This window comes from Corvus kubaryi, unplaced genomic scaffold, assembly GCF_017639235.1.
Source record: "Corvus kubaryi isolate FWS band 111438036 unplaced genomic scaffold, C.kubaryi_AGA036_p1.0 37334, whole genome shotgun sequence".
NCBI classification, from domain to species: Eukaryota; Metazoa; Chordata; class Aves; order Passeriformes; family Corvidae; genus Corvus; species Corvus kubaryi.
Window position 1 is genome coordinate 8,664,117 of NW_024581108.1, and position 72,089 is coordinate 8,736,205.

Genomic DNA, 72,089 nt, shown 5'->3' on the forward strand with positions numbered 1-72,089 from the left:
CTTTTCTCCTTTGCCTAATAAATTCAAAATTGCTGTGGATACCATAATAAAGAAGTCCAAAATAACTTTAAGTCCGTCATCCTGTGAACGGAATATGCGTGTCTCATTTTACTCTCCTATGTGGGAGTGTGTCTTGTTTGGTTCAGTCCGGGTCTCCCCTTTGGGTTTCGTGTTATTGTACCATCCCAGTTTATACCCTCCTGGTTTCGTGTTCATATAACCCTGCTTTCTCTATTTGTCTCCTCCCAGACCCCTGCCAATCGCCCCGGCACCCCTCCCAAGCTCCTAGAAAGTTCTGGCAGGGGCGTCGAGTGATTGGTCTTGGGGGGAGGATCCCTCCCTTCCTTTCCCAAGATAGGTTCCCTTGTGTGTCCCTCATCCCGCAGACCCATCCTTCTCTTTCCCTGATTCGATGCCGTTGCCATCCCTCCCCTGTCGCCACCCCCCCATAAAACCCCTGGCAGGCGCGCTCAGGGTTGCTCATTGCTGGACACCCCCGGGGGGCGAGGTCCCCTGTTCGGAGACAGAATAAACCTTCCGGATTTCATCCACAATTGAGCCTGCCTCCTTCTTCCACCACCTGCCTCTATTGCCGCGGTCCTGTGGAAGGACCCACGAGCCAGACCTCTGGTCTCCCGGATTCCGGAGGCTGGTCCCCGCAGCCTCCTGCGTCCAGAGCTGACCGGGCAAAGTGGGAATTGCTCCAAAAAGGACGCAGAGGCACTCCTACATTAAAAAGCAGAAATATATTTATACACTCCTTGCCATTTCTAAACAGAAGGCACCCAGAACACCTTTGTGAAAGTGGAATAATCACTAAAGTATTAACTATTACATAACTGCACCTGTCCTGGATACCAGCTTTCTGCATCTCAGCCTCTGGAGGAAGAAAAAAAATGCTTGGAAACTCACAGGGCAGGCAAGAAAATTATTATATTGGATTACAGAAGCTTTACCAAGTCTAACCTAAGGTAAGGATACAGCCTTGTTTTGTTTGATCCAGTGGACATTAAATGCCACCTTTCTGCTGACCTCAGTGATTTCCAGCTCAGACCGGCCACCTCATTAAGACGATTCCAGCATTTCCATGCATGCAGCTGCTATGGGCAGAGCTGTCCATAACAAATGGCTGCTAGCTGTACCAGCCCCTTTAGCTATCAGATACATTCAAAGAGAATTACAGGCTCCATTTATTAAAACACCTAACAAGGACAACAAAGGTACAACATCGAGACAGAGCATGCTTTAACAGAAATATTTTACCTCTGCTAACCTGCATCTGGTTCACAGATAGAAAACTATTAGTCTGCCACACCTGAACTGACACATGGCTTAATTTCTTCTCAAATTGTAAGAAGAAGGTTGCAATGCTCAGTGAGAGCCATCTCCTTTCACAGCAAGCGCCCAGGATACTGGTGGCTCTCAGACCTGCCCAGAGATAGTCATGGCGGTAATACCTCTGTTCTCCACTCTTTTAATCACTTAAGACTCAATCACCCTTGCCCACAAAGACTTGAAAGGGAATGGTATTGGAGATCTAAAATCATGCTCTATTTTGGTTGACATAACTTAACTTCCTCAAAAGACAACATTTTCCTTGGCAGGTGATAAGCACCACCTCCCACGTTCTACCGTAGATGCTGCTAATTAAACCACAGTGAAATTCAGATAATTAGCAACCTTTTTTAAAACAGCAGGTTACTCATTTCAAACCTTTATCCAGACAAAATGGTATCTGAGACATTTTAAAAATCTGCTATTTTCCATGCTTTCAAAATTATTATTCTGTTCTAATAGGAAGAAGAAAAAAAAAACTCACCAAACAATAAAACAGGACAAATCATGCAGGAACCCTAAAGCAAGGCAAGCATTCATCATCAGTGGTAGTATTTTGATTGTTTGATAATGTGAATACTGAAAAGAGTATGTTCGATCTCCCTAGCAGAGACAGTCCCTCAGATGCTAATGATATGGCATGGTATTTTCATTACATTCTAAAAACAAAACTAGATTTGTAAAACCAAGCCTGTATACCACTGGTGGGTGCTCTTTTTAACTTTTGCAATGTATTACATTATGCACATTTGGTACACAGTGAATTATTATACTTATTAATTATCATACTTATGCACACACGGATGGTGTTTCTGCAAAAGGAGATTTGTTTATATCTAAGATTAATATAAGGATGGCATAATTACCAGGATGGAGGCATGCCTATCCCACAGGACATAACTGCATATCCATCAAATCCTTCCATTGCTCTACTGGCTGAAACTTCTGCCCACAGACAGGTGGTCAGGGGACTGACCCACCCGGCCTCCTATTCCACAATATTTATACTATTGTTCAAAACAGTGGCCACAGAGAATACACAAAAAAAATCAATTCCCTTTTTTCTCCTTGCTTGCAGTCACAACTGTCTGTCTACACCATGCCATCATTCCCTGCCATGTTCAGCAAGGCTATTGGAAAGGATGCAAGCAGGGTTGCCAAAGCTGCTGTGCTGAGGGACCACAGCTGACCCTTGCTCATTACACTGCCATTCATTTGGGAACTGGGTTACATGGTTGCAAGTTTTGCCCTCTGCTGCCTACAGCCCTTGAGCACCCCTAGTTACTGTTAGTCAGCTGTTCTACCCCTTTTACACACCCTTAATCACACTTCTCCCTCATCAACCTGGGAGCTCTGCAGGGGTTAACTCTGAAAAATTTTACAGTAAAGGCAGCTTTTATTGTAGTGGCAATTACAGAAAGAGAAAAAGCAATTTAGTCTTTTATGTGGTTCACCGTTTCACTAATGTCATAGACTTTTAGCCAGCTTGTTATGCATTAACTCACAAAAGCATGGTATACAAACACTGCTAAAATAAAAAATAACATAAGACACAGCAAACTAACTCCTCAAACATAGGCTTAATTCCTCAAATACCAATAATGCTTTTATATAACAGCTTTGTTAGTGCCCTCAGCTTCAAGCCGAAGTCACTATAACATGAACTACTCAAACAAGGCTGCAGAAGAAAAAGATTTTTAAAAACCTGCAAAGAATTCCTTGCTCCTCTTGTGGTATAGTGTTCCTATTGCGTTCTGCATCTCCTGACATGTGATGGCAACAGGAACTTAGACAAAAGGCAACATGCTGCAGCAGTAGTAACATCTTCCTACACAGCCCATGCTTCCCCTCTGCTGGCAACAGTGGACGTGAAAACAGCAGCCACTCCAGGATTTCTCATGCGGCCACTATGTTTCTGAGTATCAGCCTCCTCTTTCCCAGCTTTGTAGTAGGGAATTTCTTTAGCTTCAGAGAGTAAAATCTTTGACCAACCACCACAGTGTAAACAAAACCATAGCACTAAGTGGCAGATCCAGTCATTTCTTGAACATCTCCAGGAATGGTGATGCCACCACCTGTCTGAGTGGCCCATTACGATGCTCAACCACCCTTCCAGTGAAGAAATTCTTCCTGATGTTAAACCTGAATCTCTCCCGGCACAGCTTGAGGCTATGTTCTTTTATCCTATCGCTGACTGTCTGGGAGAAGAGACTGACCCCACCTGGCTGCACCCTCCTTTGAGGTAGCTGTAGACACCAGTAAGGTCTCCCCTCAGCTTCCTTTGCTCCAGGCTAAACACCCCCAGCTCCCTCAGCCGCTCCTCGTATGACTTACGATCATGCTGATGGCATCTGCTATTCCATTTGACTTGGTGGCCAGTTGACTCAGTTGAGCTGGAGCAAGGACTCTCATTGCCGTGGGATATCCCTGGTGTGTTCTGTTCACTTTTGGGGTGAAATCTGTTCAGAAGAAGACTTTCATAATCTTCAGTTCTGATGACACCATGCAGGATTCCATGTCTCTGGCTCTATCTTGTCCAGTTGACCCTTGCCAACTGTCTGGCATGAAAAATGTCATTCTCTCAAAGAAAACTGTTTCAAGGACTGAAAAAAGCTCTGGTCAGTGTTTCCTCTTCCCTTCCTTCCCATCAGGTATGGGATTGAAGCTCTCCACACAAGATGAGAGGTGTTTCCAGCACTGCTGATTTTACAACCGTCTGAGGCAAAGGTCCTCCAAAGTGTAGTATCCTTTTGTCTTTGGTCTGCAAAACAGAGCAGAGGACAGACTGAGATAAGAGTAATCACCTGAGTTATTTTGTAGAGCCTCAGCTCCAAAATTCCTGAATTTGGAATTGTGTCTGAGGAGTCGCTGGCATTTCAGGGCCCAGCACGTAAGCAGATGCCAAGCACTTACACTGAGGCTTTTCAATTATTTCTGGGCAGTGCAGTCACAAATAGAGTACTACCTTTGTTATCCTTTGGGATCAGAATGTATAGGAACCACTTAATCATGCAGTTCACACTTATCACTTAACATGTTTACACTAAAACCTATATCAGATTAAGGACATGACTACATCACTATGCTTTAAATAAGCTAGTACTAGATATCTATGTCTATGGTTTTTCTACAAAAGATCATCCAGGGAAGTTAAGATAAACCAACTAAACCCATGATGATAATGCATGTAAGTCAAAATGCGTTAAATCCCTGTGTGGAGATTCTCACTGAGAGGTAAAGTATTCGACTTTATTGTAAAGAGGATTAAGCTACCATGAACTACAGCCATTTTCCTTTTGAATTAGATCATCCACAGAGGAGCTTAAAGCGCTATAGGCTTGGTGCACTTACTTCACACGTATCCTTAATTCATCTGAATTTTCCTACAAATGGAACAAGCCTTGGTTAACCAAAAGGCTCCTTTACCGAACTTGTGCTGACATTAAACCACATTACCAGTTTACTTGGTTTACAAATGTCCTATAGAATGCAGCTAAAGTTGTTTTACAAACAGAAAAACCAGAGGCACCCTTTTATACTGCAGAGGAAAATGCCAGCAGCAAGTGTGGAACCTGGGACACCTGACAGTATCACCAACTGCAGTGCTCATACTAAGCTGTTACCGATCTTGAAAAGCAAACAAAGAAGCAAAACTTGAGTTCAGTATTACATTCCATCTGGAAATGTCTCCTTAAGCGTGAAAAGACAGACAAACAAGGCATTCTCATGGGACAAAGTTGGGATGGAAGGCATCTTTGTCCTCCTGCCTGAGCTGGGCTGGCACAGCACTGGAATACCCATGTCACTGACCTGAGGTGCCCTGATTTCAGCTGGCAGAGAGTTAATTTTCGTCCACACACATACAGTGCAGTGTTTTGGATTTAGTATGAGAATAACGTTGGTAACACACTGATGTTTTAGTTGTTGCTAAGTAGTGCTTGCTCTAAATGAAGGCTTTTTCAGTTTCCCATGCTCTGCCAGCAAACAGGTGCACAAGAAGCTGGGAGGGAGCAGAGCTGGTAACGCTGACCCAAGCTGGCCAGAGGGATATTCCACACCACAGAAGGTCATGCTCTGTCAATAAACTGGGGGGAGTTGGCCAAGAGCTGCTGACCACTGCTTGGAGATGGGCTGGGCATCAGTCAGACAGCAGTGAACAGTTCTACTGTGCATCACTTGTGTTTCTTGGGGTTTACTCCTCTCTCTTTTTCCTATTATTACTATTTTTTTTTAAACTTTATTTCAATTATTAAGCTCTTCTTATCTCTACCCATGAGGTTTACCTTTTTTCCTGATTCACTTCCCCATCCCACTTGGTACTGTGGTACTTACCTGCTGTCTGTAGTTAAGTCTTGACAAGAAGATACATTTTTAGAGGTTAAATCAGATGCACTCTGAAATTTATCCATCCCACGCTCACATATGAAATGCTAACTAATGAGCAAGGAAGAGCAAACACTTTCTCAGTCTGATACTGCTCTGATGTTAGTTCATCTGAATGATAAATTTTACACTTGACTAAAAATGAAATTGATACAATTCACATTGCTGAGTATTGGCATGTAATTGAGATATGGCAAATAATGCAAAGAAAATAAAGCAAAAATACATTAAACAAAGATTCCTCTTGATTGCTAAAAGGTAGTTTGGCTTCAAACATGTCAGTGAACAGAGAGCACTAACTACAGTACAAAAAAAAAGATAACTAATTCTCAAAATACCATCTTTAGCCAGTTTTCTCCACAGCACGTACAGGCATATACCTGCAATAGAGATTTTGTGCTAACCTGTCTATTGCTATTCCTCCCTACGGATCTGAGATGTTAACATTGACAGAGGAAAAGTTTAAAAGAAATCTAACACAGAAAGATGTTGAGCTTCATGTTTTATTATTTGTTAATTCTTGACCTTCCCTGAAAAGAACAAGAAGGAATCTGCCTACCGGAAGAGGCAGTAGCTGCCAGAGGCACTGCTGATCTCATGCCTGCAATCCACATGCCAGTTACAGCAACACATCTGCACACCTGGTGCAGAAGCAGCAGCTCTGCTGCCAGTGGTGCCCCAGGAGAGCTCCAGAAACTGCTCTTGCTTTGACTCCAAGCAGGTTACAATCGTCTCCTCTGTGTATATCCAAACAACCAGCATCAAAACTAGGTCTATGTACACTAAGCTGTTCTACCACTTAGATGAAAACTTCAGATATTTTCTCTGTGGTGCTCTACATCAGATTAAATAAGAGTCAGATCTGAGAAGAGAGTCTGACAGGAATTCAGTAAAAAAAAATTAAACAAGAAGCAAAAGACTACCTGTTGTTCATTAAATAGAGAGTATGTCAATCTCACACGTACTAGTAAAATGTTTTAAAATTGTTCAATCATCCTCTACAAGAAGAAAGAGAACAATTCTCTTACAGATCTCTCTTTCACCAATGCACAAGCCACCCCAGAAAGAGCACTCCTACAACTCCCATAAATGTAAGGCCCTTCATACTAGCTTATAACACAGACTTTTACTTGCTTCTTTATACCAAAAGTGCTAGAATTACATCTTGCACTACATTATGTTAAATCATTATTATTCACAATTGAAAGATTTATTTAATCTCTAGCTGAAAAATTCCTTGTGCATGGAGTTTAGAGAACACACTGCCATCCTTACACTCCCAGCTCTGTTACTCTGTGCCTCTACCTGAGGTGGCTTAAATCTCCTTCCATGCCCACGGAGCCCCTCTGCGTCCCACTGCCCTGCAGCCAGTTATGCTGAGTAACAGTGCAAGAGCTCTGCCCATAAGAGGATGGCTCCCTTTCCAGGCTGTCCCAGCTGCTGGGAACATTGCAAGCCACAAAGGTCCCCATCCCCTTGATCTACCACTCTCTCTGCTCACTGGGACATGCTATCAACAGGGACAAGCTAAGACGTTCATCCTCAAGTGACAAATCATACACACGCCAGGTACTTCTCTCTGGCACAGCTTGAATTTTCTGCATTGCAGAAAAACATTACTTGTGGGTATGTGTGGCTGCAAGGGACCAGTCAGTCACTGTATATTTCTCCTGCAAAACTTTCTTCAGCATCTGCACTGCTGTATGATTATCTGAATGCTATTCAATCTACCTCTAACTTGAGTTACGTAGTGTATTTGCATGTATATTGTAAGCATTATACTAAATGAGATGGGACTGCCTATGTAATCATGCCATGACTTTCCCTTAGGGAAACCTGGTAAAATTATGTTCCATTACATTTGTAAAATACTACCCATTAAAAGCAGGAATAAAACTTTTATGTTCATGTGAAACAAAGCACAAAAGATTCTCCACCCTTTAACTTGTATCAATTTTGATACGAAAGAAGCATTTTCCAGGCAAGAAGGGAATCTGAATTTGACTTCACTATTATGTGCTTTTGGCTTTGATTGTGTGACAGTTAAATCTCTTTCCAAAATTCTGTATTTTTTTTCTTGTTTTAACATTATGAAACAAGAGAGAACAAAACCAATTCATCTGCCTTGAAGACGACAGACAACAACTTTGGAACAAATTTTTGGGGGATTGTTTCTTATTTTTGATTGTCTATGCCAGAGAAGAAAACAACTGTTTCTACTGTACTATTCAGAGTCTTTTACCCTAGCTGCTGGTCAATTCATTGTTTTAATTCGTTGATGCTCTGGCAAACTTTCAAGTATGTCAGGGGAGAATTTTAAAAATGAAGCATTCATTTAGAAGTCACAAAGTGGTGATATATACACACAGTTTCAATTTAAACCATTATTACATACCATCCTTTTCCTTTTGTAATAATCTATTAAATGCTTTCAAGTATGGAGAAGGAATAGCAACCTGTAGATCTGAATGGAGCCCAGATGACCTATAAAATACATCCTGCCTCACTGCCTGACTAGTTCCAGCCCTCATTTCTAATGGTTACTATTGTTATTCTACCATTCAGACAACCACACACATCAATTATACATTCTTCTGGGTCACAAATTCATTTTCTCAGGCAACATTTTTGTTTTAATGCATGACGCTTCTTCTTCAACCTGTGACCGAAGTTGAAGGTCTCAATATTAAAAGGGTATTACTTTTTCTTAAACTATGTTGATAAATGGAAAAACAGCTTCATGGAAATCAGAAGGTGCAGCTTTTTGAGCTATTTAGAAGAGTGTGCTTAGACCATATATTGTCTCTTTATTAGAGCAAATGTATTAGGCAGTACTTTGTGCTTTAGGTGAACATTTTTTCTTTTGTTCTATTGGTGCCTGGCAGCACAGCTATAATTAAATGTCCTCTGCCTTCTCTATTTTATGACACTTACAATTCAGTCATCTTAATTGGACTTTTCCTGAGCATATAAATGGCTGGCTCAAGAAGAAAAACTTTTTTTCAGTGAAGCAAACTCAAAACCTTTCACTATGTGTTATCTCAGTGACTTTTTTAGAGTCTTTGGCTTATGTTTGCCTTTTTTAAAGTGATTATGATGACAAAAGCTTCAGATAACTCTATTTGAAATAATTCTAAGACAGCTCTCCAAATTAATTTTTTTTGCATGTACTATTCTCACAAACAAAGCACTCATTATTTCCAAAGGGGCAAAGTAATTTCAATTTTTTGGTTGACAAAATAAATAGAGGAAGGTAACATACCACTTCCAAGGGTTTCTTGTACATCATGTATATCCTGAAAACTCAAAATGAGAAATTCAGGGTAAGAGTCCTGAGGCCTCCTCAGCAAGATGGGAAGGCCAGGGCCTCAGCTTTGTCCAGCCACAGGAGCCAACAGCACCCCATCAACAGCCAGCAGCAGCAGGGCCTCGCCAGCTGTCCCAGGGGCTGGAGGAACACACCCAACTCATCATCACTCACTGGAGTGCAGAGCATCTGCCTCAAGGAAGTTGCTTCCAAGCCATGGGATGCTGACACCAGAGATGCCATCAGATCAACCCAACAGGTTCAAGACCAAGTCAGTGGAACAACCCCTGCAGCAAAACGGTTGTATTTCCATCATTTCCGAACTCTAGTCTCAGCAGCCTTCTCAGCACACAGCCAGTTTTGCTGGCTACAAGATTAGGCTCCTCTCCTGCAGGCACATTGGGCACAGCAACAAAATCATGGTACGTTTAAGTCATGCAAACTGACCTACCGAGAATGGATATTTGAGATAGTCAGTGAATCTTGTAGTTGGATAAGTAACTCCACAACCAAGGAAAACATCCATTCACTGGCAGACAGAAACACCTGACAAACTGGAACAAATATACAGATAACTACAGAGAAACAAAAAATTGCTTCATTTGTATATATACATACGTACACACAAATGTTCATACAAATGCACATTCCAGTACACACACCCCAGCAGGCATAAACCTGAACAGAAACCTGCTAGTTGGCTTTTTGCCTACTGTTTCCTCCATCCATGAGCTGCTTTCTCAGGATAGTGTTGCAGTCAGAGGCTCATGCATAGTCATACCATTCTGGTCCTGAAGCATTCTCCTCATATGCTCAGTCCCTGCTGCCATCCTCATTGGTCAGGTCCAGCTTAATTGCCCTGCAAAAAGTAGCTCTTCCCTTTGGAGACCCATGACCCAAGGGTGTGGCATCATCAGGAAAACGCTTTAAAAAATATTTTCATGTTCTCTTCATTCTTTCTGGGGCCTAAGTCAGGGCAGGAGAATAACTTCCAAAGTTGGCTTAGAAAATCTTGTCCTTTCCAAGCCTACATTGAGGCATGGGATGAGTTATCTTAACTCACTTGTTCTCTTGCCCTGGCTTCTCCTTCCCCTGATCAGTCAAAGAAGTCACATCTCTCTAAGGATATCAACATAGAGAGTTTGCAAGGGGCTTTAGCCCATGTTCAAACATGTACAGTTTTCAGTACAAGCCAATGTTCAGCATTCAGGATCTGCATTTTCCATGCTGCAAACTTCAAGAAAGGATCTTCAGGTGTTAGGGAACATAAAAGGATGGTAATTGAGCCCATTTCAGGCACTTTATAACCACACCATGAGGACCACGTTAATCCCTAGTCTCTAACCCCTGTCACCCAATCTGTGCCTTAACTCACTCCACATCAAGATTTTTTTTTTAAAGAAAACCCTGGGTTTACTCTTGTGAGGAGAGATGCAGCCTTACAGCAGAGCTGAAGTTGAAGAGATGGCCAAAGCTCTGCATTTTACATGGTCACATGCTTTGGGCCTTTAAAGCAGCCAGTGGGAACCATTCAGCTGAATCCTGTTCAGATCTAGGAAAACTGACAGATAAATATTATTTTAACATGGAGGTTTCTGGTTGGCTGGTTGGTTTGTTTGTTTGTGGAGGCAAGGGGGTGTGCTAGGTTTAACTTTATTATAACAAAGCCTATATAAATGCAAATACTGTTTTCATAGATATAATTTCATAAAGCAAAACTACCCACAATCTTTAGCAGTGAAATTCAAGTGGCAACTGTGACAAGTAAAGAAAAATGAATGCGGTTAACTTCAGCCATCCCTGCTCATCTGAAAGCTTGTGTCAGTTCCTAAATAAGCTTTTCATTTTCCCTATTCAGTCGGCTGATCTTTGTTGATTTACAGCATGAATGAGCATGGCACATTGCAACTTGTAGAGTATATTTTTCCTAAATAATAAAACATTTATTGCAGACCCATCAAGCCTGCTAGTAGCTTTGAATTATTATTATTGCAATGAAGTGCCACGTTAACAACTCATTTACATTGTTGCAGAAGACTCTGGGTTAACACTATATGTAATTTCATCCCATTCAGGAGAGAGGACTCCCTGAAATACATCTAGAGCTGATAAGATACAATTTGATGTTATTTTTCTAATCAACTGTTTTTCAAGATGAAGCTGCCTTCATCAAGTCCATCCCACCCCTCACCTTCCCTGATGAGCAATGGCAGCTGAGCAAGCCATTTCCACGTGGTGTTCTCAGCAAGCTCCAGCCTCAGGCTCTTTCTCTGTCAAAACAAGAAGAAAGTCTATTTAGTGGAGAGCTACAAAAATCTTATTGCTTTGGGAAGAAAAGAATTTTTTGGGCAGAGAGTGAGGTCAGTATTTTGGTGGTTCTTTGAAGGGTCTGACCTACAGCTTCATCACTGGCCTGGGGTGGGTAACAGCCTCTAGCTGAGTAGGCACAGGAGCACGGGCTGCCTGTATGTGCTCGGAAGGAGCCCCCAGGGGCAGGGCAACGCCCAACACTGCCACTCACCCCAGCTGCAGGGGCCCAGAGAGGAGGGAAACACCACAGGAAGATGCTTTTGCTGGAGCACTCACATGTTTTGGATGATACAATAACAATAATGATGATAATAATAAGAAAAAGCTATTAACAAATGAAGCAAAAATCCCCCAGGAAGCACATAATTCTCCATGTACCAATCAGAAATGATCTTGTTAGTCAGAGATTAGAATCAGTGTAACACTTCTTTCCATACTTCAACAGTATTGTTTCTAGTTCTTAACATTTAGTTCTGCTACTTAGGAGAAATACATCCTTTCCTAAATATAATTTAATTTGTGTCCAGTAAGTCCAAATTCTTCTTGCACGCTCTTCTATTTCTACCTAATAAGTTGGGAAAGACAACATCACTAACTTCTTTAATTCTCTTGGGTACAGTCAGAGTACCCAAAATTTCACCAAATTTTGGCCAAGTCCTGTCTAACAAACACTTTATACCACATCAACAGGTACCCATTCCATTCCCAAGATTGTTCATTAATAATTTGATCTCCTTATTCTTTTCTGTTAAGACATTTCAAGTGAACTTTCTAGCAGGCTGAAATTTTACTGTCATTTTCTAAGTCCCTGAAACTGCTTAATCTATTAGTTTCATTTGCAAAAACATTTGGTTTAGTTGGTTTTTTTTTTTTCCCTAGTACTCCAGGTTGAATACTGACTTTATTCACTTGAAAAGGCCTCCTACTTCAGTTCCCTTTCAATCTCCTTCCAGGGGCTGACTTTAAACCAGCAACATGCACTATTTCCCCTTAAACTAAACAAGCCAGAGCCTCTGTCCTACCAGCAGTTACCTCATTTAATCCAGGAGCCAGATGTCACAGGCACAGGCACCACTTCCAATACACACGTACCTGCTCTCCTAACATGCATCGATGAGAGGCCACCAGAAAGCAGTAGCCATGTGGCAAAAACTGCTAAATCTATCCCATTATTTAGAGAAATATTCCTGCATGCAAAACCACATTGCTGTTATTTGGCTAAAGTTGCATGGCTGAAAAATACAACCATAAAACCTGCATCCTACCACCTAATGGTATTAAATAATGGTAATCTAACACAATTTCAATGCCCTTTTCACATGAATATGCTTCTTCTGCTCTATTTCAAATAAATTACCCAGTTAAAAAATTATTTGAACTGTAAGGCACAAATAAATGAGCATTATTGTTTGCTGGTTGACTAGATAAGGAGTTAAACATCTAGAGGTGAAGTGGAGGACAATTAATGTACTACCCTGCTTAATTATCATACAATGCCCACTTCTCAGGGAATTAGAGCTATTATGATCTACTCCTACGAATAAATGAGAATTTTAGCTCTCAGAGGGTAATGCAATAATTTTGGAAATAATCTTTTTATGAGATTGTGGCTTTATCAGTTATGTTTCAGAGTCAGTATAAACACTCCTGTATCATAGGAGAACAACTTCAGACAGGCTTGTAATTTTAATTTCTGTTCCCATTTTTTTTAGTTCACTTTTCCTATGCTCTTATTCTTGAAACCAAATGAAAAATTAATTTGCTTCTTCAGATCTTTTCACAAAACATTATCAGAACAGTAATATTCTAATAAAAATACAAATGATGATTTGAGCAATACAAATTATGTATAAATTGGTTTCCAATGCAACTGAACATCCAGCAAAATGTCCTGATGGTGCTCAGTGGTATCAATACACTAGAGGGTAACTCCATCACAGTTTCAAAGACAAGGAAAGAGGAAAGGACATTTCTTTTACAATTTCACATGATATTCTAAGACATTTGTTTGTAATCCATTTTATGTAAAAGTATTCTTTATGAGACATTTAGACGCAAATTCTTTGAATCGTTATCAACAGAACTGCTGATTTACTCTAAAGCTGCCCAGTTTCAGCATTTCATATTCACCTTTCCAGCAGACAGAACAAACCTAAATATACACAAGTTTTAAAGCAACTTGACCACAAAAGAAAGCTTTAGGAGACCCAAACAGTGGACCATATGTGATATCAAATGGGCAAGCCATTAACATCAGCTGTGAACATATTGTACCAACTGGGAATGAAAATAAAACATTCAACTACCAACTGTTATAATCTGTAAATAGTCAAACCAATTCCTCTGGGTTCCAAAAATATATGAATAGGTTGACTCATTGAGGCCCCATTGTCCTGTTCATAGGTAATGCAGCAGATTTGCTCCTAGAAAAAAAAAAAAAAAAAAGAAAAAAGCCCAGAAACTGTGGTTAGTGAGATCTGATAGCAGCAACAGTCTTTGTATGTTAAATGACTCTTGGGTTTTTTGAAACTATATCTAAAGATTTCACATTAAGGATAACAAAATAAAGAATTCTTTTGAAGCAACTTTTCTCTGTACAATGTGAAACGTTAAAAAAAAATATATCCCCATTGCAAATTATGTTGAGAAACTGGCAGAATACTAGAAAAATTTATAGAGGGCACCAAACTGCTGAGAATTCATTGTACAGCTGGCAAGTGCACTCCTACCTACTAGTTGCTTCACATTTAATAATGCATGTTATGAACAGATGGGTAGAATGTCAATAAGGCTCTCTGTATCATCAGTGGTAATGAAATAGTGGACTTTGAATGTTTAATAGCACAGAAAACAAAAAGCCTAGAGGAAATTTGTCAATGTCATGCATGCAATACTTCAGCAGTGCTTTAACACTGTTAGTGTGAGGCCATATGTTTCTTCTAACAGGATCTACTGTAGCTGGGTGCCAAAAAAAGTTTGACACTTTTTTTTAATTCCTACAACATTTTAAGAGCAATACCCTGTGAATCAGTCAAGCAGAGTAGTCAGCAGAAGTGCAATATCATTACTCTTATAATTCCTTTTCTCAATGAAAAGAAATTAAAGGAAACTTACCAGTAAACATTGTTCTTTAAAACTGTTTCAAAAATACATTTGAAAGTAATCTCTTTACAATTAAATATAGAAATAAAGGCACTAACATGTATTAGGTAGTATATCTCATTGTCAAGAGCTGTAGAAGATGTGAATTTAGAAAATATTGCAAGTATAAGTAAAGAAGAAAATATACATAGCAGCACCTACAAATCAGACACATAAAAAGGAATAAAATAAAAATTCTCTTTGGCAAATAATCTTAGTCAAAACTCAGCTAAAATTTCCAGGAAAAATGCCTTGGAATAGCCAAAATGAAGAGGGATAGCAGCAAGTGGCCATTCTGAGATGCAGACCTGGGAATAAGTGGGAATGAGCGCACCAGGCACAGGCTTTCTCTGTAAAATGGATGGAGAAGCAGCAACCTGGCAGGTAGTGACACCTACAAAGGTTACAAGGGCACCTGGATTGGTGTTTCCACCCTGCACACTTCTCAGGGAAACTGTCCTTAGTATTTCAGGAAGTGTCAGACAGCTGTGGCAGGTAAGCCTCTGTGAAACGGCGAGATCTCAAGTTCCACAGTACAGCTGGAATCGTAAGCATGTTAAGTCAGCAGAAATCAATGCAAGTTTAACTATTGATTCTGAGAGAACTATTAGACAAGCACTGGGTCTCTAACAGTCTGAAAACTCTTCAGGAAAAGCTCAAGTACGAGCAGAAAACCAATACTTTCTGCCTTGTGACTCACTTGTAAGTGACCAAACTCCCTACCCCACATTGTCTCTCCTCAAAACCTTCCTGGGCTGCTCCAGTGCTACCCAGTCATGATACCCTCAGGTGCACACCATGCTTGTCAGCCAGGACACCAAAAGTGCCTCTGTTGATTTCAAAGCCACCACACAAGGCCACTGTGGGATGGGATCTCTACCACTGCTGAACTCAGTTGTGAAAACATTCCTTGTGTTCAAAAGTAATTAGAGAATATTGACAGACAAACAACATTTCCTTAGAAAACCAAGCTGGAGATAACAGTTGAATGCTGTGTAAGCCATTTCAGTTTCTTTCCTGCAAGCCAGAACACTTATAACCAATAATAACCAAAAGAGTTGCATTTAAAAGAAAGCAAATTTTTCCAGCTGCCTACAGCTGCTGGTCTGTATAGTGCCAGTACCCACCAGCATGCAGCAGGAGACTGCAACTGTTTCCTTGAAGAAGGGGAACGATGTGCAGAGAAGCAGAGCCTGTCTCTCAGTGGTAGAAATGCATTGGCTTGCCTGTGCTCTGAGCTGGCACAGGCTGGACCCCTTCCTCCAACCCTGAATTATGCAAACACAGGGCAGGCCCACACTAGTAAGTCTCCCTGAAAACTTTTTGCAGCTCTCTGCATTTCCCTGCATAGACATATTTCAATTTCTCCTGAATAAGGAGCCAAAATTCAACCCAGGACTTCCAAATCAGGCCTCACACTTAAGTAGAGCATCACCCTCCTTTCTCTTGCCTTCTACTTCTTGGGAAATATTCTGAGTTCTGACCTCAACAGTTGCACCTAACAAGAATGAAGTGAATTTTGTGCAAGCTGCAGAAATACAAAGACTAAGCAGTATGCAGGCTTTCTGTGAAGCAGAGCACCAAGAGGTGAGAAATTAAGAACCAAGTAGCAGTTGGGGATCTGCACTCACAATGGCTAGAAGAGCTGTGCATCCAGAATTAGAAAGAAAGCAAAGGGACCTATCTCAAACCACTGATGAAAATAGGCTACTTATAAGATTTCTCATAGCTGGAATCTCGTGTGTTTTTTGAACCCTAAAAAAGCAAACCTGAAGAAAATGCTGTGGCGAGCATCTGACTGTTGTATGGTTTGAAGGTAAATGTAGTTCACAGCCTAGAAGGTCTTAGGTGGGTTTTTCAAAACCAAAAAGATATGGATAAACGGAATAAAGTTTCTTAAAGGAACAAAAAAATCTGTAAATATTTAATGTGTAAAAGCTATCAAGGAAAAAGGATACAACTAGAAATAATGGAAAGAAAAAGCTTAAGCTCAGCAGAGTATTGGGAAAGTCTTCCTGACAGCGAGATGTATTAGCCTGTGAAATGGTCTCCCAAGGAGAGATATGGAAGCTTTCACTAGGGATTTTAAAAACTAAAGTTGACATAACACTAAAAAATGTTCTCAATGAAATAATTCTACACTGGAAAAAAAAGCAGGCAGGATGATCTATTATGTCTTTCCTAAGTTTGTTCAGCCTTTGAGGCTTTAGGAATATATCCTGAACAGCCAAAGGTTATCAGAAAGGAGCTTCTTCAATTAATATGATGAACAACAAGATTACAAAGGTGATCACTGTGAAAACCTATTACAAAGCATCTCTCTAAATACTAAAAAAGGATATGCTTTTCAGACAATGGAAGTTTTACCCAAGACCTGACAAATATAACCTCAATCCACCAGCTTTCAAATACACATTCAGTTTTAAGTATGTCTTTATTTCCCATTAATTTAAAGAAACCCAAACCCATGTCTGAAATGAACTTAGAAGAAACAGGCTTCCCAATAGTCTTTGAAAAAATTCATACTCTGTACACAGACCTGGGAAATGCTATGAGTAACCAGATTTAAATGAACAATACTATTTGGTACACAGGTATATTAACACCTTTCGAGTCTCCACTGACATGTTCTGCATGTCTGTGTTGAAACTGTTCTGTCTTATCATACATGTATATCATTACCAATATCAATATTTAGCACATACTATGTTTCATTCACTGCTCTAAGATCATTGATGAATAGCTAAACATAGCCATGGAAATAAGTGAATTGCTGAGTTAGTGGCTGAGAATGAAAATAAAGAAAAAAGTGGTCAGTAAATATAAACTACAATATTTTTTTCAAGTTTGTCTTGCCAACAATTTATTAAATACTCAGATACAAAGCAGTTGTAAACTATTTCATCTAGGAACATTACTGAGGGTAAATCAGGGCTAATATAGAAGGAGCTCTCCATTTATGTGCTTTAAATAACAACACATTACTTGTATATTTCAAAAAATCCATCCTCTATATCCATGGATATGCAATATATAACTTAAGAATAAAAATATCAAATATCTTGTCACCCAAAAAGATGCATTTGCAAATATTAAGTGACTCTACAACACAGGTACCCCTCACTCTCTCAGTCGTATTTTAAGTCCTTCACCCCCTTCCACCAGGATTTTATCCCAAAATAACTCCCCAGTTTGACAGAAACACAAAACATCTTCACTGTCAGTCTCAGGAGTTTCTTATAAGGAGAGAGAGGGAGGAGGAGAAGAATTAGCTCATGGTCTGCACTCCTACCCACCCCACTGCTCCTTGGGCAGCCGAGTACCCCACCACCCCACAGGGACCACTGCTCCTCTTCCTCCCTCCACCTGGCCCCTTCCTACCTTTTCTCCCCACACTCTCTTAGTTTTCCCTCTTATTATAAGACTTTTCACAAGCATTATTATTATTATTATTGTCTGAGTTTTACAGCTGGTACATCATCCCCTGCTGCACTAAATCAACACTTGTGAAAGCCGCAGCCTTCGAGTGACTGAGTAGAGCTGCTGCTTGCAGAAGTGTCAATTTGGTACAGCAGGGGATGGGGTCGCAGCTGCTGGAGAAGAGAGGCCCTATTTTATGCCTCAAAATGATAAAAATGTCAGAGGAGAGGGAAATCTGTACAAAATATAAAAAGGGTGTAGAACGAAGAAAAGAAAGACGAGGAAGAGGGAAAAAGGGTTCAAAAGAAGGAAGAAAGAAGAAAATGACATTGCACAATGGAACAAAATCACTGCTGAATAAGATACAGGATTTTTGTAAGTAGGTGCTTTCAAGTTGAAAACAAGTCATATGCATATAAAATATAAACCTGATGATAGTATCCTGCTTTAGGAGGGGATATCTGGCTCATTAAACTGAAATTATTGTCTTAACTACATCCGTGATAGGTTAGGATATGTTTCTAAGCACAAATGCTGGGCATAAAAAGATTATTACACAGAGAGCTTGATTTTAAGTGAAAATTTTAAGTAGAAGACTGAGAATCCTGCATTCAGAAATTTGAATCATCAAAAGTGAACAGAAATTCCATGTTCTGGAGTAAACTTGGGCACCTCTAAATCTATCACTGTTTAGAGGCTCCCATTTGAAAGTAGGTACCTATTCTTTTGAAAGTTAAAAGGAAAATAAACCAAAATAAAGTGTAGATCCAAAAGAAGTCACAAAACTCATATGTGCTTTACACACTATATAAATAAGCAAATCTAATGCATATTTCAAATCCTATTGTCAATAATGTTTTGCTTTCAAGGATTGCCTTTGTTTCTTCTAATCTCTTTCTGGGAGCTGCCACTTTACTCTCTATTAATTTTCCAATGTGTACTTGCAGTAAGGGGACAAAAAATGGACAATATACTTAAACACATAGCTCTGCTAAGAAAAAGAAAAAATAAGCAAGTAAGTACACCATTTACCTATTTCTGTAGAAAAGTGAATCCACCTCCCCTGCACTGCTGTTATGCTTTGACAGACCATGGCATCCCAGGTGGAGGAGAGACAGGATTCCTGAAAAAGCAGTGCTCTGCTGCAGAATTGCCTTCCTCAAGGCTCACAGCCCTCTCAGCTGCACGTGTATCATGCACAGAATATTTTGCAACCATGAATATAGAAAGTTGCTACTGGGTAAGCCCTGGGTATAGAGAAGGCTTGGAAGAGCAGAGGTGCCACTTCCTCAGAAGTTTATTGAGGACCACAAGCAGCTCAGCTTAGCTGAAATGCTGTGCTCAGAAATCCATCCTGCTCCCTTTTAAGCCAAGAGCAAAGCTCCTATAAGTCTCCAAAATTTGCCTCTGTAGGTCACGTTATATATACACCTAAGCAACCTCACTTTCTGTCTTTGTTGCTTTTCCTTGGCAATGCCACCAATCCAGATATTAGATGAAAAGAACAAAAGTCAACAAACAAGCAGACAGAACTAAAAATCAGAAGCCAAATGAAGAGCCTTTCCTATGAAAGGAAAATATATAGACTAGCTATTCCCTAACAAGACAATGCAGCTCTGCAACACTGTTAAAGAGACAAGGCAAGTGGGTCTCGTGAATTTTACACAAAAGTTTCAACAATTTCTCTTTAAAATATTTATGGAAAGTTCATCAATTCATCTGGTCCAATATTTAAGCCACTTTGACAAAAGCAGGACTTGGTTTATAAGTCTCACAATCATTGATTGAGATGAAGACTTTATAAACCTGCAGGGCTCCCTCCCTGCATTTCAGTTTTTGGTAAGGTGGGTCTCAGATGTCCTGCTGCCAGGGTGGATACCTAACCACTGTGTGCCTCTCTCCATGCTCTGAATTCCTTGTCCCTAAGCGGTCAGAAAACAATGAATTTGTGCTTGGTCAGAGCCAGGGGAGCCCAGCCAGCAGGCGACACCCAGCACAGCCATCTCCAACCAGCTCTCCTCCCAGGAGCAGCTCCCGCAGGACTGGCCTGGGAGCATCCTGCAGGGTGTACCCGCATCCTGCAAGGTACACCTGGCTATACCAGCACATACACAGCAAGCTCCTGTGCTCCCAGAAGTTAAACACAGCTATTTGGCCTTGGAAGACCCCAGTGCAACCCAATGCCTGGCACTCCTTTGGACTCCCAGTATTTACAATACTTGTGGTTCCTCTGGGTGTTCCAGCAGTCCTTCAGTCAGGCAGCCTTTAAACAGCTGAAGGTCTTCAGATTTGTTTGTGAGGGTTTTAAGGTACCTTTGCATTACCAGCAGCACAGGTAGCAGGGCCCAGGTGCACCATGAGAGTATGTTTTGGGGCTCATGTGAGAGTGGGGTGGAGGTTTCCCAAGCTCTCCCACCAGAAAAGCTGTGTGATCTGGGGACACTTGGATGTGATAACCCAAAGGGGCCCTTCCCCAGGACTATACTTCTCCATGTTAGGGCTTGTTTTCTTTTTACTTGCACTGTGTGGCTTGACTCAACACAACCTGCGGTAATACCGCTCTCCTCCTCTTCTTACCTTATCTGGTCCCTACGCTATTCGTAAGGTAAACTTTCAACATTCACCATCAAAAGGCAGAGAGATGCAGATTCTGCCTCAAGGAAAAGTCCAACATGGATACATGTAAAGAACGAAGAGTGTCATATCTTTACCTGGCCTTGGAATATAACATAAGCCATTTTTCAAAGACTTCTTGGAAGGAGCATATTTGCAGGACAGATTTCAAATGTGGTCTCAAAACTCAAACACTTTATCACAAGAATTTATTACAGCCCTTACATCCGCTTCATTTTGCAAAGTAAACTGTACAGCCCTTCAGCTCCTATCACTATTCTGTTGCCCATCTGGCAGTCATCACTCTTTATTGATGCTCACATTTGACTCCGTGCTTCATGTTCATAAGTCTTGAAAAGATACAATCATTCCTTTCTTTGCAATTTGTCAAATTTAAACACAAATATAAAAAAAGGCTACAAAACCCTCCAACATCCAAATATATGAATATTGAAGTCAATAATCAACAACAACCACTAGCTTAGGTATGTGGCATTGTTTTTCTCTAGTGGTTAGACTAACAATGCAAATAGCAAACTAATTATTAAATTAAAACCTCCTTTGTTCAGTTGATAGAGCCATTAGGTGCTAAAAAAGCCATGTTTGGGTTCTAGCAAGATTAGCATTATGTCATCTCACTATATTATATCAACATATTGATCTACCAGTCTAATTGTATAGCATTCTTCAGGCTTGTTCTAACCTTGTACAAAAAGGCCTCCCAGATCAAGCACAGTTCTTAAGTTAGATACAGCTCAGCCTAGATAAAACATATGATACGCAAAAACAAGATCAAAAGATGGGCCCCCCTACATGTTAGGCAGTTCATCAGTTCAAATACTTCTCTAAACCTACTCCTTCCAGCAATACCAATGTAATTGAAAATTTCTTCATGAACAAATTTAAAGGCACAACAGTGACAGTAAGCAAATTAATAATTATCAAACAGATCTGTGCCCTTTTCATCTACCTTCTTCAGCTGGTAGGTATTCATTCAGCTCATTGTGTATATTGAATTACAAGAATGCCTCAAACCATCTTCAGAACGTGTTTTCACAGTATGAGCAGTGGGACTACCAAAGACAGAGAGCTATTCTCTTCCCACCAAATTCCTCTGTCTTTTAAAAGATCTACAGTGTTTCCATGAAAAGTCCTGCAATAAGATCTCCTCAGTTACTCCTCAGCATTAAATGTGCTTCCAAGATGAAAAAAAAAAAAAAAAGAGAGAGAAGGAGGAAGGGAAAAAGCAACCTTTTACTTTGATCTTTACGTAAATCACCAATTTAATGTAAACGCACACAGAGTGTAAAGCCCCAGTTCCTTAAAATGGGCCTAATTTTCGACTGTCACTAATTCTTTCTCCAATGTACATGTTTTCCTTCCCTTGAACTAGTGGCAAAATACCACTGCCCATTCAGTAGCAAGAGTCAGGGCAACTATTCCTGGTCCCCTAGGGTTGAAGTTTTGCTCTAGAGCTGTGTGTCACTCTGAATTGACAGATAAGAGACTTTTCGTGGTGCTGAAAGATGAACCATGGTTAAACAAGGACTCAAACACTTCAGTAATCCCTGCTTTGAATGGGGTGCAATAACTGCTCTGTCAAAAGGTCTTGTGCTGGTAATTGTGTTTGGTCCCTGATTTACATTGGTGACAAACATAGGTTTCACTTATCGTGACAAATGATAGTTACTAGTCATGGTGTTTATGGCACACTGATGCCATACTGGTAGGCACAGTATAACACAACCCAAACAGAGCAGAAAAAAAACACATTTTGGCTTTGGGCAAAATCAGTGTGTCCTGCTAACAGAATCGATCAAGATAAGGAAATACAGCTGAGCTAATAATATGCTGCGTGACACCAGTTCCCACAGTTTCTAATGCTGCGATGGCAGAACTTCTGGCCTGCTTTCTACAAGTCTTTATTCCCACCAGCTTACACCTCAGAAAGCAAACCAGTAGAAAGCAGCCAAAAATTTCCTCCCACAAGAAAACTTCCCTCTATCAAAAAAACTAAACAAATACATTCCAAAAAGATTTATAAATCTGAATGTTTGTAACACCGGTTGAATTCCAGGAATTTTTGAAGTAACTGATTTTTTTTAAAAATCAGAATTCACAGCCTTTAATAGTGAAATGAGCAGGTACTATTAAGAAATAACCATATTTTACACAATTATCCATTATTGTCTATTTCAAAATAGCCTAAAGTTGCATACATATAGCCGAGAGTACATTCCCAGTTACAGGACTACCACAGTACATTTCCCACTCTTAGGATTTTAATTCTAAGAACTGACGTGAGTCGCTGTGCTACTTGGGGTGGCAGTGAGCGTTTGGAGGACACCTGAGAGATGGCTATGCTGGGCAGAGGATGTCAGCAAAGGGCCACCTAAAGCTGTGCCCATCCCACAGCCCCTTCCTGCCCTCCCACCAGCCATACTGCTCACTGCTCCCAGACCCACCAAAACAGCCACTTTCCAGACTACTCTGCAGAGCAGAACAGGATTTGACCCACCTTTTACCCAAAACCGAGAGATCTTATCAGCTCCTACTCCTCTCCAGCCCAAATCCGTGGCAGGACACAGCCAGCTGCAATAGTCTCAGATGCTGCATTGTCCCATAAACACTTCTGGGTTATTTCTAAATTGCTCTCAAAGCACAATGAGGGGAAAAAACATTACTGTCAATTAATTCTCAGCATAACAACAATTGTGAAAGTGGAGCAAATATTTATTTTCTAACACATGTGTTGCCATGGAAACAGCTGCAAGACGCCGTTTGCTCCAGGGGCTGTGCCAAGGCTCAGGTGCTGTGCAGCCCTCAGGACCCCGCAGCGCCGGGCTCCAGCCAGGCAGCACCCGGCACCCGCGGACAGCAGCACCCAACAGGAGGCTGCACACGCTGGCACGGGCTGCCAGGGAAGAGGATGGGGAAAGCAGCACTAATTCCCAGAAAGCTACTGCAATTTACGCTTGAGCAGCTCTGACCTACTTTGGAAGTAGCAAGTAGCAAGTTATCTCATTAATTTACTCAAAATAGCAGATCATTCTGTGTGAAGAGATGAAAAACAAAATCCATCATTTTGGTGGTTCTCCCTGCAGTGGAAATGAGACAACTCGGTGCTTGTCACTGCAGCTGTAGTTTCTTCTCTGAGGTAATAAACAGGTGACCAGTAGATCTCTAGTTACATGCATGTGAGACAACAACTGAAGCCAGCAGCCCTCTGCAAGCTGCGCATGGGAGAGGCTGGTCCCTGCCAAGGCATCCCACATTAGAGCTGTCAACGCTGAACAGAGCAGTCCTTGTCCCACGCATGGCCCCACAGGAGGCTCCCTCAGTGAAGGGCTCTACAGCAATATTTGGCAACTTCTAAAAGGGAAGTCTACCCAGGTTTTTGGTTTCTAGTTGGTCTACAAGTGTTTTTCCCCTCAAAGTTTATTTGTCCTTTTAAAGGACATATGCATAGACTTGGTAAAAGCAAACAAGAAAATGTAATTAATACTAACACTATAACTCTTTCATTTTGCCCTTAACAAATCATTCCTTGATCTTTTCTGTGTGACTAAAAATTGTTTTGCCTCCATAAGTGCAATTAATTTTGTTTAAATTTTTATATTATTATTGTATCTATATATTAAACACACAGTGCATACATACATGAGCACGTTCAGATAGTATTCAGATGGAGGCGTGGGAGAATTCCTTTAAAAAAAAGATCAATATTTCAGTCCAATTATAAAAGAAACCAAGTCTTCAAACACTGGAGTACAATGTAGCTACCCTAGAGAATAGATATTTGGTTTTCTGACCAGCAGTAACAGTTTGTAATTGAACAGCTGCAGAAAAGAGAGGAAACAAACATACAACAAATTAGTTTTCAAGCCTATGTTCATAGAAAATTTCTACTCTATTGAGCTTTTGATCACAACATAATAAACAGAGTTCCTCCCTTCCTTCTCTGATCTTCTACAAAACAGATTAGAACAGTCTATAGAAGTTTAACCTATTATACTGCATAATCCCTCACTCATGGAAGCAAATTAGGCATATAACAGCTCAGGAACTGAAATCTATTCACAACTGTTAGGAGTGTCAGACCCCAATTAGTAATTCACTTATTAAACACATACAATCTTTTTCCAAAATTTTTCACTATGTTCTGCTTAAAAATGGTAACTTTTTCTTGTAGTTTTGGTTTGGGTTTAAGTGCCTCTGTCATTATTAGTATTGCAAACAAGGTATCAACCAAGATCTTAATCATACTTATTTTAAAAGTGCAAACCCTGTTTCTAGATTTTCAGAGAGAGTGGAGGAATGCATAATAAAACATGAATTTAATTCATATATGTGTATGTGCATCTGTTTATTTTGGTATAGTCTACTGCTGAAGTCATAAATGTTTTGATCCATTGACTGTGTTTATTCATTTCCCATTTTCAGGAAAGAAAGAAAAAGAAGGTTCTTTACTACAGTACAAAGAAAAATGTTCTAATACCAAAAGATCCAATTAAAATAATAGGGCCATTTGTTTCAGTAGGATTTCACACATACAAGAGAAATGCTAACCCTTGGGAGAATGTTCTCAGCTCATTTAACAATATATGTTTCCTCTGATATGAAAACTTTAGCTTTTGCATTATAACATCTTTGCTAACAAGGCACACGTATATATCTCATAAGTAGACGAAAACACAAATGTGGGAGGAATTATAATAGCTCTTTATCCATACTGCACTCCTCTCAGGATAGACTTGCATTTGTTGTTTACTCACCTGGGTAGCTTTTTTCCTCTCCACACATTTAAAATACACACTCAAGAAAGACTCTCTACTCTGAAAGACAATAAGAGAGAAGTGAAGAACTAGGATTCACTGGTCAGGAAAAAAAAAAAACATGAGGGGAAACACAGGAAGAATTTGTATCCCAGTTCCAGAACTACCAAAACATTTCAAAGCGTATCTGGCGTACATTTTTTCCCCCCAGCCAAAAAAAAGCTAATCTGCTCCCAGAGCACAATGTATCCTAGGACACCTTGGTCAGGAAGGCTGGGCACGGCTGCACAGATGCCAGTGGCTTCTGTCACCAGCCAGGGACACCAGCAAACCTGAAATCTGCAACTCAGGAGATGTAGTCCTTACCCAGGCAGCCTTGATAGCAATGAAATAGGCTAAAATTATTAGGTCATTAGAAGTTTAGTTCCCATTTTTGTGTACCTGGAAAAAATTCTGATTGGAGATGAGCTTTTTATTTTTTAACTGGTTTTAGGAGTCAGTTATCGATAGTCAGGACAGGATCTGATGTCAGTGAACAGTTTCTAACACCTGGACATTTTAACATTACAATAAATTCACGTTCTAAAATCTTCCTGTTTATACCAGCATCTAATTTTCTCTGTTTGTAAGATGAAGTTCAAACTTGACCAGTCAAGCCATTAATGAGGAAAGATTTATTTTCATAGATTACTTTCCACTGGCTATCAGCACACAAATATTTCTACCTAACCATGAGGACAAATGTAAAACTAAGATCTGAGACGTCAAATCCCTAAAAGAATGTAGGCAATAATCTCGAATTACAGATACAGTCCTACAGTCAAAATGTCAAAATTATGTCGAACCAATTCAGGATAGAAACATGAATGATGAGATTAGGCATTTCATAAAGCCTACATAAGGGACACATCTCTAGGAAAAAGCTGGTCTCTGAATACTTTTTTTCTGCAATACAGTACTTGTAAGTCTAGGACTAAAACTTGCACATGCCTTGTATATTTGATTGACTCCATAAGGTTTTCATCTAAATTCAAAATATAACTGTGTTTAGACATATTTGAACATTTTATTGCATTTAGTTATGAGAGATGAATTTTTCCTGAGAGAACCTAGGGCACACAACATTGCCAGATCATTCCAAACAAGTTAATTCTGAAATGGGCTTGAATCAATAACACAAAATAGGCGGTAAAGCCAATTTTTACGGTAGTCATGGTTGCATAAAATAATATCAAGACAGTCAGATTGTAAGCTCCCTGCATCACAAATATAATTTGCAACCAACTCCAAGCACAAAGAGGAAATAGATAGGCGGAAAAGATAGATAAAAACAAATGATAGATAGATAGGACAAAAGGAACTGGAGGTAAAGAAAGAATGCAGAGTAGTTGCCATTCAACACAGCGTGAAGAAGAGCCAAACAAGTGCAGCGTGTAAGTAATTCAAGGTAAATAGAATGCTTTTCTTTCATTTAGGCTTTAAAATTGTTGTGAAAAGCCTCTTTTTTCACTCTATCTGTAAGACATAGGCAGACAGGGGATGAATGTGTAAATAAGTATGTCACTGCAATGCATGGCTTTTAATGAAAATGGATTTTTAATGATCCCAAAAGCTACATTTCTCTCTGACTTGCTCCATTTCCAGACTATCAGCATGAAGTACGCACAGCAAATGCACTGGTTCAGCATGTCCTTCACTAAATCCCAGGACAACCAAGCATCCAGGCACTGTAAAAACCAGAGTTGCCATTATGCAGAGCAGATACAGAGAAGCTGCACGTCCTTCATTGCTTTTATTGAACTTTCAGAGTTCTGTGACACCGCTGTGCCTTCTCCCACAGCAGACCCCAGTGTGGGTTACCTTGCACTCCACATGCATAAATAAAGCATGATGCATGGCAATGTGCCTTCCTGTCATTCTCTGCCTCAAGGACACTTGTTAAAAGTGTGCCATTCCTTCCACTCCCCCAAGCAGGCACATTGTGTTGAAGTGCTCCATGCAAAACTCTGAGCACACAAATACCAGAGGATTTAGTTCACAAACGAAGAAAAGTCACGAGGGGGAAAGAGCTTGATGCAATCCATAGCCTTCTTGCTGTCTGAACACAATGAATTCTTCTTTCCAATGTCGAAGTTCCCCTTTCAGTCAGTAATAAACAAAAATCTCACTGAAAAATGTGTAGAAGCGTACTGGCTAGTATAAATAACATTTTTTCCTGTTTTTTTCATGTAGGCAATAATATTTTTTTTTTTAGATTTCAGCATCATCAGAGAATAAATGAACATTTTCCTTACTTTATCACGATCCATGAAGTTTTATCTACAAATATTTCCCATAAGGTAGGTCCATGGATTAGGAAACTGTAATATAATTGTCATAAAACCAAGATAGCATTTTAAATGGGCTCGGACTCCTGCATTCACTTCATGTTCAATGCTTCAAGGTAAGCTTTTTGCAATCTATGTTACTTGGACGAAAAAAATTTCCATGTTTATCTCCCATGTTATCATTTTTACTTCTTTGAAATATTAGAAGACATAGAAGGAATCCAAAACTAGAACACTCATGAAAAAGATAATGACTGAGGTGCCACACAATCGGGTAACAAATGCTTCCATCCATTAATGAGTCAGAGGGCACAGCCTTTTGAAGGACTCCACAGAATCACAAAATCAAATCTCTACATTGCCTAACAAACAAACAAAAAAAAAAAAAAATCCCCAAAAAAACAAAAACACAAACCAAACAAAAAAACCCCAACATTTGTTGGGCACTGTCAAATTCATAATTTTTTTCCATTTTGCCTGCTCTCCTGACTCAGTGTCTCCCAATTAATATTTACCAAATGTCTCTCCCTTCTTCATTTAAATCAGTTCAAAAACTGCACCTGCTTCATGAGACCTGTGTGAGCTTCTGACAGCTGATATTTGAGAAAAAACAAGTCAACAAACTTCAAAATCCTAACTAACTACATTAAACTGTAATCAAGAAAGAGAGTGCTAAGATTAGCTCTGCCAGTACAAGGCATCAGCAAGGCAAGTGGGGGTGCCCCAGTGACACAGGTGGAGATATGGTGCACAGCCTGGGAAGGACTCCACACATCTCATGCCATCAAACGTGGCTGAAACTCAGCAACAGCACACAGCAATTACTGAGTGCCCTGGAGACACCAGCATGGCCATATTCACCTCATTCCTCTAGAAAATAAGCCAAAAAATCCTTGCAAGAGTGCCACAAAACGGAACAACAACAAAATCAAGGTACAGTATTCAAAGCCAGAGTTCATTTTAAACAATAAAATGTGGGAAGAGCTTCGAAAACAAGAAGCAGCTGCTGAGAACAGCCAGAGGATGCAGTCAAAGCCAAGGCACAGACAGCTGAAGTCACTTGCCAGTGTACAGATTCACCCCAAATTTCACTTAAAGTTATCGGTGCTTCTACAGCGTACAGGGGAGGAACCGGATTTGCCCTAAAAGGCTATACAGGACTCTTTACATACACTTTTGCTAATACACAACAAAGTAATTTATACAGAACTTTTGTTGCTTGATTTTAGCAGTTCTCCCACATTATCTAGATGAGAGACAATTGCACAGTGGTAGGTAAATCTTGTTAGAAAGCATCCCAAATAAGAGGGAAGATAACATCCATCTTGTCACTAAAATACACAGAAAAGATCACAAGCCTGTGTTGTGTATGCTGAGGTACTCTGCCTGGGATTCTTTATATAAAAGTTGGTGAGGAAGAGACTTGCAGCTTTTTGAAGCACTTCAGTACTGCCATATTTCCAATTACTTTTCTTTTCCTGACAGCTATTAAGGAACTGGTGTTACTGGAGCAGATTAGCAGCCATAGGACTGTCTTCTATGGCAGTCAGCAGAGTCCCAAGCCCGCAGGAGTTTGGTGGATGGGTCCAGCTGCTGGTCCAAATCCAGGAACTGTGACATGACCCTGAATGTTAGAGGTTCATGGCTATTTCTGCGTTACTTAAAAGAAAAGAAAATTACTGCAAAGAATGCAGTACCCTCCATTCCAGAGTAACCTTAAAAGGATCCCGGTCACTCCTGTACCACAGCTCATACAAATTAACTTCTTACATGTTTCTGTCAAGCAAATGGACACAATTCAAAGAACAAACATTTTTAAAAAGATATTTTAATGTGTTCTTTTCAACTGCCTTATTTAAATTGTATCATTTTTCTAAAACAACACCTTCTACCCTTGAGTCATATTTGTTAATTCTGTATTAAAATGCACCCCCTTTCTCACTAATAGAGTGTTTTAAGTAATGCTCACACATTTTTAAATTCCATATCAAAACCATAATTCGTGTAGACTTAAGCATGGGGTTAACTGCAGATGCAGACAGTTAACATATTCTATATGTTTTACACTTATTTCAGAGAATGCAAGTTAAACAATATTTAATCTGTCTAAGATAAAAGTTTATTTCCACTGACTTGAACTACTTTTCAATGTGAAAGACAAGTCAACCAAACTAAGAGAAATGAGCTACTACGGACGATACTATCTAATTCTACCTAAAAGCTGTTAAAAGTCTACAAATTTTCTTCATCCACCACTCACAACAAGGAATCCCTTACAGCAAGGTGTTACAGCGCGGATACCACAACACGATGTATCAAACAACGAGGCCCGTGGAAAAGAAATATATATGGACTGGTTCTTGATAGATGTTTCAGAGAGATGTTTATTTCTCCAGCCGCATGGCCGGGGCTCTGCCCAGGAACTGAGGCAATCACGGCACCCGAGGGTCCTTGCCCGCGCAGGGAACACAAAACAACCAATGGGGAACGAGGCTGAGCAGGGGCAGGGAAACACCGTGCCTCCCCCCAGGGCCCCTCTCCAGGACCACATGGCAGGGGGGGAGGGCCCCAGCAGTAAGGGACATCACTGTTTCTGTCTATTCCATACATTCTCTTTTTCTTGCTTTCTCTTTATTCTTGCAGTCTAACCATCTTTCTCACTCTTCATATTCCCTCTGATTTCTGCTTCTCCTCTCTCTTGGGTGCACTCCTGCAGCAAGAATGCAATGAGGAAAGCTCAGCCCCTGCACCAGCTGATCACCCAAGCTGCTGCATGTTTACTCCTGCAACACCAGGGTAAGCCCAGGATCCCTCGTGTCATCATAGGCAAAACTCATTCTCGTTCCACTTTTGAAGTGCACACAAATAATTTTCTGCCCAAAATTCAAGGGTTTTTGCACACCCCCAGAAATTCTTGCTAAACTTCTAAATTAATTTCTCAAATGAATTTGTCAGCCAATTATGGTTTTTTCCTTCTTTATTTTTCAGTACATCAGTTGCTGGATAAAGAATTATCTTCAAATACCTACAGTTGTTAGTCCCCAACAGTTATCTCAGTAGTGACTACCTCAGTCTTTTTGCAGTCTGACTGTATTAAGCACAGGCAGATGTGCTACTGACATCCATATGCCCAAATGTAAAGGAATGCCAGCAATTTCAAATGAAATCACTTTTGTTTGTTAGATGTTACTATCGGTGTTAATGCAGCTCTTCAGTGGCTGATCTCATTTTTAAAATTTTTACCATCTCCTTTTTACTTTCAAAATGCTTTTTATTCCCCTGTTGCTGTGAAAAGCTGGCTATGTGTATAAACTCTCTTATTAAATGCTTTCCAAGCTAAGCAAGGTAGCAAAAAGAAAATGCTTCCTCCTTTCATCGATATTTGTCTTTGAAATTATGTGAGTATATTGGCTGTACGTTTGGGCATTTTTTGAAAAAGAATATTTAGCCAATAACATGATTTAAACTTTCTCACAATCCTCAAAACACTGCTCATAAATATCTGTAAAAACAGTCTCATTTAAGTCCTGAGAACACGCCGCAGTACAACCTGCCTGTAAAACACATTTGGGAAGATACAGATGAGGTTCTGGATTTCCAGCTGCAGCAGGGCAAAAAAACCTCATAACCATAATCCAAAGAACCCTTACCAGTTCTTGCACTATTTTTTTAATACTTCGTTAAGAGGTTGACACAGTAGTACTTATATCCATAAATAAGATATTTTTATTACAATCTAACAAAATCAAGACCGTAAACGTGATTCATTTTTTTTAATAACCTTAGTGCTTCAAGACTTCCAATCCTAATGGAGCAATCATGCATCACTGTTGTGTTCCAAAAGAACTATTAGGCTCTGTGCTGTGCTAGTGTAATTGCAGTCTAATGGTTTACACTATCATAATGGCACTAAATATTTTACTAAACGGAGTACAATATCTAAAAAGTGATTTAAATTGTTCCAGCTTTAAGATCGTACATCAAAGACAGAACTGTTCCTTTCTCTCTGAATTGAGAGTAACAAAGATGTCAAAATCTTGTTTCTCTTAATAAATTGGTTAAAACATTAGAAGCAGAGTTTAAAAATTACAGTATAAAATGACTCAGTAAAAAATGAGAAGTATTAAAATATTTTGAGGCATTTTGATGCTCTGCTTTAGCAGCCTGGCATGGTTTAAATTGTAAGGTTAACAAAAGATACAGAAATACTCTATTCAGAGTCTAATCTGGATTTTTTTAACCAGAATTTCTGATTATTTACTTTAACAAAACTTTTAATAAAAATCCCACTCTGTGTAAGTGTAGCATATCATAACAAATCATCTAAGCATTAGATAACATAATTCTCCTACTTTCGTGATAAATAACACCAGCAAAGCAGCTGAGATAGCAGCAAGCCCCGGCCGTGTTTCCCTCCCCGGAAGCCACCGTGCAGCATGACAGGGCTGTGCAATGACAGGAGTGCAGTGACCTGCCAGTAAACTGCTGAGGACAGAAGGGCACAGACCCTTCACATGCTCACAACGTTCTGACTCACAAAAGTGACTGGATGAACAAAGTCAGAATAACTGTGTAAGGAGGGACCGTGAGTGGCAAGGATTTGGTAAATCCTGCCATTACCACACCAGAGTAGCCCTAACTGCCCCTGCAACAGCTGCTGCCCTACTCCCTTGGACAAAGCCAAAAATACCTGTAACTCCAAAAGGGGTAATGAAGGTAGTACTAGAAGTGCCCAAAGCTTCTGAGATTGCCTCCAGAACTCCTGAAATTTGTTTTTAAATATCTACTTCTCCTAAAGCTAATTTTTACTTAGTTCATTTCGTTATTTTTGTAAAAAAAAAAAAAAACAACCAAACTATTTTTTGACTTCTAGTTGTAGCATTAATTTACAGTGTTTTTCAAACACCATTTCCTTGGAAAACAAATCTTTTCTTTTTCTCAAAAATCATGACTTTTTTTTCAGAAAAGATTTTTTGACTTTGGACTAGGACACCAGGGGTTTTTTCCAAAATTTTGTTTACAACTAGTATTTTCTACAACACTGATCTGTTTAAAAAAAAAATAAAGAGCAAAAACATGTTTGTACTATCTAGAGAACATTTTGTGCAGCTCATAACTCCTTGATTTAGGGACTGTCAGGACCTAGGATCACTCTGTACCTGGAGAATAAATTAATTCTGTTAAAACAGAATGAAATAAAACCTGACTTTTAACTCACACAGGAACTATTTTTTTTAAAACATGAAATATAGTGAATTCAGTAATGTGGTACTAAATAATCTTTGAGCTTGCACAAAGGTGCCAATAGCTAGAACCAATTATAGTGCATCCTGTAAGTGAGAAGCTGTAACTTTCTAACATTGATGGTACATTCTCCTTCTAACCAAGCTTTGCTCAGGCACAGAAGCATCTCTCCAGCAAACACTCCCACAGGACTCAATATCTGCACTACATTAAAAAAAAAATAAAAGCATTTGCTAAGGAAAAATGTCACTTAAACGAAACTTCAACAAAACATCAATTTTGCCAAAAAACATTGAAACTGTACTTTAGGCTTTTTTTCTCATTTAAGTTTTTTCTTTTTTTAATACTGATACAAAAAAAAAGGGTAGAAAATCTGTTTTCTAAAGATCTCTAGGATTTATTGATACAGTGTACAGACCTAACCTATTACTCTTAGATAATTACCTTACACAATATTCTACTTACATGGAGAAATTTAATTTTAATTTACAGTTTAATTGTCCTACTTAAGGTAACCCTGTCACCTGTGTCGCTTTGTGGCTCATAACCGTAATCCTCATTTAATTATTTACTTCAAGAGAGTATTTTAATTATGGATATTACTATGCGTGTAGAGTAACTTATACTCAAGGGCAGTGAAAATTTATACAGTAGAGCGCTCACCTGTATTTCCACGCAACTCCATGTGCAGTGGCTCGGCTGCAGAGGCTACTTAGCCTGCTGAGAGATGTTCTTCACCTTCTCTGGCCTAAGACCACATCTGGGGTGCCTGAAAACAGGCAGGACCACCAGGGCACAAACGGCTTGGATGATGACTGCAAGGCTCCCAGCTGAACTATAAATGAGACAATAATAACTTCTTACATCTACATTTGACCCTGCAAATAACCTTTGGACGTGGGAGCAGGCATACAGCATTGGCTCTGGGGTGAGGTCACCACTGTGCCCCATTTCTGTGGTGATCAGTAATGGAGCAACCAAAAGAGAGGCACAGAGAATGAGCCTTCCTCTGATTTATTTCTTGAAATTCGAGCAACCAGTGATTTATGGGTTTCCTAAGATAGGGGCTGCCTGTCATTTTTTTTTTTAATAGCCATCAATTGACCAATATTCTATGAAATTATCTAATATCTTTGCAAACTAGCTATATTTTTAGTTTTCAAAGTATCATATCACAGCAAGCTCCATCATTTAAAAATAAATTAAAAAAAAAAAGAGAGAAAAAAAATCACAGCTTTGTGTTAAGCTTTAAATTTGCCAAATTTTTGGGTTTGTGTGCTATCACTGGGTCATCTTTCCAGTAATTTTAACTTCCAAAGCTGACATTTCATCATCATGAGTGGCACTATACAACTTCTCTGCTCAGCACTAAGCACTGTTTTTCATTGCCTTAAGTCCCAATAGGCAACTTTAAAAAACTGAAAATATTTTAATTTTTAGCATATTTGGCACAATAGGAACCATAGCTCTGCAGGTACACCCAGCCAGAAGGGATGATAAGGGATGCCTTATCCCCAGGCTAGCCAGCAGGTCAGCCTGGGGCAGATGGGGGCAAGAAGCTGCCCAGCCTCCTGTTCTACATACAGAAAATATGTGCCAGAGGGAAAAAAATGGAGCCCAGGTTCTGAATGTTTTTTTGCCATTAAAACATTTCCAGCATTTGCAGTCTCCCTGATTTACTGTTCAGTACTCCTGACTTGCACATCCTGCTTAATGCCCAGGGAGCCAGGCAGCCCCACAGGCAGTCAGGGGTGTTTCCAACTGGGATCCTTCCCTCTTGGAGGAACTACTTCTGCAAACTCCCTCCTACACAGGAGGAGACACCAAAGCACTGCCTCCCTACCAGGAGTCAAGATGAGTGGTGGTGGGATTTCTGAGGGACACAGCTCTCCAGCACACCCAGCAGTACAGGAGGGGGACATCAGGCACATGGGAACCACAGGCCACCCGCTTCTGAGGTAAGTGCCTCTCACAGCTGTCACTTCATTATTAACAACCACCATATCTTCATAAGATGCTTATCTTTTTTAATAAACAGAAACAGTTACTAAGGGTTTTGTCTGGTGCTTTTTAATTTTTTTTTAATATTGGAATGAATCTAAAGAGCTATAGTTGTTTTCTTTAGTATCTACCTTTCTTCAGTGATGAATGTTTTTTCATGAGCAGTGTCATTACATACAATTTTTATCATCTAGATTGTTCTATTTTATTCAGCAACCTAGAAAAAAATTTCATTTTTCTCTTTGTAAAGAAGTGACCTTCAACCTACAATTTGTCTGCTGCCTCTCACAGTATCCTGAGCACAGCCATGGCCCCTAACAACTGAGGGCATTCAGCACGTTCCAGTATTGAGTATATCACATTTCCCATCTGAAATTGCTTACCTCATCAGTCACTACGGGCCCAGTTTGGAAGTCATTAAAAATAATGAGAATGCTGGCACTTCTCCCAGCAATAATGGCATTGGATTCTGTGTTGCTTTTTTACTTTACGACATTTGTATATATCCACAAATCATTTAACTCTTATCTTTGTCGTAGCTTCAATGAAACTAATGGCTGCTGAAACTGTGTGGGCTTTATTCTACTTTTTACTTAAATAAGCTTCTGCCCACTCCCTCATAAAACGACACAAACACTTACACAGCATATTGCATCACGAAAGCCCCAAAGTGTTTACCAGGATCACTATATCCATCACTAAAATGCACACACTTCTCAGTCAAACACTTCAGCTGACAATAAAGTCACAAGAGAGTTTTCGGAATGAAAGCTGAAGAGTAACAAATCCAATTTGTCCAAAACAAATTTAGAATCAGGATCTTGCATTTTCATCTCCATCTGTATCTACTGTAGCATTTCCCTCCTAGCACCATGCAAAAAAATCTAACTCCATATTAACCCACTGAGTAACACCATCACTCCTGCAGTGTCCATATCTTACAAGCTTTGACAAGATAATGAGCCCTCAGGAATATGCTGCAGGCCTTCACAAAATGCACCTTTAGAGTTTCAACTAATTGTTGGAAACTGCATATTAACACATATTAAAACCTTAAAAGATTCACCCTTAATATTCAAGGTCTATCTTAGGGCTAATATAAAATTTCCCACCACTGCAATTTTCCTGCTAAGAATGTGTATGATTTACATGGTTTGAAACAAATAAGAATAATACAAATATGGAAAAAACCTCACCTTCTTTAGACGTGTGAGTTCTTTAGCGCGTTTATTTGCTTTAGGCATACATTTGAACTGTGTATTGAAAACAGACCTGTCATGAGGACAAACACAAAAGTTACAGATCCAGCCCTTCTGCATAGGAAGTGTGATATTTCAAACTCATAGAAATTAATCACAGTATATAAAGTGAAACATACATTTTGACATCATCTGCTCACAGAGGAGGAATCTTTAAGATGCAAAGATTGCATCCTGAACACCAGTCACCTTGGAAGTCCGTCTACTGTGTGAAAAATCCAGAGACCCTGAACTGCTGCTGAAAGCTCTATCTTGTCAAAATCAGTAGGGTTCAATATGACTAAACTGACTACCTAGGTGGGAGCATAAAGAAAAGGCAGGTACAAGTCAGATAGTAATAATTCTAACCAATTATAAAACTAAAAGTACCAGACTTAATAAAAAAGTTCCCCAAATGCTTCATATGGTGAATTTTAAAGGTGTTTTGATGTTATTATCAGTATATGTGAAAATCTGAAGAAGAACATTACCACTGCATAAAAGTTAAGCTGAAAGCCTATTTTATAAGGTTATTAAAAATATATTTTTAAGGCTGTTAAATGTTTAATACCTTTGCAAAGTGGTTTTTTTTGCATTTATTTCCAAGTGCTGGATAAGGTCTGTGTTTAGGACACATATTGCTTAATGTCCCTTTAGTTGGTGTAGCACCTTTAATCTCAAAATATTTTAGGCCATGTTACAAATACTTTAACAAGTCACAAAAAAAAAGAATCGCCCAGCCATCCATAGTAGTAAACATGTATCATGAGTTTGACTTCTTTTATCTATTAGATCAAGGAATGAAATGACAGCAAACTAGCTTTATGATTATCTATCTAGTTTGAAATTATCTGCCACATATCACCCACAGAGCTACTAGTGCAAGCTACACAATTTAAGCAACAGGTGCAGATGTTCAGGCATCATGAGTGATGTCACCATTTTAAGACATGAGAACGTCCTTACACAGTACAAATAAGTGAAGAACAATGTAAAAAATTGATTTGAAAATAATATAGAACAGGAAAGACAAATAACATTGTGGCAATTTAATTTTATTAAAATAGACATATGCTTTTAGAACATTTGGGGAAATTGTATAGTCCATTTTCTCCTACAGAAAATGGGAAAATGAAGGTAATAGTTTTCAGATACCGAAAGCCTGCCTATGGCTCATTATCCAATTAATTGATATGAGTAAATTAGCTAAATCAAGCTAAATGACAGCTAGTTGCTCCACAAAAGGTAGAAGTATATCAGAATAAGGGGCTTTCAGAAAATTAGATCAGTGCAGAGGTCTTTCCTTTTGAACCTTAGAAACACATTAAAAGACATTTCTATCTTCACTTTTAGAAGAAAAGCATTTAATAAAAGGATGACAAGTAATTCGTATTCAGAAACTCACAGAGAAGATTACAGGTGTTACAGTAGCAGTGGAGAGTTTCATTGCAAAAGCATGACAGAATTTTTTCATCTAGACCCTCTTCCATGAAATGGATAAGATCTCTCATACCTACTATCTCACATGTTCCTCTCCTATCTTCCTTAAGGAAAAAGAAGACAGCTTGGTAGCTCTGTTCTTCTATCCCCTCTTACCACTGCACTTGGTGCACCCATCCTGCCATCCAAGGTGCTTCTTTTTACACAGAGACAGGAATGACACACAGAACATCTCAAGGAATCTTGTTAGTCTCTTATGAAATTACATGGGATAACCACTTTTTTAAGGTCTTGTAAGAATACTGCTTTGGTTTTGTGCAAATGTAGGATGGTACAGGGGATAGCACAGGACTTAAAATACACAGTTGAATTAGTCAGGGAAAACTGAATCTGGATTCAGTACTTTGGGGGCCGAATTAGAAATTTAGTGCCAGGTAATGCAGAAAAAAATATAAACAACCCCCCTTTTGTTTGGATGTAATTGTCAATGCTGACTAAACAGCAGGGTTGAAATCTGCTCTTAGGAACAATGATCACATAAAAGCTCTAACTAAACTCCTAAGCCCGAACTCTGTTGCAATAGGGAATACACACTCTCAGGCTGCACAGAAGCTTCCATTATATGAAAAAGAACAAAGCACGGCTTTTCTTACCACTGAGATACTTCCCATGCTTTTTCATTTCAGTGGTGGTTTGTTTTCCACCCTCCTCCTTCCTGTCACCTCAGACAATGGCAGCTCAAGTGGACAATACAAACAGATGGGACATTTCTATTCATCTCACTCCTCCCTCATTTTTTGTTTGTTTTTGTTGCTGTAGTTTTACATGCATCAAAATGAGAATTTTGCCCAAGACACTGCCTGTGTTAAACAGCCCGTGTCACTCAGAGCTTCTGAGCACCAGGTATTCACTGATGGCTTTCAAGTAGATCCTGAAGTGGCAGCCAAGAATTTACAGCTGAGGGAGCTGAGGCTGTTCAGTCTGGAGAAAAGGAGGCTGAGGCAGACCTTATCACTCTCTAAAATTATCTGAAAAGAAGCTGCAAGGTGGGAGGCAGTCCTGGGTAACGAGCAATAGTATGACAGAAAATGCTTCAAGTTGCACCAGGTTTAGATTAGATATTAGGAAAAAATTCTCCACTGAAAGGACTTTTAAGCACTGGAACAGGCTGTCCAAGGAAGTGGTCGTGTCACCATCCCTGGAGGGATTTAAAAGATGTGTAGATATAGCACTTGGGGACATAGTTTAGCCATAGTTTTGGAAGTGTTAGGTTAAGGGTTGGACCTTGGAGGACTTCTCCAACCTAGTGATTCTGTGATTCTCTCTTGCCAAAATATTGCACATCAGTACAAAAAAAACAAGCCTCTGACTTTCACATCCAAATGTTAGCTAAGAAAGTGTTTAACCCTGGAGACATTTTCAGAAAATTAGTTCAGAGCCTTTGCACAATTTAATCAGATGTAGTTTTATACTCTGATTGTGCAATTAAACACAATATACTCTTACAGTTGCCATTTATCACACTGCTACCATATCAAGTAATCTGGCCAACAAAACTGTCTGGTACCTAGGAGTGAAGAAATTAGAAGGATAATGTTCTGAAGGAAAGCAGGTCTATCCAACATTTTACAGTACTAAAAATACCCTTGGGACTTGTTCTGATACCTTGTAATTATGCACACATATCCTGATTTATGGTCTGTGTCTCCCAGCTCAAAGTAGTACGCACTCTGTTTCATATCTTGCCCTATTTATGTGTAAAATAGTTGCATCTGTAATACCATAAAAGAGAGGACAGGCTCACTGCAGGTTACTATCGATTTTATATGAGCATAGGCATAATCTAATGATCCTTTTCAACTAAGGATAAATATGCACAATTTAGCCTTAAACATATTCAGTGTCAGATCATTTCAACTGCTCCCTTTGAGAAATATGCCTGTTACGTTAAAGATCTCTGCTGTCCAGCCTCCTTCTTAAGAGTGGAGAGTGTCACAAAGGAGACAAAGATGTGCAGACGGGAAAAGGGACAAGAAACATTGTTACCTGTGCATCAAGAAACATGTCTGCTCCAGGCCAAACTTGTGAATTCATGTTCCACAACTTCCCCCTGCTTCTCTCCACCTCTACATGACCCTGCTCTCTGACTCAGCACCTACAGTAATTAATGAAGAAAGAGAATCCACCTTGTCCAAGTGAGTACCAGCAAAGAGAGAGGTGGTTGACAGGAAAATAGATAAGCATTTTAGTATAATAATGACTGAAAATACCCTAACTAATAGGTATATGCAGGTCTGTTTCAAAAGAAGAAAGGACAACCTGGCTTAGACAAGAGATCTAATTTTCATTCCCCAGGTCTGCTCTGCAACCCTCACACAACCCCTGGCATGCGGCTGAAATCCTCTCTTTGGAGATGGAAAGCAAAGCAATTGCTAGGCATTCATTTGTTAGTGGGTTGTTTTGTTTTGCTGGGTTTGTGTTGGTTTGGGGTCTTTTTTTTTAATTTTCCATCAGTTTCAAAATAAGAGAGCACATGCAGATTTAAAGTTGTAATGTGTTTCTGTCCACCTATTACATGCTAATCTTTAAAAGAGGAAATGTGATAAATGCAATGGAGTGGCCTTAGCTGCTGCCTGTACAAGGAAGAGCTGGAATCTGCATGTGCTAACAAGGGATACAAAGCCCATACCAGGGAGAAGGGTCCTCAAACTGCAGCTGGGGTCATTAACAAACTTTTTTTTTTCCTAATATATCTTAAATGTGGTTTACTGTTGGATGCATATTTATTCACACCTTTTGCACAAAGGAAGAAGGTTTTGCAGTGTTCTTAAAATAATTTTGAACAGGACTCTGTCAACATAAGGTCCAGCTTATCCATGAAATAAGTCCGTATTTTTGCTGATTACTTTTTCAAAAACAATTTAACTTGTAGGCTGAATTCCAGCCTTATTTCATTTCACAACACAGCTTCAATTTTGTGTTTGCCAGTTCTGAGAACTCTGTACCCATTTTTTACTCGTATGGATACAGTTAAAAATGTACTAATGTACCAATAATAAACTTGCATTATTAACAATCACTGCAACATAATTAGCAATTCCCAGAAAAGACTACAACCCAAACCTGAAAGGTACATAATATTTTTTTCATTCTTTTATTTTTGTATTAAACTACATCTATTACACACCGTTTATCTCTTCTTCGTGGTGGTTCGACCAAGTTTCCTACATTAAGATTGAACTATTTTTTTTCCTATTCAGAAACAATTAAGATTTTTGTCTTCTGGAAGTGGTGAATGAATTGAGATGCAGATCAAATTAATATTTTCCCCCACATGTGCACAAGCCACAAAATTTAGGGAAAAGGAACAGCGTAGGGAAAGGTTTTCAGGAGTTCTCATGCTTTTTCAGCAAGTTCACATAGATAGCTATGCAGTCAATTTTATGAATAACCTAACCAAATAAAACCAAGTGACACTTGTTTTAATAACCTCTTTTGGGAACAATCTAATCTGCATACATCTCACTTTCTGTACTTTAAATATTTTTTAAAAATCAAATTAGGAGGTTTGCTTTTCATGACCTCTTTTATGAGTCTTTTATTAATAGTTCCACTATCCATGTTTATTAGTTTTTTCCTTCTTTTTTTTCTTTTTTTTTTTTTTTAAGGGTATCTGCACTCCTTCCAAAATAAGATCATTTTTCTTGTCACCCCACTAACTTTTTTTAGTGTTCCCTATTTCAAATGGCTTATATGTTTAAACAAGTAAGGGCTCTGGAGCACCATCATGCATCAGATGTAGCCTAGAAATAGTTTTATCCATCCAAACTCAATTAGGTGCTGTGACAGTAAGGAGCAAAACCAGACTCCTTAAGATATAATCCAACATAGTAATGACAATTAATACCTCCCTCCATGTGCGTGCTCTCTGATTATTAATCTTGGTGAATGGGAAGCTGAACACTGGACAGGGTTCAGGACTGGACAGGGTGAAGGACTGGACTGTGCCTCTGCTGCCAATGAATGAACTAAAAGAACTGAGTGCAGGAAAACAGGAGTGGAACTTTTTAATTTTAATTATCTCAGAGAGACTAGGCCATGGAAATAAAGTTCTTATCAACACACTGCCAACAAATTGATAAACCAGGCACAGAATAACTTTTTAAAAATAAATCAATAAAAAATTAGAGGACAGAAAGAGACAGACTATTCATAAAAGCAGACAAGAGAGTTTAATTCCTTGGTTTTCATGCAATTTTCTTACGAGATTCTCATCAGAAGAGGAGAAATGAACCAAGAAATTCTTGAACTATTTACTTACATGGAAGCAAGGAGATATCATGGGAGCAACTGTACACACAGATGATTTAAAAACTTTCCTTTGTGCATCTGAACACCCACCTAAAATAAGAATAGTAGAAGCAAACTTAAGCAGCATGAAGCTATAGTACACATCTTAACAACCTGAAAATAACCAATGAAAGCTTCTACAGCCAATCAAAGACACAAAATAAGCTATCACCATGTTAATATCTAACATTTTTACAGTGATATTCTATAGGAAAAGTCAGAATAACAAGAGCCCTGATTCAGAAAATAGAGACTGTAACGGCATTACTACTTTCTAGCCATCTGGATCCACAGAGATATTTAATACTGCTAAGAACTAGGGCCTAATACAGAAACCATAAGGACAAAAAAGAGAAGGATGGACATAAGAGAGTCATTTAGCCTCAACAGCCCAAAACTGTCAGGAGTCTACCATTTTTAGCTTGTAAGATAGAACACATATTTAGCATCTGAAAAGTCTGGATTTTGTAATAAGCACCAGACTCAATCTTAATGTGCAGAGGATACAGCCTCTTTGTAAGGCATTCAATAACATCATACTCGATCGTATAAGAAGAGCCATTTAGACTTTACATATTGAGCAACGGCTCATCTACAAAATACCAGTGTATAGAAAAAGCAAAAGAACACATTACAAAAGGATATCCAGTCCTCCTGATAAGACTTTAAAGCAATATATAATATACCCTGGATTAATATCATATTAATAGCTGTGACAAACTCATACCCGTCCCATTTCAATAGCCTGAGCCAAATAGGGAATGCATCTGACTATCTTTTCAGTAATTCTGCTTCTTAAGTGTTACATTGAATCAGGTCAAGCAGAACCCAAGATACTTTATTTCAAGGCTATTTCAATGGTTAGAGGAGCAATTTAAATAGAAAGCGGGAGTGGTACTGTTCTCTGTATTTTAAACTATTTTAATAGTTTAAATAAATGAAAGTTATTGAAACTGTTTTCCAGAAACTAACTTGAATCATTCACAAATGTGCTGTTTCAATACAGAATAAGATCAGCAGTGCAGAAATGAATCACATTAAAAAGCAAAAATATGCTAAATCAGACAAAGATTTGAAACTTCAATACATCACAGGTGATTCTCTGGTAGCATGTTTCCACCCAGAACACAGCTATTGCACACAGAAAGAAGAAGATGAAAAGAAATGCTAATCCATGCAACAGTGCGGCTTCACAGAAGCAGTGAAGTGACACAAGGGCTTCAGCTGGGTCCTTAAAAGTGGGCATGGGGGCAACAGCAGATAGAGCAGGATGCAAAGGGAATAGATAAGTGACTTAAAGATAGTTTCCCACCTTCTTCTGTACCCTGCTTTCCATGCTCCAGGAAACAGATGCCTTTAGCATCACTAGAGTACGTGTAGGAAAATATATTTGAGAAATTAAGGCCCTGGAGGTTACATGGTGGCGCTTCAAAGCATGATGTTTCTAAGATCACTCTCTCATTCTCTTTTCTATTTCTTTTTATAGACACAGATTCATGAAGGAAAGTCCTTGCTGACTGAAGCAGTTTCTCTGCTGAGATATGCTATTAGCATAGAGCTGGCAAAACGATACTAAATTAGAATAGAAAGCTTAGAAGTTATCTTCACTTAAATACAAAAGCAGACACATACTCCACTCACAGTGGAAGAGCAAATAAACAGAAAATAAAACTGTACATAAGAGCAACTTCTTCCTTAGCTGCAATAAGAGTCATGTTCATGCAGTTATTGCCTAGTGCTCCCAGGCTGGACTAGTTCATCATCACATGGGAGGAACAGAAAGAGCTGATAAGCCAAGTACCCCCCTGCCAGGCTCCCCCAGCAGTGCTCCGAAGAGCCTGAGGAGCTGCAGAGCCCCCAGGCAGTGCCCACTGCCCGGCACCACACAGCTGAGCCACGCTGTCCAGAGCTGCTTCAACACATCCCTGGAGAGCATGTGCCTACAGCAAACCTTGGCCACAGATCCATGATACATTTCAGTCTTAGGTACCCATATTTTCTATTTCAAAACAGAACTTTAATCCTCACAACCTACATCAACTAACCCTGGGAACGCTAAAGTTTCCATCACAAAAGCTTAAGAGGTTCCAAAATTTCCACATCCAGCAGGCATGCCCAGAAACATCTCAATTCCATCAGGTCTGTGAAATTCACATCTTTGAGGCCCAAGCTTCACTAGGAATTGCAAAGAGTTAATCCCTCTAACATCTTTCCCAAGGACGTCAGTCCTACAGGCAGGCAGTGTTTTCACCCAAAGAGGTTCCATGCAAAAATGCATCAGTAGAGACTTTCCTCAAAATCAGTTGTCATCATCACTGTGACAAATCCTGCACTCTTCCAAACAACCCTTCTCAGCTAGTATGTACAGAAATCAGTTACCTATTCCAGGAAAGTGGAATAATCCTAAAAGATGGGGCAAGAACCCAACAACCAGACACTGCAATTACTCCCTTCTGGCTGTGAAGTCCCCTTACAAACCCACACCTAGCTTTACTTGCAGCTCATTCTGTGTCTGGAGTGAAGCAAAGGGGAACAATTATACTATCTCAAATCATCATTATTGTTTCAATGATTGCATTAGCATTCTCAAAGCATAAACCGCCCACAAAACATTTGAGGCAGACATCTAATGATGGATTTTCCCAACAGAGAAAGCAATTCCTCTAAGCAATAAAACAGTCTGTGAGAAATCCTGCAGTCATAAATCTAGTATTTCTCATTACAAAATCTACATCAGCCAGGAAGTGATTACTTCTAAAATTACAAACCCTTGTGGGCAGAAATATTAGTGGGTTACCAATTGCCATTCTCATGAGTCATGAGAAAAGCAGTTCAAGTCATAACAGTCTTGTAAAAAATAAAATATCAAAAGAATTAATTGTCTTATTATAGACAGAAAGTTTAGGGCATCCACACAATAAGCATCTAGGCATCAAAATACAAAGGCCAGCATTAAGTTCCTGTCAAAACTTTCAAAGTTTACAAAATATCCAAGCAATATAGCTCTGCCAAAACTTTTCAACATATCTCCACAAAAGCAGTACCTAGACCCTTCAAACCTCTGCAGCATTTCCCACATGGGAGCATGTAATGTGCTGAAAGGAAAGAGAGGGAAGAGAGAGAACTGGGGAAGCATCCAGTGCCTTCCACTCCTGCACAACACGAGCAGTGACTTCGGTTCCTCAGGGGTAGGGCAGCACTGAACCCACATGGCTCCCACCTGTGTCAGGTGCTGGAGGCACTGGATGTGCAGCACTTGGGCAGGTCCCGTTCTAGGGCAGTGGAGAGAGGCAAGGCCTCAAGTGGGACCATGCATGAACAAGTTTTCCCCAGCTAGCTTGATGCTGAAACACATATATTATATCCCAGGACTTGTCAGGAAGCTCACATGACCCTCAGGATGAGGATAACTATCCCACAAAAAATACTTTGACTCATCTTTTTCTTGTTGCAGCCTTCTCTTTCCCGGGTGCTGCAACCTAGCAGCAACCTAAGGGGCTTTAAGGACCACTGGGATTGAACCAAACACGTTTTATTAGAAAGAGCATGTCCTCCAACACCTTGCTTGGCAAGAGATGAATATTACACATTCCTTGAGGAAAACTAAGATATTGCACAAGCACCTTAAACACAGGAGTGATCACACAGTGATCAGAAATAAAGTCAAGTCTGTTTAACTCATCTGGACTCATGCTTCACATACATTAAGAAATGTTTCTAGTTTAACTGCAAAGAAAGGAGAGAAGAACCCTTTTCAAGCAGATATACTCAGCTGTAAAATACATTTCCACATAGCTAGTTGAACATAGGATGTTATATTGGTTTTGACTGCTCACAGAAATGGAGGGAAAGGGAAAACTAAAGGAAAGAGGAAATGGGGAAAAAGGGGCAAAGGGAACCACAGCTAAAAGCAAAGAACTGGGACAATATGTTCCCTCCACTTAACAAGGCAACTGCCCCAGTGACAGGCAGAAGACTAACCTTGAACAAGTCCCATGGCAGATGAGACTTTGCCACAGAGCACTGGCACCAGCCCCTGCTGTTAAGCTCAGCTATTTAGTTGGTAAGAGGCAATCCAGGAAGGAGGAAAGAGGCCACACGTCACTTCCTGAGCAGCAGCAGTGGAACAGTGATGCCAATTCACAGGCACAGGTGAGGGACAGGGCAGGCCAGGTGGGATACTCAAGCTGAAGACAAGGCAGGTCCCCCAGCACAGCACAAGCCACTTTAAACCAACCAACAATTTAGAAATTGTTGTTCAGCATGCTGAATAACCAGGCTTTGAAACTGGCTGTTCTTCCTGGAGACTCTGGGGACTTGACTGAGACCAGCCTGAACACAGAGAGGGGTAGCCTCAGCTCACCACAGTCCTGTGAATACTTATATTACTATTATTACAGTGTTCATTATTACTGCAAACCTGATCATTGGCTATCGTACTACTTGCCTTACACAGCACAGTGCAAAATTTATTACAAGCAAGGTAACAGGAGCAAAAAAGCCTGTAAATATATGCTTGCAAAAGAAGTTAAGTTTTATTACAAACAAAAATAAACTAAAAGAATAATCCACACAATTTGTTATCTCATCTTTGCTGTAACCCATGCACTTCATTTTAACCATTCGGAGAGTATCCTGATCACATATTCCATGTTTATGAGAAAATTATTTCTAAACTATTTTTATTCCTTACCATCAAATGAAAAAATATTCAACATGCTTATGCTTTCCGGCCTAATAATATATTTGAAATATATAGGGTTGTAAAATGATATCCCAGCATGGCATTAGCTTTTTGATCTTTGATATATTGGTGCCACTTTAGTAGATGATAATTGTTTACTAGTCAAAATACTGGCCCAGTAAAAAACACACTTCAGGGCTCCCATAATGAGTTTTACCACTAAAGGGTAAATATTTATTTCCTGTCTATTTTCTATTTAACTATATAGGGAATTGCTCTTGTAGCTGGTCCTACATCCACCACTACCCATGGTGTCACTTGTTCACAATTCATTACAGAAATGCATTTTTTGGAAAGAAAACTCAGAACAATGTTACCTAGAGATGGATAAAAATTAATATGAGTATTATGCATAAGTCAGCTTCAGGTCTCATATTGAAAAACCATCATCAGTCAGATTTAGTCTTATCTGGGTCTGAGGTCTACTGACCAGTACAAAGGGGCAAGTACGCTCATCCTTCCTGCTGGGAGAGACACTCTACTCGTTATGTGGTCAGCAACCTGAAGAACAGATAATCCAGATTCTGTTAAACTCCATATAAAATTTTTCCTTTTATTTCCTTACTACTCTTAGATAATTAGGAAACATATTTCATTATAACCCCAAACCAGAAAATTTCTATTTTTTACAGAGCAAGTGTATCTTCAGCAACAGCTAAGCTACTTTCCCTGCACTGTTTATCCAACAGGACATGACATCACCCATAATCAAGATCTGTGATCTCCACATGAAATTGCTTTCTGCCTCTTCTAAAAAGATACTTAAAGATGAAAAATTATTTTTGATATTAAAGTTAAAATACTTCATCTTGAAACTGTCAAAATGAAAACTTCCAATTTCCTGGATTGTTTATTAAAATCTCAAAATAGTTTCACTATTTTTCAAAGCCTGATCTGGCAGGGAAAGAACTGAGAAGCAAAACTGTTCACTAGATTAAACTATAACACTCGTACATTCCCACTCCTTCCCCTCTCCAATTAAAAATAAAAATACATATAGTCTTGTATTTTTGGGGACACGCTTGCAATCATGTGGTAAAAACACTATTCCACTCCAAATCTTTCAGAATTCCTTCTGAGTATTTTCATTACAGATTTTACTGAAGAATTGAAATTGATAATAAACTATTAAAATTAATTAGAGCAATTAGTAAAGATAGGGAAATTCAAAGAAGCATATTTTTCAGAGAACAAAGATCTATTTTCACACAATGAATTCTCCAACTAAGAGGCTGAACTAATATCAACAGCATCTGGCCCACTGCACAACTGGTCACTCTTCAGATTGCAGTCATAAGACCAAGTTGTGAAATTAATCTCTCACACCAAATTAAACCATGTACTTCAGCTGAGAGACTTCTTGTCATATGGTCAGAGCATGAATTCTGTGCCTACAGCACCTTTCAGTGTGGAAACTCACCCTCCAAGTGTCTTCCTGCAGGGTCCTGTCCTCCTACTTCAGGGCATAGTTTACACTTGGCATGCCAGTGCAATTTAAACACATGCTTCCTCCAAATTCTGCTAATGTTGCAAATCTGATTTATAAGCCATCTTTTTAGGAGGCATGTGAGAGAGGTGCACAAACAGGTGCTGCTGCTTTGGTTTCAAGGACGAAGCACAATTTACAGGTTGCTTTCAGATGGGCTTTTTCAGGGATCTGTGCTCAAGCTCGTGAAACAAAAATGTCCTAAACAGTCTAGAAATAGAATGAATAGGGATATGAAAGTGCTTTCTGGAAATATTCCTTTCCTTACAACCCACAAAAACTTAGATACAATGAAACATTGCAACAGAAATTTACAAAACTAAGTAACTGGGTGCCAGATACAAAACCAGATTAAATAAAAAAAAAAAAAAAAATGAAGTGATACACACGCAGCAGGAGACGTAGAAAGAGGGAAAGGATTTTCCATATATGTATATGCGTGTGTATATATATGTGTAGAGGTGTGTATATATATATATATGGATGTGGTTTGGGCCGATTGTCACCAACCAGAATAGAGGCTTTGGGGTTATACTGAATAACTGAATTGTCAAATTTTCAGGACTATTCCAAAATTTCTGTAGCAGTCAAAAAGTCACATTAGAAATTATTAGGAAAGGAGCAGAGAACAGAAAAGAAAATATCTTACCATATCTGCATAAAAATGTAATATTTGCTGCTTGAACTCTTTCGTGTACTTCCACTTTGACACGTACCTCAGCTAGAAGGTATAAGAGGAAAGGTAAAAGGTAGGAGACAAATTCTGTCTGCAATATGATGAGATAGATCACAATGCCTCAGCCAGGGCAAAGACAAGAGAAGTTATGATAGACATGTATTCAAAGGCAGGTGACAGAGACAGTGACAGGGAAATCACTGCTCACCATCTCTTCCAGCATAAGAACAAGGGTCAAAAAGAGTAACTGGTAATATCAAGAGATGTCACTTCATCCACTGAATAACTAAACTGAGGGAACTGTCTGCTAGGGAAATTAAGTGATAAAGATTTATCTAATTTGGTGAAGCATCTGGAGAAAATTTATCAAAAGCTGTTACATGTAAAGATGTCCTTCTGGCTGAGGAAGTCCTGAGCAAGTTACAAGACCCTCCCACAGGTCTTTGTGGGAGGATCTTACAACACGTACCAGGGAAGTAATTGTACAATCTTGAAATGTTCTTTGCTATTTCTTAGGTATCATCTATTCCCAGACAAACAGACAAGGCCAGACATACCAGTTTTTTTGGTCACAACAGTATCTGGGCTTTTTTATACAACACTTTTAGTAATTACAAAACCTAATTTCAAAAATGTCCACTCTAGCTCACCCTTCCTCTGCATACAAGAATAAACAAAACCTTTCATTATAAAATCTGCTGCTGTCAGGCTGATGCTGTGACTTTGGGAAGTTCAACCTTCTTTGGAAAGGGAAGGCAAAGGACATCAGCAAAAAGAAAAGACTGCTAATCAGGAATGGATATGACAGGCTGGTAGAGCCCTGGTACCCTCACCACTCACAAGCTTCAAAAAGAAGGACTCAGATGGTCACAGCACAGTGCTTCACTGCAGCTCTTGGCATGGCTGTAGAGGAGCAGACTGGGGAGGAGTTGCTCTTTACAGGTGCTCTTTGAGGGAAGTTTTGCCAGGTTAGTTTAGATACTAACATTCACCAAAAGAAATGTATAAGTAGCCCAGTTGTTTTTGCTGAAAGGAAGAGGTGGGATATGAAATGGGCTGTTTGAGAACCAGCAGTGTATGAAATATCTATGGAAATACTTGAAAGCATACTATTTTGGTTTTACCTCAGATAACGTTTTCATTCTCTTTTTGAGTGTCTTGAACTCTAAAAATGAGGTACAGATATAAATTTTACTTGTCTGACAGTGAAAGCTTGAAAGCATTTTGGATCATGAGGGCATTTATACCTACTTTGATTTCTTTAAAAAAAAATTAAACTGTACTAGCTAGAGAGTATGACAAAATAGATATATTAGTTGAAAAAAAATTTTGTCTTCCCTGATAAGACTACTCCTACAAAATTTTCCCAGTGAGAAATTTTAAAAACTGGCATGGGGTTGTTGGTTGGATTTTATTGCTAGTGAAATATACGTTGTTGTGTCATGTCATAAACAGAAAACTGAAGCACCCTTTTAAAATCCTCAGCACTCCTGACACTTCCGACAACCATTTCCATATTGGTTTTGGTCTTATCTGTTTCTAACAGACAGTCTCATGCCTTGGAAATCTGACCTGAAAGAAAAATTCAGCCCCAAGTATCTGCTGTCAATTGTGCAGAAAATAGGAGATGACAGCAAAGTCACTTCTGCATGCCAAATTACATCTCCTTCCAACATCTTCTAATGTCATTATTAGCACTCAAATACACTGTGTCAAAATGTGTCTGTATAGGGAGATGGACCAGGCAACATCAAGTCTATCTCTGAGTCAATATGACAAGCTGGTTTTGATTCAGGCTTCTGAACAGGGAGAGACTCTTAGGAAAAAAATAGCTGCTCCATCGTGAAGGTTTGTTTACAAATACCGATATTATAATAGGCAGAAACAGTTAGGGGAAAAACTGTATTATGCAGTTTCATTAGATTTCTGGGATCAATAGTGTAATAGGAGTTAAAATTATCAGTGTGAGCCTTAGGGTCCACGTTCCAAATAGTCAATGGTGCAATGTGAAGAGTTTCAACAAGACTATCTTCAGGAAGACTACGGTCTGCATCAGAGATAGCCTTAACAGGAAATACTCATTCTATAGCAACCACATAAATGTGAATTTAAGTGTACCAGATGGTTTTAGAACAGTATTCAAAGGACTGAAAAGGGAACTGCATCTGCAAAGATTAAATTTCAGTAATTTGTTCACGGTTTTATTTCTGACTAAATGCACCCAAATAAAAGTGAATACCCAAACACAAAAGGCACTTTACTGACAGAAAACAATTCCTGGAAGGCCAAAGTCTTTCCCTGTAGCACTGAGAAGAAAAAGGAGTGTATCATCTAAATATAGTGTCACTGCTTAACATGCAGCAAAAACAGTAGACACTACAGCTCCATACCCTTCATCTGTACAGCAAAGTTCAGAAGGTTAATAGAAGAAATTAAATGAACCACAATGAAAAAGGTTTGGAGTCTCATACACATGGGACTATTAAATAACCTAAAGACAAGAAAAGACTACTTAATTCCACTAAATAAATGGGTATCGATAAACTTTACCTATTATAATTAGCAAGATTCTTCCTATTATTTCATCTTTATTATGACTTCTTAATATCCGTTTCATTTCACCCAAGGCCAGATGATTATTATTTGGTAGAGACAATAGAGTTCTGTACCTTCTCATTAAACTTGGATGAGTATTAAAAAAAAATGTTTAGGAATGTTTAAATACTTTGTGTTTGGTTCTTCCTGAGCATGGGAAGTGGCTGCAAGCCATTTACATTTACCATCCACAACAGAGGTGATCACGTTCTGCCTTCTGATCTGGGCTCACAGATCTGTGACTAGCACATGGTGTGTACTGAAAATGCTTAAAAAAAACCTACAATAATAACCAAAGTAGTACAAACCCTTCCACTCCTTAATAAGATTCAATCCTGTATAACAAGAGCAAGTTTGTCCAAATCTTAGCATTTTAATTTAACTTCTTAAAGCACAGGAAATTAACAATGATCAATGCATATTTTAATGCAAAAAGTATCTCATTATCTTTCCAGATGTGAATTTTACTTTTTCCTATGTTAATTGCAAGTATTTTTGAATTGAACTTCAGTATACAACTTTATCACAGATTTTAATCATCTCATTAGCATAAAATGTATACAATTTCTCATACCACAAAATGGTATAACAGAGAAGCATGGTATAATTTAATTTTCTGTGTATACACCGTATATATGATATACCAACTTTTGCCAGCTACAGCAAAATGAACTCTTATCTGCTCAGCTCATTGCCAAATTAAGACTGTGCAAAAGACACAGATGTTTACTCATAACCTTTCTCCCTATTTCTTTTCCCAATTGCCTGCTTGTAAACAACAATTTATCTGAATGTTGCTTCCAATGTTTGAAGTTTTGACTGCTTGTCCCTTTCTATGAAAAAAGCACCCTGTTGGTTTATATGAAGGGATAAAGAGGCACAGTCCATTCCCCCAGCTCTGCCACCTCCCCTCTTAAGTCAGAAAAAATTGGTATTATTTTTAATCTCATCACAGAAGAATAAATCCAACCCAGCCTGCCTCCACACCAGCAGACTAGAAAAGAGAAGTGAATATCAAGCATATTTTGGGGTAGGAAGCAGGGGCAAAAGGCATAAGGACAAGCATTGGCTATGGTTACTGCCACTGTCTTGGCGTGACTTCACGATGTGTATCCCATATTGGTGCCCTTATGCCCAGAAATTAATTTTTGTGCCTTTCTGTGCCTTTAAACTGAGCCTGAGAGGGGGGAGGAAAAACGGAGCAAAACTTTTTCAAAGCAGTTTGCAGCTTCTTCAAGGTCACACAGAGATAGACCCTTTTTTTTTTCAGCTGCGGCAGGAGAGCGAGAGGGAAGGGAAGTCCCCGGCTTGCTTTTCTTTCCAACCAGCTTTCGGCAGGTTTTTTTCCCTCAGCTCCTTTTCCTCTGGAGAGTTGAACTTTTGTTTTCCTGGGACTTTGTTTTTTTCCTTTTCTCTCTGCTGGACGGTTTCAACATCAGAATACATTGGGAGGACTTTCCACCGAGGCCTTGGCCCTGGAGGTGGGCCCACCACCCCATCCCAGATCCAAGGAGGGGGAGAGAGAGAGATCTGCAGAAGAACTCTGAAATTTTCCCAGGTTTCTCTCAGCAGAGCGAGAGGTTTTATTATTTAGCATCATTATCCTTTTCCTGTGTGTTTGTTAAATAAATAGTTTTTATCTCTTTCACTTTCCTTCAAGGAAAATTTGTTTTTTCCCGAACCTGATGGGGGAGGAGTGGTTGTAGCCTGCCTTCTCTCAGAGGATATCTTTCTAGATTTGGCCAAACCGGAGCAGCCACTTTGCTAAGCCTCTGCAGGCTGTAAAATATTCAGGATAATCAATTAACTCTGAATTAAAAGAATAAGTTAGCTTAGCCTTGCTCCATACCTTCATCTGCCAACTGGTACATCTTATACATGAGTCTGCAGACTAGCATTCCTCCAACAGATGTACCAAAGATCAAAGATTCTTGCAAATCAACTGTAAGAAGATGGAGGTAATAAGAGAGGTCACCACTGTAGTCAAAGATGAATACGACAAACAAAATATTGTTTTTAAAGCAGCTCTTTACAAAGACTGAGCAGGGGCTGGGCACTATTCACAATCAAAATGGCACAGCATCATAGGTCAAAAGGAAGTGATAGGGGCAGGCAGCATTGAATTTAGGAAGGAGAAATGGCAGAAGTTACTCAGTGGATGTCACTCACGAGTTTCTTGCGCCTCATGGTAGCGAGAACTTCAGCACCCTCTGACCTAGTTCAGCAGCTGCCTCCCTGTGGTCACAGCAGAGCAGAGCTGGGGTTTCAGTTGCTCTACTTTGGTTTCTTGACAGGGGGTGGAAGCGATTTTTATACCAGATGGACAAGTACAGGGAAATTGATGGCGGGGAGACACCAGGAAATTCAGTTCTAGCAGGGATGAAGTAACATATCCAACACAAGTCATCATTTGGCAGAGCCTCTACCCCAAATAACCCAATCTCTAAATAGATACAGGAGAAAAAGCTTTGTCAAGTACTTTTCAAATGCACTAATAAAGAGGCAGCCAAATTATTCTATATTACTTTCTCTTCTATATTCCCAAAGACAGATAGAACTAAAAAAAAAAAAAATCCTAAAAAGTCTAAACCACATTATTTTCAGCCTATTAAGTATTTCCTGAAAGAGATAGGTAGTTGTCAGGGCCATACAGTTAATGCAGGGAATCAGCTGCATAAATTTTTTTATTTCTCAGAATGAGTTTCTAAGTAATGAATTAGATGAAACAGTCACCTTCTTCCCGTCTCTGCCAAGCAAATGGCAATAACAGTAGGAACCAGGAAAAAATGCGAACTTGAATAATCAGATAACTAAAATTGATTAAAGATTATAACAGTGTTCATAAAAATATAACGTTTAACATCAGAATGCAACCTCCAGCCTCCTCCTGCACATGAAGAAACCAACAGCATGAGATGGTGACATAGGATAATGTAAAAGGTGAGACAAAGGCACACGATGAATAACTAAGCTACCACAGATGAAGTAACAGATCCACTATTTACCAAACATGTCTCCACACAAGTATCTTGACACTTAAGTCTGGCTTACAAATACCTCCTTTAGTCACAGCTTTAGTCACAATCTTTCTACAAGTAACTTCACAATCCTATGCACAAGATGACAAACAGTGTTGGCATGGTCTGTGGACCAGAAGGTATGGACTGAAGAAACTTTAGTCACCGAGGCTTTTGCCTGCCTCCAAACTCAGTGACACATCAAACCAAGCACAGGAGGCAGCCACACCACATCATCCCCCCCTTACCTGTCACTACCCAAATCCACTTTGTGACTGGATCACCTAACAAAATCGGAAAAAAAGAAAGAGAAACAGAAGTAAGGAAAAAGAACAGGAATTACCCACTATCTCTAAAAAACAGATCAAGTCTAGCAAGTAAATAATGAAGTCAAAGAAACCCATATGAGTACTAAGTACATATAATATAGTACTTGATCTTCAAGTCACATGGATCTCTAATTTAATAAACCAATTGTAATGATACATAAGATATGTGCAAGCTTCCCTCAGCTGTACAGCAGAAGAAAGTTTCTAGTTCAAGGAATAATTAGATTTCCCTAAAATGATCTCATCAGTCCCTCCTGCACAGAAGAGCCAGGCCCACTCATGCCATACTACACGAGCAAACATTCACAGAGGAAAAAAAGAGTGATACAACTTTCCCTTAGCATTCTTCACACCACAGATGGGCATGAAAATAGTCACCAAATAAAATTAGACAAATCACTTTTTTTGTGTGTGTGTTTAGATAAAACATAAAAGCAATCAATAACACTTTTCAGACCATTAAGTTTAATTGATGAGAACATCCATTAAAAGAGTCATTTCTGAACCTGTAGATATTAATTATTTTCTTTCAAACCCTATTACTCATTTTTATTACTTGAAGGCTATTGGGCAACCCAGGAAAATGGCCATACTAATGCTCAATATTTTCTATTTACTTTCTGTTTTACAAAGTATCTTTCAAAGAGCCTCGAAGGTACCAGACAGATCTAACAGCAATGCAGTCATCATACACATCATCCCAGCACTGCCTATTCCTGGCTAACAAATGGGTTTGGCCTCTTACTGACCATAATCAAAGCGCAACTTTAGAGGCTTTACATAAGTTACCTGGAATATCAGAGATAATATAAAGGTCCTATAAGCATTCAGAATCTATCTAGCCTAATTTTTCCATATCAGCTATCTTTTTGCACAAGCTCTTAATAGAATTAACATACTTTTAATGAAAGCTAACGTTATTTGAAACATTCCAGAGGATGTTGTGTTTGCTTTTGGTTGGTTTGGTTTTTAAAAATAAAACTTCAATTTCACTTTAGAAGAGACAAGATTCTGACTTCTACCTCATGGTAGAAAGACTCATGCGAGACAAAATTATACAGCCACAGTTACAAAGAAACCAGGTTCATGGGTATCCTCACATTTCAAAATCAGGCAAGTCAGTCAGACCCAGGCTCTGAAAAGAACCCTAAATTCAATCTATTTATATTTATTTTTCCAGAGAAAAACCATATTCTAACAGGCAGAAAAGTTCATAGACTTACTGTTGATGATTTGCCTAGGAGTTGTACAGATACTCACATTAATAAAAGAAACAGCAGTCTCTGTATCAAACTTATAACTAGTAATGTCAATTTTGCTTTAACTATTTGCTCAATCATGTGGTCTTGGGACCCACACATAATGTTATAAAAAAAAAAATCACATCACTGCCTAAGGGAGAAAAGGGCAGAAAATTACTTCAGCAAAAGTGAATGAAAAACACACTTTCTAGCTAAAAACTCATATATTTGTGGTCAATATTTAATAGTATTTGTGTAGCAATATTTGTGCAATTAAGTTTATGCACACTGCATCATAGCTCCCAATGAATCAACACAAATAGCTATTTCATTTGCAACAGTTTGATTTCTGAAAAGAACATAAAATTAGCTACAATAAAGTTGGCTGGTATTTGGGATTTTTTTTTTTTTTAAGTCATTTAAGGAAGAAACAAGTAGGATGTATACTTCTCTCAAGTTTGCAGGACCAGTAGCACAAATTTTTATTTTCTTTCTCCATTTGTTAGTTAATTAACATATGCACAGAGGACGAAAAGACTAACTAAAGACCTATTCCCACTTTATGCTCTCTTCCCTTCCCAAACTTTAGAAGTTTCAAAAAGATATGGCAATAATGGCATTAATTTCATCAACAGTCCCCTTGTTCAGGGGCTGCATGACTTGGTGTGAACAGTTGTACATTCAGTTTTTCTACCATCCACTTAACCTGTGCTAATTTAAAGGTCTCTTCCAACCTTGAGGACTGTGATTCTAAGATCATCCAGTCTGACCATCAGTCCAGCTCTATACTGTAACCACTAAACTGAGTTGTATTACCCAGTGCCAGATGCCTTAAACACCTCCGGAGTGGTGATTCCACCACCTCCCTGGGCAACCTATTCCAAAGCCTGACTACCCCAACAGTGAAAAAAATTTTCCTTTATCTAATCTGAATCTCCCATCTCATCTTAAGGCCATTTCCTCTGGTCTTTTCACAGCGGGCACCAGCCCCCACCTCACTCCAACCTCATTTCATGTCATTGTAGAGAGTGATGAAGTCCCCCGAGCCTCTTCTCCTGAAGACTAAAGCCCAGCTCCCTCAGCTATTTCCCATCAGACAAGTTTTCTAGACCATTCATGAGCCTTGTTGCGCTTTGCTGGACATGTTCCAGTATCTCCAAATCCTCTTTAAAGTGAGGGGCCCAGAACTGGACACAGAACTTGAGGCACGGCCTCACCAGTGCAGAGTACAGTGGGGTGATCACTGCCCTGGTCCTGCTGGCTACATTATTCTTGATCCAGGACAGCATGCCATTGGCCTTCCTGGCCACCTGGGCATACTGCTGGCTCATATTGAGTTGTCTGTCAACCAGCACCCACAAATCCCTTTCTACCAAACAGCTCTTCATTTCTTTGATGAACTTTGAAGTGAAAGCAGCTCACTGTATTGTCAGAAAGCCAGTGAGTGGTGTGAACTCTATCTCCTGTATTCACACATCCAAAACACCCTCACAGCATGGCACTGTGTATGGACTTTCTTTCTCCAGAGTGGCACTGGCTTTTCCCCAAGATTTTAGAATCAGAGATTAGTTTGGGTTGAAAGGGATCTAAAAAGGTCATCTAGTTCAACCATTTTGCAATGAGCAGGGACAGCTTCAACTAGATCAAGTTGCTTGGAGCCCTGTCCAACCTGAATTTGAATGTTACCAGGAATGGGGGATCTACCATTGCTCTGGACAACGTGTTCCTGTGTTGCACCAATCCCGGTAAAAAAAAAAAAATATTCTTATATCTAGTCTCAGTCAACCCTCTGCTAATTTAAAACCATTACCCCTTGTCCTATTGCTACAGTCCCTGCTATAAAGTCTGTGCCCCTCTTTCTTATAAGGCCCCAATGAGTACAAGAATGTTGCTATGAGGTCTCCCCAGAGCCTTCACTTCCAGGCTGAACAATCCCAACTCTCCCAGCCTGTGTTCATAAAGGAGATACTCCAGCTCTCTGATCAGCCTCGCGACCTGTCCTGGGTCACAGTGTATTCTATTACCATCCTCATGAGCTGTTGAAACCAGGTGGGGCAGTGTTTCCCTGCCTCCTCCCTCTGGACTATCTTTCTGTTAATGAGACTAATCAACAGTTGGCCTCATGACTCATCATCCCATTGTGAGATGCTCCACCCAGAAGGAGGAACCAAGCATCCCATCGTGGATATAATCTGAGATTCTGAACACCACAGACACCCTTTCCACTGGATTCCCAGAGGACAGGAGCTACACAGCCACCACTGGACCTTCTGAGGAAGAGCAGACCCTTTCTACAGGATCACTGCTTCAACAGAACCACATCCACCACTTCAGGAGGACTGCAGCCACCATCTTATCAGACTGCTACCGCCACACTGACTAACAGGGTGTCAGGTTGTATCCTGACTCTGTCAGGTTGAACCAGTGGGGTTTGTTTTTTTTTTTTTTTTTTTGTTTGTGTTTTTTTTTTTTAACCCTTTTCCTTTAATGTCCCTATTAAATTGTTATTCTGACTTGGTGCCTCCCACTGGTTTGTTTTCAAACTAGTATATGGCCTCATCTGTACCTGCTTCAAGAGGTCCATGTCTTCTCTGTGCTGAAGACTCCAAAACTGGATGCAGCACTGCAGGTGGAGTCTCCCTAAAGCAGAGGGGCAGAATCCCTTCCCTCAGCCTGCTGGCCACTTATGATGCAGCCCAGGAGGCAGTTGGCTATCTGGGCTGCAAGCTCACATTGCAAGGACCTTGTACTTATGATTAGCCAAGTGTTGAATAGTGTTATTCTTTAAGAGGGATGCTACCAACTCGCTAAGTATGGAGATCAGACACGCTGGTCAGTAAACCCCAGGTTACCCTTTAGAACCAAATTTATGGACAGGACTTACATTGACAGCCCACCAGTTTCCTGTGGGATACAGCAGCAACATAGCTTCTCAACAGTCACTGCAGGCTGATTTATTTTCTCTGACCCACCTGTTGAAAAACAAACAACACCAATACAAAACACAACAAAAAGAAAACACACCACCACCATCACACACATAAGAAACTCGTGTGAAAGATCTTCCCAGCACCTTCAGCAGCAGGGACCAACACAAAGAATTCACTGACCATCTCTGCCCCAGGCTTTTCACGGAATGCCCCAGTTACACTGCTGTTGTCAAGTAGTCCCCACTGATTTCCTGGGTTTGATATACTAAGGAACATTTTGTCAACAGCTTGAGCATCCTTGGTAAGGCACTTTTCTAATTCTTTATGAGATTTTTAATTTCCTGTTTGTGTTTGATCTGCCATGTTTTAAGGACTTTCCTCTACCACTCATTTGACCAGACTTTCCTGTTTCCAGCAGCTGGTCATTTTACCACAGTCTCCTCTACTGACGTTTCTATCTACTGAGGTACGTTCCTGAAGATGATGTTGTATTCTCTTTTTTACTGTAAGACATATGTGGGGGCTTCTGATAACTTTATCAGAATAACTGTATTGTTAATAGCCCTCAGGGTGTTTATAGGCCTTTTAGATTTCTTTACAGGTTTGTTGTCTCATTGTTCTGCAGATCCTGTACTTAAAATCCAATGACCACATGCTGCATGTGTTTATTCTGCTCTCTTCAGCTATAGAGCTCAATGTAATCTTACGATGGTCACTAATTACCAAGCAGGCTCCAGTGCACCACTTGGGAGCATGTCTAGAGTAACACCTTTCTGGCTGCACCAGGTGCTCTGGGCAGACACTTTGCACATCTGGATGCATCCTCTCTTTTTCCCATCATGATAAGACACAGACCCAAGTCTCTACAGGGCACCTGTTGAAATGCCTCACTACTGCTGCCTGTACTGAATTTGCAGCTTCTCTACTCTCATTTCACATTTCCTGAGCACTATTACAGGTCTGAGCAGGGAGCTGGTAACACAATCTTAGTATTGCATTTTCATTAGAGAACGAAATTTCTGCCCACAGTGGTTCTGCAGACCTGCTCTTCTCCCATAATATTTTTTACACCATTGTGCTTTATAAAATGCTTCCTGTACAGCACCAGTCCCTTGTGACTGTATGTCCCTCTCATCTTTCCTGTAAAGCTGATACAGCCTGGCAGCATTGATTACCCTCCTTCCACCAGCTCTGTTTTTCCAAAGTTATCATTTCACACCAGTCAAATTCCCTCAGCTTACATTATAGGCCTTAAAGCTGGTGGGACAGCACTCAGGTTTTTGCTTTCCTCCATCTCTTCTTACTGCTTGTTAAGTGGTATTGCAGATGTTCTGAGAGGACTTTCTTCTTACACTCTGCTTTTCTTTGTCCTTTGCAGGCTTGTTTGGTACACCTCTGAAAATCAGCCATGCTCCCATGGCAACATCTGACATTCCTACCCGTGAAGATGCCCCTGCTACAGGAGCACCTTGCTGCAAGAAGACACTACAGCAGCAGCTGGCAACAGTTGCATCTGAGCAATCAGGCCACTTTTCTAACAGTGCTTCCCTACCCAAAACTTGCATCCTCCACAGCAGTGCAGAGGCTGCAGCCATGGTGGAGGCTTCACCTGCAGCAATGGTGGAGACCCACTGCCTTGTTCACAGCTAACTGGAAGACACACATACAGAGAAGCTCTGTGAGGCTGTATCACTTAGTGTTGAAAACAAGTCATTGAAACAAAGCAGACGAGAACAAAGAAGAAAAAACACTGAATGGGCAAGGTCAGGCTATATGAAATCAGTCCTGATCACACTATTTCAATTTAACTAATATTCATCACCTCATCAGCACCACCCTGCCTGCATTCTGCACTCCTTCTTCAGCAACAGCCATCTGTCAAATTATGCACTCCTTGCTGAGACCAGGATATTATGGCTGCAAGAAAGCATTTAGCCCATCATGGTTGCTACTGCAAAGTAATAAATAATACTTAAGGGAAAGGAAAAAGAAGGTATGAGATTTTTTTTTAATTTTGTTTGACTGAGTTGATGGCCTTCACCTCTTAATGTTATGTTATTATTGCTACAGTAGGAAGATATTTAGCTTCTAAGTGTGTTTGAGACTTCTGTGAATGACTCGTTACTGCTTTCTTTTCTTACGAAAGATTGGCTTTTGGCTAAACTCCAAAACAAAAACCCACTGAAACACCTGGACATCAGAACCATACTGTTGTGACTACTGATCCATCTGCAAAACAAGCTGGCTCCCTGCTTGATCCATGATAGTCCAACAGGGAGATACTCTTCCCCATAGCTATGCATCCCTCACCCAGAGACAAGGGATAATTTGTTTGTTAGTTGCTCACTAAATCCCTTTGTTTCTATCAAAGCATTTTAGAAATCAACTGATCTTAAGAGATGTCACAGGTGCAGGCCACGTGTTGCAGTGTATCAGAAGAGGAGCTAGGAAACAGAGGTTTTAGCAATGAACAGGGACTTTGACAGTAGGAATTTAGTTTCTGTAGGAGACATTTGCTTATTGACTTGGTTTGTCAGTTTATTTCACTACTCATTAAATTCTGATTGCAATAAAGGCACCTGAACAACTTTAAAGTATTTTTTTAATTTGTCTACATGACATAATTGATAACCAGAATTTATCTAGAAAGACAAACTGCCTTTTGATTGGCTGTCTACTATCAGTTACAAGCTGAATAATCAAACCCTTTCAAAATAGCTTTCTCCTGTCAAAAAAAATATAGAATGCAAACAGACATTACATGCAACTTCTAAGGTTCTTCTGTTTTCCTCCTTGTAATTAAAGGGCTTGATATTCCAATAGCCATTTCGCTGTTGCTTGTACTAAAAATGGTTCGAAATAATTCTAAAGTCTCTCTCCATATGTAGACAAGTATTTCCATAATATAACGCTTCCATTATAAAAAAACCCAAAAGTTACTACAATCAGCAATTCATTTTTACTTCTCACAATGGGCAAAAATATTTCACACTGGCAATATCTCGTTACCTGCAACTGAGATCAATTAATTACGGAAGTATTTTTCTATAAAAAGAAGAATTTATAGGAAACATTTGCTTTTGGTTTGAGAAGTTAAATGCTCTGCTTGCGTTTAAGTCTTACATTAAGTCTTGAGTTAAAGATTTTCAACAACTTCACTATTTCTAACTTCTAAAGCAAAATAGGTCATGACTTGAGAATTTCCTCTCTGCAGTACCGAGCTCAACGATTCCATTTAGAAGTTCAGCCTACTGAGCTAATGGGGAAATCCCAATTCTCAGTCCAATATATCAGAAGTATAGAAAAACTTTTTTTTCTCTTAAATAAGAGAAAAAATATTATTAATAATCAATATACTAATCCATTAGCCATAACTATTAGAAGATCAGTAAAAGCCAGCCATATGCCTGACTAAAGTTAAATTCTGAATTTTGCAATGACGTGTTTGAAGTGATAATGCAAAGAGGGAAATGATTGTTATGAACAAAGTGCTACTCTGCTGTCTAAGTCTTACTGAACCTCTCCCCTAACAATCTAAAATGCTTTCAGCTCATAAATTCACCTTCCAAAACCAGTAGGAGGTTAAAGCAGGACCCAATGGGAGGTTACATTTATTTAATATTCAGTCCTTTCTCAGATGAAATATTGCCATCTCTCCTCACAGGTATTTGTTAAACCATTAAAGTAATGGCTTATAACTATTACTTGAAATAGTAGTTCTATTTGTATCTACCACTGACAAAGGATAAGCAAAGTGCATTAATTTGCTTTGAAAAATACCCAAAACCTTTGTCGTAGAGCACCGAAGGAATGTGCCCCATTGACTAGTTCAGAGCCGTAGGCTGAGGCAATGCTAGTAAATATTGCTTAGCAAAAAGGAACCTGCATCTCTGTAAGACCTTCTCCAGCACTACCCTTCATGCCTTAGAGCTCTAGTTCACTGCATGTGTCCTACAAACTCTCTGACACAAGTTCAGTTCCTGCATCTTCACATATTAACAGCACCTATAAAGATAATATTCATAACTAGATCTAGAAATTGGCTCTTTTTATAAAAGCCACTACATTTGACATATATTATTGTACTTATATTTTTCTAGTATCCATTAGAAATAAGAGCATCAGAAAGAAGCAGCTATAACATAAAAAAATCCACAGAACCATCAAACAGGACTTGTCACAGAAACCTCTTCTGTGCGATTTTCATGACATGTAATGCATACAGCTTCTCTTGACTCCACAGATCTCAGTTTCAAATCTGTGCTTATACACTGTGATATATTTCTAGAAGTTTAATTTTTACCTTTGTCTCTGTATTTTGCTAAGGAGAATTTTAAGGAGTAACTAGAGAACAATATATTTATCTTGTTCAAACAGAAATATGAAGTGTGACAAGTGTGACCAGGCAGTTTTGACTTGCATTAAAAATTTTTCATTTACACATCATTCTTAGTGACAGTGGATGAAAGAGCAATGATTAGTACTTGTTGCTACCACTTTGAAAGCTATCCTTTAGTTAAAAGCAAATTTGATGTGCAACACTGCCTTTTATTGAGAACACCCAGTTCATGAATTATTTTTTTCAACCCTGTTTAAAAAAATCCACAAATCTAATATTTTTGTAATTTTGCAGTCAAGAAACAACTACTGATAAGAATAATATATAAACTTTGTCACTTTATTTTGATTCTGCAACAGCTTTTCCCAAAGAAAATATGTTTTCTCTAATTTAGATTTTTGCTTAAAAAAAAAGGTTTAAGACTTGAAGTTGGCAGCGTCCCTTCACTGTCACAGTGAACACAACCAGGGCACAGCTTTGGCCCTGACAGCTGTCAGGCTTCTGACAACCCCATTGGATGGTGCCTTCAAAACACCGGCAGCTGCAGGCCACATGCAAAGACAGATAAAAAATTCTCAGGTTCCTAAGACATTCTTTCCTTTGCTCCCAGCCACCACTGAGGTGAAGCTATCCTGCTAACAACTATGGGGTTTTTTTCTCAGATCAGTCCCTCTTAAAAAGACTTTCCTGTTACTGCATCCCATTATACTTACTATGAACATCTGCATATCCAGCTACTACTTTTATTATTATCTCTATTTCAGAATTCTTAACATATTTTTCCTTTTTTTTTAAATAAAAAGATACACTTAAGGTATGAAACTCCTATAATTACATTTTATATATAGTCAATTAATTATGATGGTTAATCACAGCCTTCTCAGAAGGAAAATGCTACTGAAGACCACAGCTGAGTCACATCATTGCAAATGCAGATGCACAGCCAGGCAGACAAACTGACAGCCACTGCTTCCCACCAAATCTTTTAGCCCTTTACTTTTTTTCACATCTCCCAAAACTGTGAAGTCAACAGCATTACAATGCTACAGGCACAAATACAGCATCTGTGCCAAATCCAGACACATCCATTTTCACCAGCTACCAGTGACTTTACGATGAGTTTATGAAATAACAACAACAGCTGATGACTCCTCTGCTCCTGTCCCAGCACCAGGCAGCCAGAGCAGCCATTGGCAGAGGAAAGCCACCGCAGTATAACTCAAGAGGCCTCAAAACAGGGACATCACTGCTGGTTGCCTGGAACTAGCTTGCACCTTACTGCTCTGCCTCAAGAGGCAGAGGGGGTCCTAGATGGTCCTCTCTGTTCCTCTTAATGACTTTTTACAGCAAAAATCAAGTGGGAAACACTAACACTGAGGAAGACATCCTGTAAAATTTCCAAGGATGCCAAGAGCCACCCTGATGTCAGAGCAACTTGCTGAGCCATGGAATGGATGCCTTGTTGAGTCCAAGGCCCTGGAAGCACAGTCAAAACAAGAGCTCCTCAGAGGTGCACAGCACACTGGCAATAATAAGGGTTCTAAATGCTGAGGATTCAATTGCTGGCTTGCTTCTTGGCCTTTGATAACCAGAAACCAAATTGCTTTTCTGTTGCATGAAGTATCTTTCAAATTCAACTGCTTATCTCCTCATTCATTCAACAAAGGGAGACCTCAGATTTACAGAAATGAGAGCCCACAATAGAAATATACTATACTAGACATAGAACAGACGCCTGAAAAATAATCAAAACACACTCTATTGATTTTAACCTTCAACATCAAGGTATCCTTCAACAGTCTCAACTGGATTCAGGCTATAAGAATTTCCAATTATTTGAATATCTGTATACGGGATAAGCATTTAGTTATCAACATCCACCATAAAACATATTTTTGGTTGTTATTAGGGCACTGTTACGATGAAGAATTGATTGCATTGCTGCTTCAGACCACGCTGCTACTGAAGTGAGAGAGGCTGCTTCCCCACCCACAGTCCCCAGTGCCAGGACAGGCACCCCAAGCAGGGCAGGGGTGCTGTGAGTGTGGCAGAGTGCTGTTCCAGCAGCCCATCATATCACGGTAATTATGCTGCATGAGGATTTGCTTACAGCACTGAGGAATTCTGCTTGGTAAAAAGCTACATTCACGTGAAAGGCACACGCATAACTTTATGCTCCTCAGGTATCTGCAGCACAAGCACGGTGTCTTCTGCTTCTTAACTTCCAAACTATATGATTTTTTAAAATTGCTGTGAATGAAGAGGGAAACAAGGGAGTGCATGTAGTCCCATATTGGATGCAGAGCAGCCTCCACGGGGTCTGGCAGAGCCTGGAGGCCCTGCCCTGGGCACACCACAAGCCAGAACAGAAGAGGAGCCCTGGGGCACAGGGGCTCTCCACTCCCACCATAAGTTCTCTGTTACTGGAAGAGGAAAGAGATCTTTCTTGACCAATACTTCTTCCCAGAAGTCCCCTGCCACAGATAATCCAGAAGGAACATCAGGGTCTGTGAAGCACTGGCAAGCACGCCTGGCCCTCCAACACAGATGTTCAGAGGCTGGGTTGGACCTTGTCAGGCCCCACATCCTGCTGCAGGCACAGAGGAGCCTCCTGGGAGCAGCGAGCGAGCAATGGCTTCACAGTGGCATTGAAACATTTAGGGGCCAAGGGGGCAGCCAGCCTGGGCAGGAAGCTGCTCTGCATGCCTCAGGTGCAAGGGCTGGGTCACTGACCAGAGCAGCTGTGGCAACGCTCTGTAATTCTACAGAGCAGTCCAAATCATCCTGCACTGTTACAGCAAGAGCCCAAGGAGCACAAGGTATGGCAGCCTCCCAGCCTGGCTGCTGATCAACAGCTCGTCCCTGTGCCCTGCCCCAAGCCACTGCGGCAGTGTTCCTGTGGTTATCAACATTAACACCTTGCTTTGGTGCCAGGTGGTCCTTCCCAGGATGACAAAGAGCAGGCAAATGCTCCATTCACAAGAATGGGCTGTACAGCACTGAGGAAATGAAAGAGTAAAACAAAACACTTTCTCGTTATGAGGATTGCTTGTTGTGCACTTGACTTCAGCGTTACCAGTAGTGAGGACTACTAGTATTATCTCCTCTGATCAGTCAGGACAGTCACCCCAGATTTAGCAAAACCAAAAATGAAATTTAACAGAGCATTATGGTGAAAAGCATTACCACAGACTTCCCTGGCTCATTTGCACTGCTGCAGAGTATTACTGCAAAAAGTATGAGTACAGACACATGCAGTGATTTAAATAAATAAATAAAGACCTTAATCCTTTGTTTCCTCAGCGTTTTCATAAACGCTAACCCAGAGTTTTATGGACTTAACTCTAAGAGGGTAAAACGGTTCATTAAAACAGCACTTTTCATTATATTAAAAAAAATTACTAATATAAAAGTAAAACACAATTCTCATTGATTGATGTTAATGAAACCTCTGCTAAGGGACTGTTCCTGAAGAAAGAACAGGCACCATATCTAAAAACAGAATAAAATCCTTTAATTTGTACATAAGCTCTCAATCTACTGACTAACAGACTAAACTTTAAAGGTTACATATAATTTCCCAAAACAAGCTCCTGGTATTTCTCATCGCTTTACTTCAACTTTCCCAATTTCACCATCAGAGGTACTGTTAGCTGCATTCTGTTGCTCATGATCCTTAAGACTCTCTCCAAGCTTTTTGATGTTAGGGCTGTCTTTCCATATCAACTCAAATATTACTGCCCTACTTGTAACTTCAGTGACCAAGTGAGGGAAACAAGCACTAGAGCAGATGCCTGGAAAGCACTATCCTACCTTTCCAGCCTCGGGCCACGGACAAAGTTCCTTTTGCACAGAGGATCCACTTTGACTTTCTTACAAGGTTTTTATCAGGGTTACCTTGGAATTTAACAACTGATGTAAGACAATAAACCTATTTGGAGACAGGTATACTTTTAGGTTTGCTCCACACAAATCTTCTGACCAAGGTTTGAACAGAGCACTTGAAAAGCAGGCACTAAAAACTGTTACAGTGGTGCTACTGCAACACGTGTATCAGACAACGAGGCCCGTGGAAAAGAAATATATATGGGCTGATTCTTGATAGCTGTTTCAGAGAGATGTTTATTTCTCCAGCCGCATGGCCGGGGCTCTGCCCAGGAACTGAGGCAACCACGGCACCCGAGGGTCCCTGCCCGCACAGGGGAACACAAAACAACCAACGGGGAACGAGGCTGAGCAGGGGCAGGGAAACACCGTGCCTCCCCCCAGGGCCCCTCTCCAGGACCCCACGGCAGGGGGAGGAGACCCCAACATTTCACCCGTTTATTTTTAACAAAAGAGATTTAAAACTTAACATTGAAAACAACTGGATAAACATAACAAGAACAGTTTCAAAACAAAACAAGCCATCCTCCTGAGTCCTTAGATGTCCAAACAGATTCTCTGGAGCATTTTAAGGCTGACAAAAGGGAGACAGGACGCTCCGGGCATGCTTTGTGGGGAAACTGAGGCAGTAGAGGGTTTCTTCCATTTGTAAACAACAATAGTTAATTTCTTCCCTCCCCCTCTTCATCCCCCACTTGGCATTGGAAAGGTATTTTTGAGGAAACAATTGGCAAAGGCATGGTTTTGTGAGGGAAACCATGGGTGAAAAAATGGATTGGGAATACACTGGGGGTAATAGGATATAGGATAAAGCGGAAAGGTGGGATTAGGAAAGGGAGACTGTAGGGGAGGCCTACAATATTGTCTAACATGACTACGATTTTTAGCATATATACTGCCTTTTACAGAAACACCATCAGGCCCAGTGACCTCTGCTGCTTGCAACCCTTTTCTACCTTGCACAATTTTGAACTCCACCACCTCTCCATCTCCCAAGCTTGGGAGGCATTTTTCAGGGTTAGTCTTTTTAATAGCAGTTCTGTGAAAGAATATGTCTTCCTGGTTGTCATATCTTGTTATAAAACCATAATTTTGCTTAACATTATACCATTTTACTATTCCTAAAACCTTAGCTATGGTGATTTTTTCTTTTTTCGGAGTGGCTGCTGTTTTCTGTCTCGCTGTTTTTTTGCTTTCTCTTTCACTTTGGGGGCTGCTCGTGCCTGCACACTCTTTCTGGGGTAACATTCGGGGCCGTGTGGGCCGGGCCGCGCCGCTCAGCTCCCAGTGCACCGCCGCCTCTGCTCTCAGCTGCGCTGCCGCTGCCTGGGGCCGCGCCCACGTCTCGGCTGGGGCCCCGAGTGGCAGCCCCCCCCCGCCCTGCTCCAGCGCGCATTTCGGCTGGGCACGGCTCCGCTCCACTGCCGCCCGCGCGCTGTTCCTCTCACGGGGCTTGCTCCACCACGCGGGGCCGGGCGGGCTCCCGGCGAGCCTCGCTCCGCTGCTGACGCTGCGGCTCACGTCGCTCTGCCCGCGCGCAGGAACTGCCTCACTGCTGCTCAGAGAGCGCTCGGTCCACGTGGCCTGGCTCTCATGGTCCCTGAAGCAGTTTTAACTTCGCAAGGACACAGCTGACATTGTTCAACAGTCTCGGTAATTAAATAATATTCACGAAAATATTCTTCCATCGGCATATATTTTAACTCAGAAATTAACTGCGTCCAAACGGTCTTCCAAAAGTCTTTGGTAAGAATCAAATCCCAAGAAACATAGAAAAAGTTCTTAAACAACCATGCCAGGAAGTGTTTCAGTTCCTTTTGAGCTTGAATTAAGCTAAAATTTACAAATCGTTCAAGAATCTTCTCAAGTTTAAAATAAATGTCCATATGCAGCTCGGAGAGCCAAGAGTCTTTACACAGTTCCCCCATAGTTTAGAGATGGAACAGCAAAACAAAACAAGAAGAGAAATCCAGAGTTTACTCACAAATCAGTTGCTGTCCTTAGGGATCGGGGATCATTCTGCTCGCATTATCTACCCTATGTTACAGCGGGGATACTGCAACACGCGTATCAGAAAACAAGGCCCATGGTAAAGAAATATATATAGACTGATTCTTGATAGATGTTTCAGAGATGTTTATTTCTCCAGCCGCATGGCCAGGGCTCTACCAAGGATCTGTGGCAATCACGGCACCCGAGGGTCCTTGCCCACGCAGGGGAACACAAACCAACCAATGGGGAACGAGGCTGACCAGGGGCAGGGAAACGCCGTGCCTCCCCCCAGGGCCCCTCTCCAGGACCCCACGGCAGGGGGGAAGGAACCCCAACACTAGACAATCTCCAAAATGTAGCTGCAGAGCCTTGTCAGACTTCAGTCCCAGACAATTATAGCACATGAAGCAGCTCTCCAAAATTCAGGGAAATTTTGATACATTTCTGTCTGTGTCACTTTAACACATACTTACAAAATGCATTACCTTATCTTGAGAAAGACTGATATTACACTTAGTATTAGAAACCTTTTCTACCTACTGTCATTATGAGCTGTAAATTCTAAAAGGATGATTATAAATGAAGCTTCTCAAGGTATAAGTAATAATACAATTTTCAATAGTTTCACAGTTGCACCTTTATAATCAAAAAAAGAAAGGTACAGTGTCTGACTTTTGTACATTTAGCTAATTTTAAACACCCAAAGTAACTTCTAATAGGTGTCATTATGGAAAAGAAGCCACAAATTTCTGTGGGTTCACATTTTCTTATTTGAATAACCCTTTTGGGATAATCCTTGGAATTTGTCAACATCTTTATTATTTCCCACACTGAACCTAAGAGAAGAAAACCTTTATCATATATTTATTTTTAATGTTGCAAAAGGAGTTTGATTACTTTGCATGCCAGCCTACACCTAAAAAGAGTTTAGAAAACAATGATCTTAATGTACTAAGTAAATAGAGGGGTTTGATGAATATCCTTCTAACAACAGTGAAAAGAACCACATTTTACTGTACTCCCATGACACCACCAAGCAGTGGCAGCAATAATCCTTCACCACACTGTATAATGAAAAAAGCACTACAACAACAACAAAAAAAATTACAATTCACTATAGCTTTCCTTTAGACTGCTATAAAATGCAACCACATTCACATGACAGTGTGTGCGTGTATATGTGTCTCTTAATAAAGCTTCTCTGAAGGGCAGTACGGCATGTACCATGGAAACAGGGGTTGCCATGGAAAGAGTGCTTTTTAGTAGATGGCAAAAGAAATAAGGATTTGACTCCCTCTTTCTCACTTGTCTTAAAAAAAAAAAAAAAAAAATATAAATCAGTGTAACTATTGACATCAGCAGAGTTATTCTTGAAAAACGTCAGCATGAATGAACACAGGCGATATGAACACAGTGGAGAATTTCTGGCATCAGGGCTGTGGTGATGTGTATGATGTGTATAGCCCTGTATTTTCAGGGCAGCTCTCCAGCTATTCTTCACACCACACGGCTCCGCAGCCATCCACCCTCAGGCACGCTTGTGACATGTCCTTCGAAGCACTGCAGGGGCCAGAGCCACAACAAGCCACAGGAGAGTGGATTTACAAAGTTGTCCTTCCTCACTTGCTCAATTCTCATGCAGAAAGTGCCAGAATCTTCTACCTGCCAGATCTTTTCTTTGCTTAAGTACTAAACATTTTCTGTTCTAATGTACATGGTGTTACAAATGAATAAAAAGCATGAATCAAATTAACTTGAAGCATACTGGTTTTCAGACATGCTTAAAACAAAGACCATATTGATGTGTTTCATCTAACTTATTCATTAAAATAGCATTCTTGATGTCCTCATGTTACTGTAATCTCTGAAGCACTGGACAAACAAGTACATTTGTTTATCACTCTTTCCTTTCTAAAGAACAGGGTTTTATTAAAGAGATCAATCACCTGTGTACAGTTTAATAGCCTGAGCTGTGCATGTAAGACAGAGCTGGCTTCAATAGCCCACAACTCCCAAAGTATAGAGGGACATGTAAAACCATTTGTTGCTTTAATAAAACAAAATATTTCTCAGAGCTAGCAAGTACCCTATTAAAATTAGCAATTTGAGACAGAAAAGCAGTGCTTAAAAGAAACCAATTCTAATAAAAGGAGGAGAATCAATCCTGTTCACTCACTTCCATGATGAGAACCCTATGCTTCTAACCAGAGACACAAAAACACTTTACATGCTTAATGCACTGCCTTCCTCTTATTGAATCACACTTATTGTGGAAACAGTCTTTTGAGGCTTCTAGCTGTTTTGAGGTAATTGGAGAATTGCTGCTTCTAATGAATGGTCTCCTCATAATGGAGGCCAAAGTGTTCAAAACAATGTCAGAGGCAAAGCGTACAAAGGAAAGCTTTTCAGGAATGCCAATGAACAGTCTTGAAATATGTTCTTTTACTAAAAGAAGATCTTTCTTACTAAGCTACAGCCATAGTGTAATGAAATTGTATTAGCAGAGGAAATAATGTTGTTTTAACACTGTTGGATGTTACTACAAATTACAACAGCCACCCCTTTTATGATGAAAGGCTGAAAAAAAATCTAACGTTAATTAAGATCGCACCTTTGAAGACTTCACTTTCTCAAAATCAAGAGTCAGTAAACAGCTCAGCCCCAAAACTGTCCTTTTACCTACATTAGAGTGAAGAACAGGAACTTTCCCATTAGATGAAAACTTGCAGTTCAGTGCCCATCAAGGTTTTGAGAGTTCTAATTAATGTTTTAACTATTTAGCTTTATAACAAGATTATCTGTTTCATTCGGGGAAAAAACTCCCTTTAACTGCTGACTTTGATTAAGCAGTGGTTTTAGCAAATGGACCTGTTATGCAAAGAAGCTGTTAGCAGCTGTAACATGAAAGATAAAAGTTACTGAAATAACATTTTATGGGAAAACAAGCCCAGTATAGGTAGCAGCAACCAAA

At 39.8% G+C, this 72,089-nt stretch overlaps 1 long non-coding RNA gene across 1 annotated transcript; it reads right to left on the minus strand.

Moving 5' to 3' along the window:
• Window positions 1-2,151: 2,151 nt before the first annotated feature.
• LOC121665631 lies at window positions 2,152-58,943 on the minus strand. The gene is made up of 12 exons (XR_006016439.1): window positions 58,857-58,943; window positions 54,651-54,686; window positions 41,856-41,935; window positions 39,581-39,689; window positions 36,053-36,128; window positions 33,519-33,690; window positions 25,285-25,344; window positions 23,028-24,214; window positions 13,642-13,758; window positions 11,217-11,295; window positions 9,477-9,579; window positions 2,152-4,096 (listed from the first exon to the last, which is right to left on the minus strand). It is a non-coding gene; the product is annotated as an uncharacterized LOC121665631 (long non-coding RNA).
• Window positions 58,944-72,089: the final 13,146 nt, after the last annotated feature.